The sequence below is a fragment of the Pantherophis guttatus genome, chromosome 4 (assembly GCF_059756535.1).
Source record: "Pantherophis guttatus breed Tessera chromosome 4, ASM5975653v1, whole genome shotgun sequence".
In the NCBI taxonomy this organism is placed as follows: domain Eukaryota; kingdom Metazoa; phylum Chordata; class Lepidosauria; order Squamata; family Colubridae; genus Pantherophis; species Pantherophis guttatus.
The window spans coordinates 37,643,308-37,715,396 of NC_142066.1; the positions used below are offsets into that span (position 1 = coordinate 37,643,308).

The window sequence follows — 72,089 nt, forward strand, 5'->3', positions numbered from 1 at the left end:
ATGACTGTTATAATCATCACCATCAATATCATAATTAACATATTATTTATAATATCATACAACCAGAAAGTTGACAGTCCTTCCTGTACAAAACAGCCATTTGAGATCCATCAAGAGAAGACACTTGGACAATAGTTCTAAAAATATCTGACTTCAACAGATTATCTGAATGACAATTGATTATAGAAAACAGCCTACTAAACTATGTCTATACAAAGGAAATTTACTTATTTTATTCTTCCACATCTATATGAAACAAATTGAGGAATAACTTTCTAAAACATTATGTTCATTTTTCAGTTCAACATCTGCATATTAATCAGGTTGCTTTATATCAAGCCACTTTATACAGTATGAGAAATCAAGGGTTTGTAGCCCATTAGCTTTTTGATGGCTTCCTTCACTTCCCTGTTTTTTAAGCTGTAGATAAGGGGGTTCAGCATGGGTGTAGAAATGCTATATTGTATACTGATGAGTTCATCCACAATAATTGAGGAGGCTGAGCTGGGTCTCATATACCTAAAACATCCAGTGCTATAATACAAAACCATAACAATAAGGTGAGCAGTACAGGTAGAGAAAGTTTTCCTTTTTGCTTCTGCAGAGTTCAACTTCAATATAGTGGAGATGATATGAACGTAAGAAAATAAAATGAAACTGAATGAACATATGACAATGACACTACCAGTTATGAAGAAGAGTATCCAATTGGAAAGTGTGTCTGTGCAAGATAACGCAAATAGAGATGGCAATTCACAACTGAAATGCTTGATAAAATTTGCTCTGCAGAAACTGAGCTTCAAAGCAAAAAATGTGTTTATAAAAGCATATGAAAAACATATTGTCCAGGCACCACCCACCAGCCATCTACAGCATGCTTTCTTCATAATTTGTACATAATGAAGGGGTTTGCAAATGGCAGCAAATCGGTCAAAAGCCATTACTGCAAGAATGCAAACTTCATTGCTTCCTGTTAGAAGAATAAAGAACATTTGGCCCAAACACGCAGAATATGAAATTGTCTGCCTTTTGGTCAAAATTTCTAAGAGCTTGGGCACAGTGACAGAAGACAAACAGATATCAAGAAAAGCCAGATGAGCCAAGAAAAAGTACATGGGGCTTGAGAGATGACTTGTAACAACCATAATCACTATATTTCCCAGTAAAGTTAGGACATAAATAAATAGAAATACAAAGAAGAGGAAGAGATTCACTGGCAAATTATGTGAAAATCCCCAAAGGACAAAGGAAGTGATTGTGGTACTTTGATTTTCTGTTTCCATTTTCAGATGATGTGAAAACTTCAAAGAAAGGAGAGACAATAAACTGTTAATTGCATCAATACAAAGTACATCTAGGGATCGAACAGAAAAAAAATGGAACGGCAACAAATGTCTACACTTTCAAATCAAAAAAACTGAGAAGTAAATTTTATCTTTGAAAATATTGTTTTTCTGGTTTTGGCATTGTTTTCAAACCATGTAGGAATTCAGATTTGAACTCAGCATTGATGGAGAGATGGATGGATTATATGCCATCAAGTCATATTGACTCTTAGTGAATCTTAGTTCGATCTCTCTTCATGTGGACTTTAGCTGTAAGCATTCAATACAAATAAATAAAATTAGTAAATAATTAAGTTCCCCAGGAAACATGTAAATGTTTAAAAGACTACTATGCACGACTATCTGATTATGTTGTGTTTTAGCACATTTTTGTTTTAGAAAATGAAGTTCTTATCTAACTCCCTAGTAAACTCTGCAGAATGTTTCATATATCAGTGAAATACTTTAGATAAAGAAAAATAAACTTTTGTTTCTAATGAATTGTAAAAAATGTTCCCTGACATTACACAGCTTCTAATGCAAACTGCACATACACAGAATTCTCTTCAAAGGCTTTAACTCAGCTATTTCAACATTCACACTTTGACATTCACATTTTCTTAACCATACTTAGCCTAAAGTTTTGTTTATAAATCAAATTAAAATTAGTTATTCTCATCACCTGAAATGGTTTTATACAACCTTAGTAAGTGAGAAGATATAAATTGCTGGCAAAATGACTTTTACTACAATAAATAAAATTACAATGAAAGAAAATAAATCACCATCTCAAGTTACAGTATAAATCAACACTTATTTTCATTCTTTTCAGTGACAGAACATGCATTCTATGACATATCTATTTTTGCTAGCCAACCACCCCAAGGAATGTTCATCACATAATAATATAACTGGAAAAGTAAGATGGAAGATAAAGATAAAATTCACTTCTCAAAATGAAGTTTCTCCGTTTTGCAAGAGCATGAATAAGTTTCTTTTGACAGTAATATATATGTGAAGCTGGTCAGAGGAAACATAATTTTCATTTTCCTATTATAATAAGTGAGGAAAAAAGAAACAAACAAACCTGTAGTAATTCAGCTATATACTTTTGAGAGAGGCAGACAGGAGGATTTGAAATCACATAGGGATTCCTGATGACTTGTCTTCAGATCCATGAAACTTAATATGTCTGTAGCTCAAACATTAGTTTCTACCTGAGATTTAGAAGGTATATTACAACATGAAGCATGAAATCCTAATAACTTATTTGCTGCATTCTAAGTGCCATTCTTTCTTTTATATGTCACAATAAACCTATTTGTTTTGCTACAATCTGAAGTGGTGGAGTACAATGAATATTAGGAAAAATGCAATTAGTAATGAAAAAACAAAACAAAGCAGTAAAACTATAATATTTGTCTGTAAAAAATAATATAAAATCTGCGTAGAACATTAATGCTTATTCTGCCAAATAAACAAGGGAACAACAACATATTGGGGAAACATAATAGGAAGATTTACATAGGCTACTGACTTGATTTTTCCATTGTCCTCCATTAAACCGACAACTACAAAACAATACTGATTATTTTTTAGAAAAAGAAACAAATTTATAAATCAAAGTGTTTTTATGCATACAATGTGTTTGTGTGTGTAATATTATAAATTGATGTCTCTCTCTCTCTCCCTCCCCCCCCCCTCTCTCTCTGAATGTGTGTGTGTGTTAAACACAATGGTAGAATTCTATCACTGAACAGGCTTGGATAAAAATCAGTATTGTATTCTGAAGACTTTCTGGCAGATAAATGTCATCCAGAACCAAACTCTACCAATAAATTAGTCTGAGATGAAAATCCGACATTATAGATTTATCCAAACATTATCAATTGAAGAATTAATAACAAATAAATGTTATCCATGTTTGTATTTTCCTGAGACAGGGTAGGGAAGTTTTCAATGTGTAATAGACAAAAGTTCATTAAAATTCTAAAGAATAGTACTTTAAAAATTGGAAGATATCCAGTGATAAATCAGAATACTGCTATATCAAGCTTCCTATTTCCTATATTATTTTCATCAACCAATGTCCTCAAAGTATATTTCTTACCATTTTCAGCTAACATATTGTCTGCTAACATTTCAAATAATATGAAACTTTCTACTGTGTATTATAAGAACTGTAGAAAAAAATATAACATTTGCCTAATGTTATACTATTTATATTTCAGGAGAGTTATATTAAATGCATTTAATTTAAATACATACATTTTTAGTACGTATTTAGTAATATAGTTATTACTTTATTTAATTTAAAACATGTTACTACTGAAGCATTTATAATTAGTCCATAGTCTTTTACTAGGAATAATATTGAAGAATTGGGAGATGGTTTAAAAAAATAATAAAAACTTTGCTTCTTTTCTTAAGTGACTTACCAATTTATTTCTTGCTTCTAGAAAATTAAGAAAACAGCAGTTAGAATGAAGTTTACCAGATTCTTTGTTGATTTCTTCAGCTTGAAAAAATGCTGCATCTCTTATGTTGCTAAAAACTTATAAATGTTCCTTTCATACATTCACATGAGTTTCCTTAGTAAATCTTTTCCCTTGAGGAAAGCAGACCTTCATAATAATTAAAGCTGCAGGAATCACCTTAGTGTTTTACTTATTTTCTGCATTATGCTTCCAAATACAGATGTTGTGAAGTTTTCATTCTCCCAAATATCGTAATAACTTTGCTGAATGTCTGGAGTTCCCCATAACAAGAAAGCATCTTTACATGGAAGTAAAGATGCCATTACTGGTCAAGGCTCCATTATGAAGATGAGCTTTGTAATCTACTCTTGTTTATTGTAGTTGATACTTGATTTTTCTTTGGAGAAACAAGATAGAATACACAATGAAGCAGCTTTAAAATTTGAGTATTCAAATTTCAAAGATTGATTTTTTTTTCTTGCCTAATCTGTGAAATTTCCTCTGAAGCTAGAAGGTCTGAACCCACTAGCTCCATGGTTACAGTATTGAAAGTTGTTTCTTTTTATTTTGGCTTCTTTTTTTTTTTCCCTCAGGATACTAGCTGAGGTGAAAATAGATTTTAATAGCACTAATGACCATTAGTGCTATTTGTATTGCAAATGATAGGAACGTCATACGGGAACCCAGAATTTGTTGGGAGAAATTTGAGTTCTCTAAGTATTGATCTTAGTATTGGTCTGAGTCAGTTTTGCTATATGCTGCTATGTAGTGTAAACAGTGGGATAAGGTCAGTGGTGGGATTCAGCTGGTTCGCACTGGTTCAGCCAAACTGGTAGCTAACTTTTTGTGCAATTCGGCGAACCACTGAAAATAAAGTGCAAGAGAGGTTTTGTTTTCTTCTCTCTCCCTTCAGTTAATAACTCCAGGCAGACAGCCAAAAACCATTTAACAGGTGAATACTTAGATGTGATAACAAAACAGCAGGAATGCAACCAGCACACACCTTGAATAAACAATAGAAACTGACAGGATTAGGGCAGGAAACCCACAGGAAACCCATCAATGACCCATCTAGGGATGGGATTAACCTCTTCCCTTCAGGAAGAAGAAAGGAATGATTACAAACATTTTCATTATAAAGAGTATTAAGTAACACTTCTGTGATCAGATGATACTCCCTGGAGTTCTCCAAGACCATTTTATAGCTGCTGCAGTGTTGGCTACTTCTTCTTTCTTCCTGGGGGAAAAAGATATAGGGCAATGATGCAGCTTGATCATACATGCCCTAAATTTAATGCATGTGTGGTCCAGCCAGCTGTATTGCTTCTGTTGTGAAGCATCCATTTTAGAACCTAGAGAACATAGAATAATAGAGTTGGAAGGGACCTCAGAGGTTTTCTAGTCCAACTCCTTTTTGAACAGGAGACCCTATACCATTTCAGAAAATAGGTGTCCCATCTCTTTTTGAAGATTTGTTCATTAGTGATTTTTGTTCCAATGATGGAGCACGCACAACTTCTGAAAGAAAGCTATTTCATTGGTTGATTGGTCTCACCCTTAAGAATTTCTCCTTAGTCCTAGGTTGCTTATCTCTTTGGTTAGTTTCCATCTATTGTTTCTTGTTATGCCCTTTGGTGCTTTGGAAAATAGATTGACCCCCTCATTTTTGTAGGAGCCCCTTAAATATTGGAACAGTGCTATTTTATTGTGCTATTTTATTGTGAATTGTGAGCACTATTTTATTGTGAGTTGGGGAGATGTTTGGTAAAATTGATTAAATGGAAAAAAGGCCATGGTTGAATTTGCTTTTTAAATCCTGTCAGCATTTATCTAGATAAAAAGTGAAAGATAATTAAAAAGATCACCAATATTGTAGAGCCGGGGCAATTTTTGCAATGTCAGTTTGAAACAATCTCAAAATTTCTAATGGAAAGAGCACATAAAAGAGGCATGGATGGCTTTCCTACCTAAAATATGTAAATTATTTTGCAAATGCCAATTAAAAGATTTTTATTTGACATTGAAAAGATCCCAATGTAGGTACTAAAGAAGTTTCTCTGAGAAAATATCATAGAGATATAGCATCACTACTAAAAAATCTGTCTACATTTTTCATGAAACTCAGAATTAATGAAGACATGAGATGATAGATAAATGTAAATGCATTCTTTATTACAAGAACAACTTTAAAAGAAAGTATATTTAATATATTAATATTTAATATTAATTTAATTTGTATACCGCCCTTCTCCCAGAGGGGACTCAGGGTGGTGAACAGCCAAAATTAAAAAACATACAAATACAAAAGTTAAGATAATTAAAAAAGAATTAAATCATTAGCTCCCCAATTTAAAACCCCCAAATCCATAAAATTTAAAATCCAAATTTAGTCTCCTTGCATAATTTTGCATATTTCTTTTCTCTCAGGAGTTCTCACAGTGTGCATTTCTTTGAGGCTAGATATGTTGAAAGTTTGGAAAACTCATAAGTTGTAGAGATCTCTCTCATGGGAAAGGCACAGAAGATCATAAACATCTGAATGGAGATGAAAAGGATGCCCTGACTCAACTCATACTCTACATTAGACAGCTGCTGATAAAAACATTGGACTCATTCAATGGTTCTCCAAACCAGTGCTGATGTACTATCAATTATGTCATGCATAATAATTCCCAGACATAGACCAGAAGATATAAAGTGTTTATACATTCCTATTTCTTGGAGGCACTTGAACTCAGAAGAATGTGATAAATTAATCAATCAACTTCTTCAAGGCAACCTTGCAAATATTGTGCTACTAAATGCAACACAGATGAACCTTCCTGCAGCAGTAATACAGCTAAATGCTTACTTTCATATGTAAAGTTAATCAGAAATGGGGTTGATGTCTTGACCTTCTAGAATACTGTAATAAATGTCAGCACTGTAATAAATGTCAGCAAGCACTCTAAAACAAGCCCCATTGTTTCAGACTCAGATTTATGAAATAAGAGATAAGGAAAAAGTGAGTTTAGTTAAATATTTGAACACTCCATGTAAACCATTTTCCTATGAAGATTCTCAATTATCCAGCTTATGTTGTCCCAAATAATTTTTTTTTCCAAAAGGCAATCGGACTTTCTTGATTTTTTTTCTTTGAAAAAATTTCATTTCTTATCTAAGAAACATTTTTAGTTCCAACATTCTTCAATGCAAAAAAGTCCAAGGGGTGAGGGAGGCTTAATTTAATTCTACTAGCTGTTATTATTTTGAACAGTATCAAGACCACAACCACCATCAATGCTATGATTCATATGGGAAGAGGTACACAAGTTTACACTGCATTCAAATATCTTTCCAAAACAATACATTAAAAATTGATTATACAGATAGACAAACCCAGAGAGATAGAAAGAGAAAGCAAGGTATATTATTTGGGTGTGTGTTTGTATACATAGAGACAGATGGAGATAAACATATGCATGTACACACACTTATATACATGTGCATGTGTGTAGATTACAAGGGTTTGTAGCCCATTAATTTTTTGATGGCTTCTTTCACTTCCCTGTTTTTCAGGCTGTAGATAAGAGGGTTTAGCATGGGTGTTGAAATTTTATATTGAATAGAGAAGAGTTCATCGACAATAATTGAGGAAGCTGAGCTGGGCCTCATATTTCTGAAGCAGGCAGTGCCATAATACAAAACCACAACAATAATGTGAGAACTACAGGTAGAAAACGTTTTCCTTTTTGCTTCTGCTGAGTTCAACTTCAGGATAGTTGAAATGATATGGATGTAGGAGACAAGAATGATGATCAATGAACAACCAGAAACAGCACCACCAGATATCAGAAATGCCATCCAATTGGAGGATGTTTCTGTGCAGGACAATGCAAGCACAGATGGAAATTCACAACTGAAATCCTTAATAAAATTTGATCCACAGAAATCTAGTTTCAAAGCAGGTAATATATTTATCATGGCACATAAGAAACCAATTGCCCATGCTCCACCTACCAGCCACCTACAACGTGCTTTGTTCACAATTTGAACATAATGGAGTGGCCTGCAAATGGCAGCATATCGGTCATAGGCCATTGCAGCAAGGACATAATCTTCAGTGCTTCCTGTGACAAAGACAAAAAACATCTGAATAAAACATCCAGAGTAAGAGATAGTCTGTCTTGCCCAGAAAATTGCCAGCAGCTTTGGCACAGTGATAGAAGAAAAACAGATATCAATGAAAGCTAGATGCATTATAAAAAAGTACATGGGGCTTGGGAGATGACTGGTGACTACAAATATTATGATATTTCCCAGTAAGGTTAGGGTATACATAAGCAAAAATACCAAGAAGAGAAAAGCATTGATTGTAATGCTGTAAGAAAATCCCAGAAGGGCAAAAGATGTCACGGTGGCATTCTGATTTTCCATTTTTATTTTCAGATGATGTAAAAACCTCAAGTAAAGAAGAGAACATGAACATTCACTGACACAATTTAGGACAGAATACCTTATATAGCTAGATATATGAATGAAATGACAAAAAAAATGGACCATACATTGGGAAAAAAATATTATACTGTATGATTTAGCTGTATATTAAAACAAATATATTCATTTTCCAACATGCAACCCAACACATAAACTATTTATAATCTCTTGAAATATGCAATTTTGTTGAATTTATAAAACCTTTAAAATATGCATATAAATCTCTCCAGGACTTCAGAGTTGATATAAAAATATATTTTGAATCATTGTGTAGTAGCACTGTGCACTTTAAGTCCTTAATGCAGTTAGACAAATTTTCTTTTCATTCTCTATTGCAAATCAATGAAAATTCCATTGTAGAATTCATTAAGTAGGCCAAATTTCTTTTATAAATTTATGGGAAGACTCTGAGGATTGCAAACCACGTGATTTGGAGGTCACACATGGTCAGAGGACCTTGATGACCTACCTTTTGTTCATGAATTATAAGAAACAGAGCAATTCAAACCTACCTCCCTTTCTTTCTTCCTTCTCCAGATAAAACCTAGGATTTCCTATAGGGAAAATATAAATCTGGGTGGTGGAAAAAATGGTAGATTTAACAAGAAGATACAGGTTGAGTAAGAAAATTAGTATGTCTGTTTCTGCATTTCCTGTAACATTTCCCACATCAGTATTCTCCAGACACAACTCCCATCAATTCCAACTAGTATGCTGCCTGAGAAGTTACAATGCAACATATCTAGTGAACATTAAATTGAGGAAAGTAGGACTAAATTATTGGTAACATCTGTGTAGAATTCCCATCCTGATATCTAATGCTCTAATATTTGAAAGTGTAATTAAAAATAGAAGAGATTGAACAGAAAGGTTTGATATCCATATATATAAATAAGCTTTTCCCCCCCCTCAGTGATGCAGAACATTTAACTTTCAAGGAAGTTGCATAGAACCTTCAAACACAATGTTCAATCAGTTGAAGATGCAGTTACCTGAGTGAAAGATTTTCTGGGAGTTTTCTTTTCCTCTTGCTTTCAATTATTTTATACACTGGTTCACTGTATGTTTGGTATCTGTGATATCTAATTACTTCCTTTGGGGCAAATGATGTCAAACTCAATCATGCAAATCTATTGAGGAGATACAAAGTGCATTTTAAGAATCATTTTTGAATTTATTTCCTTTTAATTCTCATGCTTCCAAATATGTAGAATGGGGAGGATAAAAGTTAAGAATTTTCTAATAGTTCTGAGATTTTTGACTTCCCAACAGAAGTCAAAATACTGTATTTATACTGCTGTGGGGATGATCTGGTCAAGCACACCAGCGATAGGCCTTGCCTTGCTAATTTCTTTTTTATTATTTATTTATAATGTTTTGTAGGTTGCTTTCCTTGGAAGTTCAAGTCAAAGTATTGGTGGGAATGTCCCCTCATTTTTATCACGAACAGTAGGAATAGATAAAGATGAAATCAGTTTGCTCCCTTAAGTGTAGATTGATTGATTGATTGTAATTATTTGAAATAAGAATTCAACATTTTATTGATTACAGATAGATAAGATTTGAATGGCATCTATTGACTACTGCAATGCCCTCTACATGGGGTTGCCCTTGAAGACCACTTGGAGGTTTCAGCTGGTGCAGAATGAGGCTGCACGGGTTGTGATGGGAGTATCTCGACACTCCCATGTTACACCTCTCCTACGCAACTTGCATTGGTTGCCGGTTGACCTCTGGATGAGATTCAAGGTGCTGGTGATTACCTAGAAGGCCCTATATGGCTTAGGCCCGGGATATTTGGGGGACCATCTGCAGCCAGCAACAACTGTCCATCACCCAGTGCGTTCCCAAAGAGAGGGTCTCCTCAGGGTGCCATCGGCCAGACAGTGTCAGCTGGCGACCCCCAAAGGGAAAGCTTTCTCTGTGGGTGCACCTACCCTTTGGAATCAACTGCCCCTGGAGCTCCGGGTGGCCCCCGACCTCTGCTCTTTCCATCACGACCTGAAAATGTGGCTGTTTCGTTTGGCTGGCCTGGACTGATGGGGTTTTAATTTTTAATTTGTTAGTCTTAATTGCACTTTTAACTGTTAAATTATGAGATTTGGATTTAATTTTTTAAAAACTTTTTCATTAGATGTTTTTTACTGCTGTGAGCCGCCCTGAGTCCAGCTGGAGATAGGGCGGCATGTAAATCCCATTAAATCAATCAATCAATCAATCAATCAATCTCTTTTTATATTCTTGTTACAGAGTACTTTCTTTACATATTTAAGACTAAGCATAATTTTTCTGGAAATCCTAAAATAAAATTCTACAAGATTCTTTAAATAGAATAGAATAGAATAGAATAGAATAGAATAGAATAGAATAGAATAGAATAGAATAGAATAGCTATTCTATTCTATTCTAACTAACTATAGAATAGAATAGAATTAGCTGATTCATTTGTTAATGAATTTAATATTTTATCATTAAGTCAATAATCAATCTTTTGCAGGGATCAAATGGTTTTGATGTTGTGCTGTATCCTGACCTTCACCTTCACAAAGATAAAAATTATTGACTTAGAAATCAGTCTTTATTCCACCAAAATCTATTTATTCCACACTATGGAACTTCAAAAGTGGTAGTTATATCTGGACCAAATAGGCCAAATAGTAAATGATTGAGTTGACTGAAATTCCAAGATACAATCAAAAGTAAATCAAAACATTTAAATTCTGCAAAATGTTTTTTAAGACAGACTTTAGAGCTAAGCAATTTAAAGAGGTCCACTTTATCCAAAGGATAATTTGTCACCTCTTTTAAATTGGAAATAACTCATCTCATAATATAAGCTTTTCATAAGCCAATTGTTTACACTAAAAGTTGATCATTAGTAGAAATGACCTATCATATGTAGTTCACCCAGTTCAGAATGCTTGGTGTTCCACACAGATAAAATATTAAACCTTTGGAAGGATACAATAATATTTTTCTCCCTATGGTTACCCCCAATTTATGAAAGAACCTCATCCTTTATATCTACTTGAAATTTACGCCATTAAGGCTACTAACATAATTTTTTTTCCTTTGGGCCTTCCAAAGTTTGAATTGAACATTCAATTCAATTCACACTCCTACACATATGTGTAACATTTATTATTATTTACATTGCAAAGCAGATTTCATGTTATTTGTTTGTTTGTTTGTTTGTTTGTTTGTTTGTTTTTACCCCATCTTTATTATTTTTATGAATAACTTAAGATGGCAAACATACAGAATACTTCTTTTTCTTCCTAGTTAGTCTATACTAATAAAAATATAAACTACATAATATATAATACTTCCTTTTACAACTTTCAGCATTAAATACAAGTTTTCTTTTCAGATTCAGAATGACAAATAGATCGTGAAGGGAAATCACAAATAGGAAGCTTGTACTTAATGTAGAATTTTTAGCACTGAATATTCTATCTCAGGATATGCAGGCAATCTATAAGTATGTTAAATTTATTTGTAATGAAACACTTTTCCTCATCTAAATATTGTACACATTCAGTGGTGGATTTCAGATTTTTTTACTACCAGTTCTGTGGGTATGGCTTGGTGGGCATGGCATGGCTTGATGGGTATGGCAGAGGAAGGATATTGTAAAATCTCCAGTCTCACTCTAGGGGAAGGATACTGTAAAATCTCCATTCCCACCCCAATCCAGGGGAAGATTACTGCAAAATCCCCATTTCCTCCTGATCAGCTGGGCTTGGGAGGCAGAGAATAGATGGGGGCAGGGTTCTCTGAACTACTGCTACCAGGTCTCCAGAACTGGTCAGAAGCTGCTGAAACCCACCTCTATGCACATCTGTATATTATACGTTTTACCATTCAATGTATTGATAATTTTAAGGCAGTTATCTGTGCAAAAGATTTGGAGGGATGTCTGCCAGTGCTGTTCTCTCATTAAACTGTGTAACTTCAGATTACTGGAGGGCATTCTGAAATACTGCTTTCCCAAGATTTGTTGAAGTGAATATTTAATCCACAAAAGGTATATTACATATGGGTAATGTGTTTGTCTTAATATAGAGCCTATGTATTCCAGCTGCCAGTCATTTGTAAGAAAACTTTCAGTGTCTGTGGAAGAAAAGGGAGTATTTCAAATAAAAAAATTTACAAGCAAGTCAAAGAAACTGCCTGCTTACAAAGGTCTTTAATTCTCTGTTTAATTTTGTCCTGAGTTCCATCCTGGCCCAGTATACTTAGAACTTGGTGATTTAGTGCTCATTAAGCCTGGTCAGGTGAAATTTATTCCTTCCATGGAGAAGTGTAACAATCTAGGAGAAAAACTTAGCCAGAGTTACCTTTCCAAAGACATGCTTAAATCATCACAAAATCAGCAGACTCTGACCAGAGGCACAGACACACCACTGAGAAATTTTCAACAATAAAATTATCTATCTATCTATCTATCTATCTATCTATCTATCTATCTATCTATCTATCTATCAAATTTAGAAACCACCCAACTGCCTCACAGAGCGAGATAGACAGCTTCTGGCAATAAACCAGACATCGTGGTAGTAGACAAAGATCAAAAGAAACCAAGATTCAATTGTATCTATTCACCTGCACCAAACAACAAGATTTGGGTAAAAATTCCAATGTGTTTCATTTATTTTTCTGCTCAATAACAACAGATTGATTAACATGTTTAACAACAAAATGGCTTAGATTTTATATAATCAGGTTTTGTAGCCCATTAGCTTTTTGACAGCTACCTTCACTTCCCTGTTTTTCAAGCTGTAGATAAGGGGGTTTATCATGGGTGTTGAAATGCCGTATTGAATGGAGAAGAGTTCATCCACAATAATTGAAGAGGCTGAACTAGGCCTCATATACCTAAAACATCCAGTGCTATAATATAAAGCCACAACAATAAGGTGAGCACTACAGGTAGAGAAAGTTTTTCTTTTTGCTTCTGCGGAGTTCAGCTTCAGGATAGTTGAGATGATATAGATGTATGAAAGTACAATAATTATTAATGAACTACCTGCAAAGGCACTTCCTGTTATGAAGAATGCCAGTTTATTTAGAAAAGTTTCTGAGCAGGAAAGTGCAAGAAGATTTGGAAACTCGCAACTGAAATGTCTGATAATATTTGGTCCACAGAAACTTAACCTCAAAATAGGTAAAACATTTATTGTGGAACATAAGAAACTAACTGCCCATGCACCACCCACCAGCAATCTACAAAATGCTTTGTTCATAATTTGCACATAATGGAGGGGTTTGCAAATGGCAGCATATCGGTCATAAGCCATGGCTGCAAGAATGTAATGTTCAGTGGTCCCCGTTAGAAAGACAAAGAACATTTGACTAAAGCAAGCTGAATATGAAATGGTTTGGCCTGCATAGAACATGACTAGCAACTTTGGAACAGTAACAGAAGAAAAACAAATATCAAGGAAAGCCAGGTGTGCTAGAAAAAAATACATGGGGCTTTGAAGATGAGTTGTAACCACCACAATCATCATATTTCCCATCAAAGTTATGACATATATAAGGAAAAATACTAGGAAGAGGAAAATATTTTCATACAGGTTGAATGAAAATCCCAAAAGAATAAAGGAAGTCACTGTGGTACTCTGATTTTCCATTTCCAGGCTGTGTAGGAACTTCAAAAGAGAGAAAAAGAAAGATCAAATAAACAAAATTATATTTATAAGGATATCAAATTTGGCTGATGGTCTTTTTTAAGAAAAAGAAATTAATGCAAAAAAACCCAAAAATGAAACTATGTTTCAGTTAAAGACAATGCTAACAAATTTGAAATTTGAAATGTCATCAGAATTTAGGCATCTTTTTCTTAAATCAATAAAGCCAATATGGTTTATTGATTAAGCCACCAGTGTAGAAAACAGGAAACTGTGAGTTCCAGTCCTACCTTAGGCATGAAATATGGCTGGATTATTTTAAGCCAGTCTCTCTCAGCCCACAAAATTAGTCCTGAGTGACAATTCTGAGCTGTTTGGTCAATTCTTGTCACAACAAATGGATCATCTGTAGGTTGATCTGAACTTGCAGAAAACACTAAGAAAGAAAACAAAATAAAAATAATTTAAGGACAAATATACATACATAAAGATGAGAATTAAATCTACCATTATTCCAATTTTTCAATTTTAGATCTATTAGAAGATAATCATTTAACAAAATTAAGCCTTACTATAAAGTAATAAAAAAGAATATAGAGAAAATAAGGGGGAGGGAGGTCTTGAATGTTTGAAAATCAATTTGAAGACTAGATTTCATTAGCTAGTCAATACTATGACAGAGATTTGGCATACCTATCAAAATATACATGTCTTAATTTCCTCAACCAGTTTCCCAATCTTCTAGAAAGAGTTCCCACCTTTTCAAGTAGCACATTGAATAAAATTAAGAAAAGTTTCACATTAAACAGATAATGCAATTTAATTTTAATACATTTCAAAGACTCAATTTTCCCAACACAATTTTACATATTTTGTTTGGAATACCTCACTCTAGGATCAAAATTGAAAAGATTTTTTTCAGAGGAGAGGAGAGAAGAAAAACCTTTTTTGTTTTCTTATGAAATTTACTCCTTACTCCCTTGTTTTTCATTTTATAGAAAGCAGCGTAGAATAAATTCTAACTGATGCTTTCTACAGATTTGTAGTTTTGAATTGGTGTACATGTTTTTAGTTGTGAAAAACCTATAGATGAACAATTTATATATTGATATGTATTTAGTATCTATGTTATTTTTATTACTTCCTTTGGGATATGATGTTAAATCCAATCATACATATCTTTTCAGGAGACAGACACCATCCATGTGCAGGAGTTACATTTGAAATTTATCTTCTCCCCTTTTCTGTTTCTTGTCATCCAAGGTGTAGAGTTTTAAAGTTGAAAATTTCCTAATTAGTCTCTTGAGTTTATTAATTACTACATGAGAAATAAGAACATTTACATTGTTGAAATAATGATGGTTTGTTTGTTTAGACTCCATAAAGTCTGGCCTTAATTTCTTCTTTATTTATTGTTTTTCACTGAGAATTTGAAGGCTATCTTTCTTTTCAATAGCTTCATGAATAGATTGAAGGAAAATTATTCCCATTATTTGTGCTGCACATATCTGTACCATGACTCAGGCTCTATCAAAGCAAACCATCCACTTTTATGATGTTTTATTTTATATATTTGGTTATGCATCTAATTCCACATTAAGATATGAATGCAGACAAATTTCTTTGGAATTCCCTCTGTTACTATCTCAGTTAAAACACTGCATCAATTTTCTTTCTTTGGTAGTATTCTTGTCTCCCAACAGTGTTATGTTAATGGGGAAGACATGTACTACACTAGATTCAGATTATTATTTTCTCACAATTTCATCTCTTTCAGCTTAGAGAAAGGTAGGAAGAAACTAAACAATGGGTTTTTTAATAGTGATTTAAGCAGGATTTAATCAAAACTTTAATCAAAACTTTTTGGGTATGCAATGCATCTGAAAAGAAGACCATTCTCTAATGATAATATTTTAGAAAAGATCTTTTACCCAATACAGAGAAGATTTATCTTCAACCTTCAACAAAGATATGGTCTTGCAATCTTCCATTTTAGAGAGAAAAGTTCATGTTTTAACCATAAACATACTAAAATCACCATCATAATTATCATTATAGTCACAATTATCACTATCACCACTACAGTCTGCATCATCACCACACAAGGAACAACATAATGAATAACCATTTTATTCTGAAAATATTTTCTTTTTATTTGGTTTAACATGGAAAATCAACATTTTGTACCCTATTATTTTTTTGACAGTTACATTCATCCCCCTGCTACTTCAATTTTCAAAACAATGGATTTAGCATAGAAGTTCAGATACTATATTGCATAGATAATATTCATCCACAGTGATTAAAGAAGCTGAGGTGTACCTAGACATGTAAAGTAGGCAGTATTGCATAACAAAAACACAATAAATGATGAAAAATAAGAGAAGTTTCCTTGTTTTCCTTTGAGGTTATTTTGAGATACTATACATTATAAGGCTTTGTACAAAGAGTTAACAAATAATGTAAAAAAAGACCATAGGACTGTTTAAGTATTAATGGAAATTGGCAATCTGTTCAGGATAACTTTTATGCAAGATAAGGCAAGAATAAATGAAAATTTAGAAATATTTTATATTTAATCCACAGAAAATTAGATTTATAATGGGTAATACACTGACCAAGCTAATGCAAAATTAATAAGATATAGGGAACCATATACAGGTGAAACTCAAAAAATTAGAATATCGTGCAAAAGTTCATTTATTTCAGTAATGCAACTTAAAAGGTGAAACTAATATATAAGATAGTCTCATTATCTTATATATTATAAAGCTCATCTGCGGAAGGAAGCATGAAGTGTTCAAAAATCTCCTGGTAGACATCTGCATTGACCCTGGACTTAATGAAGCACAGTGGACCAACACCAGCAGATGACATGGCTCTCCAAATCAACACAGACTGTGGAAACTTCACACTGGACTTCAAGCATCTTGCATGCGTGCCTCTCCATTCTTCCTCCAGACTCTGGGTCCTTGATTTCCAAATGAGATGCACAAATTGCTCTCATCAGAAAAGAGGACTTTGGACCATTGAGCAACAGACCAGTTCTTTTTTTCTTTAGCCCAGGTAAGATGCTTCTGATATTGTTTGTTGTTCAGGAGCGGCTTGACAAGAGGAATATGACATTTGAAGCCCATGTCCAGGATCCATCTGTGTGTGGTGGCTCTTGATGCACTGACTCCAGCCTCCTTGTGACAGTTCCCAACATTTTTGAATGGCCTTTTCCTGACAATCCTCTCCAGGCTGCAGTCATCCCTGCTGCTTGTGCATCTTTTTCTTCCACACTTTTCCCTTCCATTCATATATTTTCCTCTTCAATTTTGTATCTCTCCCTACTTCCTACCAATGGTGGAAAATCTTATTTCACATTTCTATCTAACTCCTTCAACTGCAAGGGAAGATTGATATCTCTAAGGTGAGTAGTTATAAAATAAATAATTGGATTTAAACAATTAAACAGGGTGCGTAGTACAGTGGTCTACGCACCCTGTTATTAACACAGCTGCCTGCAATTTACTGCTGGTTCGAATCTCTCCAAGGCTCAAGGTTGACTCAGCCTTCCATCCTTTCTAAGGTAGGTGAAATGAGGACCCAGTTTGTGGGGGCAATAAGCTGACTTTGTATGAATATACAAAAGTATGAAGGCTATTGCTTAACGCATTGTAAGCCGCCCTGAGTCTCCGGAGAAGGGCGGCATATAAATCAAATAAAAAAAAAATGAGGATATTATATTTTTTTGGAGAGGATCTGAATCAAAATTCTTATTCTTGTTTAAATGTAACATTCTCTCTCCCATTATTATACTATTAGGTTTATAAAATCAAATACTATTACACACACATGCACACAAACACAAGCACCAATACACACATGCACAGACACACAAGTTTTAAGCAGTAAGTATTTATCTACAAGTATTTCATAAATCCTTCCTAACATAAACAAATTTTATGTTAGGAATTTATGTACATAAAATCTAAATTTTATGTTTAATTTAGATTTTAGATTTTCTGGTTTAAAAAATGATTATAAGCTTCAATTAAGCATGTTACACTGAATCTTCTTTTTGAGATACAAATGAGAAAATATAATTTATTAATGTAAATATATTAATGAACACACACATACAAATAGAAATATTTGTATGCTTCCTTTTACAACAACAATGAAACTGATGAAACCTGTGAAGGATCTTAATTCTAGTAAATTCCCCAAAAATCATCTAGATTTTTATCTCTTAGTTTCAATCATTATAGTTTTTTCCAAGCTGGAAAATCTCCTTCAAGTATAGCATTTGCTTTCATTAGAATATTCTGTTGCAGTCAGCAAATGACATCTCATTCTTGTCACTATTACATTACATGCCTGATTAAACTGGGTTATTATAGGATAGCAAAGCTTCTGATTATGTAATATTTAAATTGATAAATAATTTTACAGACAAATGGGATAAGGGCTGCTGATGAGAAAGAAATGTCTGCTATGTGGCAAATTGCATTTTATACATATATAAAGTATATAATGCATAAAAATGTAATTTTTTATTTTATTCTACAAATTATTGTAGACATTAAACCAGGGATCCAGGCACGACAAAACAATAGCACATAGGTAAAGGAAGAATCACAATTCTTCATTTTTAAGAGATGCTTGAAAAAAGAGAGATTCTTTAGAATTTATGACTCAGAAGATAATTTAATCTAGCTCCATAGTCACATCTGAATTTTAGAGTTGAATTATATAGATTGTAGAACTGCATAATTGATCATTTGTAAAATGACAAAAGAATAGATGACAGAATTCAATGCTCAAATTTTAGCTATAATTCCATTTATAGAAATGAGAAAATAATTTTGTCCTCATCTTGAAACACCTTAAAATCTTTAAAAAATGTTCTTCAAGATTAGAAGACTCATGAATTCTGTTAGGTAGTCCATAGGAAAAAAAGTAATTCAAAGTTCTACTATGTAAGCGGGCATCTGATCACCAGTAACAATAACAATGATTATAACGATAATAAATGTATTTTATCTCTCTTAAAAAAAGTGGTTTTATACTTTATTCCTCATTTCGGCTGTTCACTTGTTTTTCCTCTCCTCTATAAGATTTCAGCAATCTTTTGAAAGTAAATGATTGTGTTTAAAGTATAAGCATTCACAAAGTGACCAAAATTTAATAACAGAGATATTGACATAGTTGCATTTTAATTGGTTGTTGTTATATTGTCTTATCTTGCTTTGATAGTTTTCTTTTTCTTCTGCCTTTTCTTCTATAGGTCAAAAATATGATCATTAACAATAAAACCATAGTAACTCATTTCAACATTTTGGGCTTTCCTAGTCTGAAGAACCTTCAGTGTCTCCTCTTCTTCATTGGCTTGCTCATTTATGTCTTGACTTTGAGTGGACACCTCATCATTATCAGCATAGTATACATTGACCGACATCTCCATACCCCCATGTATTTTTTCCTCAGCAGCTTCTCCTTCTTAGAAATATGGTACACATCCAATATTATCCCCCAAATGCTAGAAGTATTCCTAATAGAAAACAAATACATCACATATGCTAGCTGTATTGCCCAACTCTACTTTTTCATTTCATTTGGCACAGCTGAATGTTTTATTTTGGCAATCATGGCATTTGATCGCTATTTAGCCATATGTAATCCTCTACGGTATCAAAATCTCATGAATAACAAACTTTGTCATCAATTGGCTGTGTGTTCTTGGATCGGTGCCTTCTTAATTAATATTCCTCCATTGGTGGCTCTCTGTAGGCTGTCATTTTGTGGACCAAATGAGATCAACCATTTCTTCTGTGATGCTTCACCTTTACTGAAACTATCTTGTGTAAATCCAGATGAAGCTGAATTGTGCAACTTCATTGTGGCTACTAGTGTCATTGTTAGTTCATTTTCCCTAATTTTGGTCTCTTACATCCTCATAATTGTCAGTGTGCTGAAAATCCCCTCCACTACAGGCCGGCAAAAGGCTTTTTCTACTTGTGGCTCTCATCTGGCTGTTGTTACTATTTTTTATGGCACACTGATGTTCATGTATGTCCGTCCAACCTCAAAAACATCCAACAGTTCAGTGATCTTTAACAAGATAGTATCTGTGTTTTACACAGTGGTCACTCCCATGCTAAATCCTATTATTTACTGCCTGAGAAACAAAGAAGTCAAAGATGCCTTAAAGAGAGCTATTAATAGGAAACATGGACTTACAATGAAACCAAGCTGTATTAGAAAAGGATTAATTAATTAATTGCCCTAGTTACCTCCCGTATGGACTACTGTAATGCTCTCTACATGGGGCTCCCCTTGAAAAGCACCCAGAGGCTCCAACTGGTCCAGAATGTAGCCGTGCGGGTGATTATGGGCGCAGCTCGTTACGACCATGTAACACCTCTCCTATGCGAGCTGCACTAGCTCCTGTGGTCTTCCGGGTGCGATTCAAGGTGTTAGTTATCACCTTTAAAGTGCTCCATGGCTTAGGACCTGGGTACCTACGAGACCGTCTTTTGCCACCAATAGCCTCCCACCGACCAGTTCGTTCTCACAGGGAGGGACTACTCAGAGTACTGTCAGTCAAATTATGCCGACTGGCGACTCCCAGGGGGAAGGCCTTCTCTGTGAGGGCTCCAACCCTTTGGAATGAACTGCCCCCGGAGATAAGGAATATCCCTGATCTCCGTGCTTTCCGTCGTGCCCTCAAGACCCTGATGTTTCAACAGGCGGGGCTAAACATATGAACATGTGAATGATTTTTTTTTTTAATTTTATCTAATTCTGGGTTTTATTTAATTGACCAAACTAAGTAATAATTTTAATTAGCAATTTTATGATGTTTGTGTGTCTATATTTTTCTTGACTGTACACCGCCTTGAGTCCTATGGGAGAAAGGCAGTATAGAAATATAATAAATAAATAAATAAATAAATAAATAAATAAATAAATAAATAAATAAATAAATAAGTACCGTCTCCTCAAACAATCTATTTTCTACTTGTATTGGATTATAAAACTGCAAATTCCAAGCTACATTGGATCCAAATAATTGGTTGGAATTACTATATAATCAATTTTTTTTAGTTCATGTAAAATTCTTATTCTTATTAAATAATAGCATTGTGCAAAGATCACTTAATTCAGTAAGTTGAATGATTCTCCTATCCAATATTATCTGACACTAGGGAAAAGGGTTCATCTCCATTTCTTAGCCAAGGGAGACATCATTGTCTGAAGACATTTCTGCAATCATGTGACCAGCAATACATCACACTGCCATGCAGAGCATGTGGAAAAATACAGAACACTGTTACCTTTTCACTGAAGTGGAACTTATTTATCTACTCACATTTTACCTTCTTTCAAACTGCTAGGTGTCTTCCACTGGTTTCAGGTGATATGGCACAACTTTGAATAGCAAGGTTTGAGATGTGCTATAAAAACAGCAAAGCAAATACAGAATTTTTTTCAAGGTCCTATAGATCCAAGACATAAGTGACAAGGTATCTGGGTTATTATTGATATAAGGCAGCTTCCCTGACATGTAAGGGTGACACAGATTTTCTAAACAAACGAAATATGTTTTTTGGATGGTTTGAGGCCACAAACAACATTCCAGCAAGGAAGGCTGTTCCCCTTCCTGATGAGCAGGTGCTCAGATTTGATACAACTGCTGTTTGGAAGGTCATGTAGAAAGTCAATACTCAAAAAGCTGCAGGTCCTGATAATATCCTTGGGTGAGTAATTAAGTAGTGTCCTGAACAGCTGGCCACTGTTCTCACAGACATTTTCACTCTCTCTTTGCATCAGTCCATGGTTCCATCACATTTTAAGATTGCAATCATTGTAACAGTGCCCCCAAAAACTGTAATCACATGCCTTAATGATTACCATCCAGTTGCACTCACTTCCATTAGGATGAAGTGTTTTGAAAGGATTATATAGTTTTATGCCTTCCCCCTACATTTGACTCATTACAGTTTGCCTATCAGAAGAACCATTCTACAGATGATGCACTTTCCTGTGTGCTTCATCTTAGCTTGGTGCACCTGCAGGAAAAGAATACTCATGTGTGAATGCTGTTTGTTGATTTTAGTTTGGTGTTCACCACAATCATTCGTCACCATTTGGTGAACAAACTGAGCCTATTAGGTTTTAATACTCCTTTTTGTAGGGATAGGGGACGCAGTGGCTCAGTGGCTAAGATGCTGAGCTTGTCAATCACAAGGTCAGCAGTTCATAATCATAATCATAAGTTTATTTGTCAAGCATGTTGCTAGTCTGATTATTCTGGTTAGGCCCAATATAAGAGACTGTAGACTTTCTTGTGTCAATAATATTTATTTCTCATCTTCCTCAGGAACACTTTTGGACTGCAGGAAGTCTGACAGGAGTAAAGGCTTATATACAGAGGAGGCGGAGCAAATGGTAAGTAGTAACCAATGGCAAGGGACACAATGACATCACATAATGACATATATACAAGTACACATATTTACAGAGAGCAAGTTAGGTATTTTCAATTGTAACAAATCCCCCTCTAAACTACCTAACCAATGGTGGGTTATTAACATTATATATGTACATTAAGTTTAGAGGTCAAATATACATGTTGTTTGGTTGCTAATGGCTTAGTGAGGATGTCAGTGATTTGTTCATTAGTATCGCAATGAACAGCCTTAATGAACCCTATACTTGACAATTGCCTTACATGTTTATATTTGATATCGATATGTCGAGATCGTTGGCCTATTGCTTCGGAAGCTGATATATCTATTGCTGCTTTATTATCTTCATTGATAATAATTGGATAAATAGGTTCATCCCATACATTAGATAACAAATCATCGAACCAGGTTAAATTATTGACCGCTTTGGATAGACAAACGTACTCGGCTTCTGCTGTAGAAGTGGCAATTAAGTTTTGTTTGCCAGTGTACCAGGGCACCGTACAACCATTTATAAGAAAAACATATCCAGAGGTGCTTTTTCTGCTTTTTGAATCAGCAGCCCAGTCTGCATCGGCGTAGCAGGTCAACGTTGGTTTTTCAGAAATGAATGGTTCTAAGTATAGACATACATTAATGCTAGATTTCAGATATCTAAAAATTCTCTTAATTCCTTCCCAATGGTATAAGTTAGGATTGGTTACATGTCTTGACAACAAATTAACGGCAAGGGTGATATCAGGCCTAGTCCAATTAGATATGTATAATAAGGACCCAATAATTGATCGATATAAAGTGTTATCTTTGAATGGCTCGTGTTCATTGTGCACATTTCTATAAAAATCAGTTGACATGGGAGTTTCACAAATTTTTGAGTTAACCATATTGCACTTTTGTATGAGTTCTATAATTTTATCTTTCTGAGACAATTTGAAGCCCTTATCCATTTTATCAATTTGGACTCCTAAATATTTGTTTACCTTTCCTAATATTTTTAAATTGAAATGTTTGCCCAATTGTTTAGCAAAATCATCACATTTAATCTTATCTCATCCAAAATATAATATGTCATCAACATAAATCAAAACATATTCAATAGAATCATTATTTCTTTTTGTAAAAAAACAAAAATCAGATGAAGTAGCTATAAAACCCATATCATTCAGTATCTTTGATAAACATTCATACCACCGCTTGCCAGACTGTTTTAGTCCATAAAGACTCTTATTCAATAGCCAAATTTCTCCCTTTTTTGTATCCTTTCCTGGGGGGGCTTTTACATAAATTTCTTTATCAAGATCAGCGTGTAGATAAGCTGTCTGTACATCAAATTGATATACTTCTAGATTTAAGATGGAAGCTAATACCAATGCTGTTTTCACACTTTCTGATCTAACGGTTGGAGAGTATGTGTCCTCATAGTCATCTGGAAATCTTTGGGCAAAGCCTTGAGCCACTAACCTGGCTTTATATAGGAATTTACCATCCTCTAGCTCCTTGATTTTATAGATCCATTTAGTGCCAATGGGGGACTTCTCTGTGGGTAGATCTGTTAGTGAGTATACATTTAGTTCTTTCAAACTGTCCATCTCTTTTTTCATTGCTTCCTCCCACTTACTTTTTTCTTCTAGAGGTAACTTTAGTATGTCATCATATGTATTGGGAGTCAGGTGTTTAGCTTGGATAGACAGTACATAATCATCTAATCTTTTAGGGATTGTGCCTCTATTGGATCTAATGGGCCTATTCTGGGGATGTTCATCGCTATGCATATATTTAGTTTCTTTTTCTGTTAATTGGTCTACCTTCAGAGTGGGATGTCCTTTCTTCCATTCATCATTAATTACTTTTGGGTATTTGATTTTGCTCGTTGTTATACTTTTGGGGTTGGTATCTGATGTATAATGTTCTGTGTGTGTGTGTGTAGTGTTTTTTGATTCTGGATATATTTCGTTGAGATGTATTTTTGACCAGTTCATGTGTTCATGAAACACGGCAGATCTGGATACAATGAAATGGTTATTTTTATCAATGAAGCGATATCCCTTGATTCCTGATTTGTACCCCATAAATATTAGTCTTTTGGATACTTTCTCTCCTTTGCGCCTTAATTGTGTGGGGACATATACATCAGCAGTTACACCAAATACGTGTAAATGTCCAATTTTTGGTTTACTTCCATACATGAGTTCGTATGGAGTTTTGTTGATTGTACTTGACCATAAGCGGTTTATAGTGTAATTGGAATAAGTAAGGGCGTCAGCCCAGAATGATTGGCTCAAGCCAGCATCGTCTAATACACATTTAACCATGGTTTGTAGCAAACCATTTTTCCTTTCAGATACTCCATTTTGAAAAGGGGAGAAGGGACAAGATTTAAAGTGCAATATTCCTTGTGATTTTAGCCAATTTGAAAATTCGTTGGATAAGAATTCCGACCCCCTGTCGGTCATTATTTGTTTAATTTTAATATTGAGTTGTGTTTCTACCATTTTAAAGAACTCCTTGAATTTTTTGAAAACTTCACTTTTGTGGTTAAGGGTGTATACAAAACCGAATCTACTGTAGTCATTGACTATGGTTAGAAAGTATCTTTTTCTATATTTAATTGAAGGTTTCATTGGGCCTACTACATCCATATGGATTAATTGAAAAATTGATTGTGTGGTGCGAGTGGTTTTTTTGGGTCTAGGTTTATTTTTAAGTTTGGATGAATTGCACACTGAGCATTCCAAATAATTTTTACAGTTCTTTATTTTTAAATCTTCGGAACATTCTAACATCTTTCTTATGACAGGAAAACTTGCATGTCCTAGTTTTCTGTGGAGTAAGTGGCTACAATTATCATGTACAGGTTTTCCATTGTGTAAATTTTCAGACATATTAGTATCAGTAGTTGATGCATCATTATCATTACCCTCATTATCATTACCCCCTCTATTTTTCCTATACCCTTTATATGTGTGTCTCCCATTCCTCTTACTAGGACTTCATTTTGGTTTGCTACTTTAATGTAATATTTCTTTTCAGTGAAGTTGCTTAATATTTTTCTATTGTGAGTTGTATGACATGTGGCCCCAGAATCGATGAGCCAAGTGTTGAGTGAATCAGATGTTAAAGTGTCACTATTTCTTATTCCATATAGTGATCCTTTCTTATTTTCCCTAGGGTTATTTCTGTACATCTGTCTTTCTCTAGAATGTGGTGATTCCCTGCGTTTATATCTGTAGTCAGGGGAAGTTCTGTCTAAGAAATGTATTCTCCTATCTTTGTGTTGATATGTGTCACTGTATCCTGTGTTTTTGGGGCAGTCTCTTTTTTGATGTCTTTCAGATCCACATATTGAACATTCATGTGGGTATCTGTCTCTAACTCTAAAATCTGTCCTTTTTTGATTTCTACCTTCCCTTTGTTGTGCATATCGCTCCTTTCTAAGTCTATCTTCAGTAATAAGTTTATTGGTAAGGTTTTCTAAGGTAATTTGTTCTATACTTAAGTTATCGATTAAGGTAATATAGTTATCCCAGCTGTGGTCTAATGAATTGATTATAATGCTTTTCATAGTGTTGTCAGAAATAGTTTCCCCCCTTTGGATAAGATCTGCCCTGATTGCGTTCAGATTCAAGATATGTTCACTCATAGAGGTATCATGTTTTAGTTTGGCAGAATAGAATTCTCTAGAAATTTTTGTGGTGGTGGCTACACTTTTGCTATAGAACAAATTGAATAATTTTTGGTATGTTTCAAATACGGTTAGATTATGTTCAATACTGGGAAGTATACTTGGGGAAACAGAGGCAATTAATATATAATATGCTTTGTGATGGAGGCAGTCTATTTCATAAGTCCAAGGTTTGGCTGGTGGATTATCAATAAAAAATAAAACATTCTCTTTCAAATATGTAATCTGTAAACACTGGTTCCATTCCATTAAGTTGCTCCCATCTAATCTTAATTTTATAAAGTCTGAAGATAGTGTCCCTGAGTGTTGTGAAGTGTTATTTATGTTTAGGAGCTGTCCATGGTTTAAGACCTTAGCATACTCGCAATAAGGCCTGGGTATGGTAGATGCATGTCTGTATTTACTTATCTCTATGTTCTGGCTGGATCTGCGCTGACTTGTATCTATGTCTTCTTCTTTTTTCTTTGCAGGTTCGTTCTGCGCATGCTCAGTCCTCATTCTTCTCCAGCAGTCGACGAGGGAGGATCCTGTGTTTGCAGCTCCCGGGGTGAAGTCCCAGTCGGCCTTCTGTTCTTCGGCTTTGTTTCCGGAGGGCCTCTGGTGACTGAAGGATGCCTGGGATGCTGCCCTGCTCGTCGGGGAGTCTCCGAAGTCGTGACGATCGAGGAAGAAGCCACCGGAGGCTTGTCGGCCATTTTCTTCGAAGCAGTCAGGAAGTGGAGTTCAAGGCGCGCCGCCATTGTTGATGAAGCCGGGTTGCTCAGCGAGTCATTCTTCAGTAGGTAAGTATAATTGCCAGTGCATCTTTTTTCGGGTGGCTAGGTCTTTCTTTAGACAGTTTATTTCTTTTTGACTTTTGGTAGGTGATAGTTTAGAATTTTCTTTTTCATTTTCTGGTTGTTCGTTTGGTATTTTTAGTTTAGTCCCGAGTGCTGCAGTCAGCACCTGTATAGCATTATCTATTTCTAGTTCAGTAGGTTGGGTTTTGTTTTGTTTAAATAGTTGTTTTTTATTTGTTTCTGAACTTGGGTAGTCATCTTCTTGGTAGGTTTTGTTGCCTACTTTGTAGTTTGAGGTTTGGGGTTCTTTTAGTAATTGGTCGGCCATTTTGGGAGTATTAGGTGGGTAAGATGGCTGCCATGAAAAAGGCGGGAAGCTGTCGCTATCTTCGGTGTCGTTTTTAAAGTCAGGGGTTGAGTTTCTTACCTTGTATTTTTCTTGTTTGTTATTTTCGTTATCTGCAGCTGTTCCGTGGTCGTTTATCATGCTGCGGATTTTCACAAGCAGATTTGATTCAACTGTAGTTGTTTCTATTAATTCTAGTATGTTTCTTTTTACTTCATCTTCTTTGTTTGGGGTTGAGAAAATTTCTTCTGCTCCAACTAGTGGTTGTTTGTTTTGTGTTAGCAGTTCATTTTCTTGTAATTGCATTTGTTTCTTCATGTTTTCAATTGGTGTATATTTATCAGGAGTCAGCTGAGCTGCCATTCTTTTTGTTATGTATCTGGTGGCAGGTCTTCTTTTGTCTTTTTGTGAGTCTTGCATCTTTATGTTTGGTTGGGCCTACCAAACCATCCTCTTGCTACCAATATGTTGCTAGTTTGATTATTCTGGTTAGGCCCAATATAAGAGACTGTAGACTTTCTTGTGTCAATAATATTTATTTCTCATCTTCCTCAGGAACACTTTTGGACTGGAGGAAGTCTGACAGGAGTAAAGGCTTATATACAGAGGAGTCGGAGCAAATGGTAAGTAGTAACCAATGGCAAGGGACACAATGACATCACATAATGACATATATACAAGTACACATATTTACAGAGAGCAAGTTAGGTATTTTCAATTGTAACAAAGCATATATAAGATAACAGGTAATAGTATAAACATAATTTGAATACATGAAAAGAGTAAATAAAAAGGAACATTAGGACAGAGGTGGTAGGCCTGCTGGTGCTCTTATGCATGCCCTTACAGACCTCTTAGGAATGGGGTGAGGTCAACAGTAGACAGTTTAAGGTTAAAGTTTTGGGGTTTGGGGAAGAAACTACAGAGTCAGGTAGTGCATTCCAGAAATTGACCATTCTGTTGCTGAAGTCATATTTTCTGCAATTGAGTTTGGAGCGGTTTCCCTTGAGTTTTTATCTATTATTTGCTCGTGTATTGTTGTGGTTGAAGCTGAAGTAGTCATTGACAGGAAGGACATTGTGGCAGATAATTTTATGTACTCTGCTTAGGTCAGACTGAAGTCAGTGTAGTTCTATGTTGTCTAAGCCCAAAATTTGGAGTCTGGTGGCATAAGGTATTTTCTTGCAGTTAGAGAAATGGAGCACTCTTCTTGTAAAATATCTCTGGATTCTCTCAATTGTATTTATGTACGATATGTAGTGCGAGTTCCAGACAGATGAGTTGTATTCAAGCTGTATTTGGTCTAGCAAATGTTTTGTATGCTTTAGTTAGTAATACAACATTACCAGAGAAGAAGCTACACAAGATTAGATTAACAACTAGTAAAAGCTTCTCACTGACACTTTTAACTGCTTGATCCATTAGGGCAAATCCTTTCTCAGTTTCTTTCTCTGACTAAGTCAGGTCCTTCTTCTTTTTTCTGATTATGTCCTAGACAGCATTTCTTCCCCTTCTTTTCTGAGCTCATCCAAAAATTCTATTATATCACCCTCTTCTTCAGAATATTCCTCTTCTCACAAGTTCCCAAAGGAAATAGATTGTTGGTTATGAGAATGAAATGTAATGATATTGTTCCCCTCTTCTCTTGACAACTCCCTATGAGCTGACAAGAAATCTCTTAACCATTTGCTCTTTTGGGAATTTATTGATCTTTTACATCTTGAATGCCTGATGTGAAAGGAGCTGATTCATTTCCCCCAACTCAGTGTCTTGGTATACTCAAAGCTCCATTTATCCCAGAGAAGTGCTTCTCCTGCTTGTGTTAGTCACATTTTATTCCTGCAACACAGATAGCTTTCCTTCCTATCAAACACAGGGTTTATTGGGGTATTACTAGAGAAGTAGGTATACTACTAACTTGTGATTATTATTATTGGCAAGAAGTTTCAAGTGAGAGTATTTTCTCTTCTGGAATAATTTTTTTCTACATAGTAGAATATCGCCTTTATAGAAAACAGGTAATATTATGTTAAGAATACTTTCTGTCTGGGTATTTTTACAAAAAGAACTAAGGGTTGTTTTGATTAACTAAAAACTCATCTAAATAAGTGAGCTTTAATTTTCTGGTATTTGCTCTCTTCATATTTAATTGTTCACTTTAAAAGTTAAGTGGATTTTTATGCCTCCTTTCCTGCAACCTCCCTCTATGTTTAAGAATCTTCATAATGACAAGTGGGTTTCTGAAACAGTAACTTAAACCACCTGAAAGTTCCTCAAGTAGACTGTTTAATTGGGAAATACCTATTTCTCAAATACTAATACGGCACCAGTGTATGGCAACTTTCATGCATTCTAGTTTTAAACCATCCCTTTTCCATATTAACTCATTGGATCATTCTGATATAAACTGTTAAATTCTAGGCTCTATGTTCTAATTCAGCACATTCACTACAGTTTGAACATTTTGGAAATAATACTAAGCAGTGACAGCTAAAATAATGCATGGTTATTTTGATTTTAGGAACTCTAGTGAGATTTCAGGGAAAAAAATCCCAGGTTTCCCACCAGCATGGCTCAGTACAGTAATTGTCCCAATAATAGAATATACCAGGAGAATCCTCATTTTCTTGCTTGAGTTAAAGCTTAACATTAATTTCTGTCCATGAGACAAAATTATCTGTGATTTGATTTTTTTTTCTTTCTAAAAAGAGCAAAACTGTTCATCCATAAATGTAAGTAAATGTAATTGTGAAGTGCAAGTGATTTGTCATTACTTGCTTCCTAGGTCTGAAAGACAGTGACTGGCCCAATGTCACCCAACTGTCTTTGTGCAAAAAGACAAGACTAGAATTCCTGGCCTGCCAATTTCTAGCCTGGTGCCTTTAACCAGTTTACCACACTGGTTAGATACCTTTACTTGTATTCTTGTTTTACAGATGAATAAGCAGAAATGGAGAACCAAACTGACTTTATTTTGCTTGGATTTTCTGGCGATCCTCAACTACAGAACTGGCTCTTCTTGACATTTTCAATCATTTTTCTCATCACAGTGTCAGGAAACATCATAATCATTTTGATAATCAGAGTAGACCCTTCTCTCTCTGTACCCATGTACTATTTTTTATCTCATTTGTCCTTTGTTGATATGTGTTACTCAACTAATATTGTTCCTAAAATGTTAATGAATTTTCTTACAAAGCAACAGACTATTTCCTTCACTTTCTGTATCTTACAAATGTTTTGTACCCTTCTACTAGGTGTTACAGAGATTTTCCTATTGTCAGCAATGGCATATGATAGATACGCTGCAGTGTGTCACCCACTTCATTACATAATGATCATGAATAAAGCAATATGCACTTACTTAGTTTTAGGAGCATGGCTAATAGGCTTGCTATCTGCAACAATAAACACAGTGCCCATTTTTAAGTTACACTTTTGTGGCCTCCGTGAAATTAATCACTTCAGCTGTGAGCTTCCTCCATTATTGAAAGCATCCTGTTCTGACACTTTACTAAGTAATGTAATCCTTTTGTCTTTTGCTGTTATGTGTGGACTTGGTTCCTTCTCACCAACATTGGTCTCTTATATTCATATCATCTCCACTATCATGAAGATCCATTCTGCAGAAGGTAGAAGTAAAGCTTTCTCTACATGCAGTTCACATCTCATTGTAGTAGGCTTACAATATATGACAGGAATGTCCCAGTACATGAAACCCAGCAATGTTTCTTCTATTATAATGGACGAGATTATCTCTGTTCAATATAACATTTTGACCCCAATGCTGAATCCAATTATCTATAGTCTGAAAAATAAAGAAGTGAAGAGAGCACTTAAAGGAATGTTTAAGCAAAAAATGAATACTTGATCTAACTTATACTCATTAGTTACATATGGATACTTTAAAGATGAGTCTCTATATACCTGTGTGTTATTTTTGTGTTTGTATATGTAAAGAGATGGAAAGAGGGTAAGAAAAGAGAATACGGTTTTACCACTTATAAACTTAATTAAGATTTGGAAAGCTTCAATTTATATCCAGGAGATATAAGTGTACAATGCAGATGACTATAATCTGATAATTTACAATTCTTTTAGGACTTCTTATGTCCATTTTATTTAGCCTACCTGATTCTTTTGCAGACTTCTTCTACAAACTGAACTTAAACTGGTAATGTCTAGGGGACTCATTCACCATAAGCCATGGTTTAATGCTATTGAAGGCAAATATACATGTTCCAGTATAATGTTGCAGAATTGGTCAGATTTTGACTTGTGATTTACTGTTGCTTCACAGTTAGAATTGTGCTTTTTTGTAAAAATTTCACCTGTTTGCTATTTCACTTTTAAGTATATTTTGCCAATATTTCTTTTTTACAAGATTTTTTTTTTTTTTTTTTGGTGACAGCATTAATACATTCATCAAAATGGATTTATATATTTTCTTCCTTTTGAAAATCTCCTTTTCTGAACATCAGCATCATTTATTAGCTGGTACTTGAATAGGAGACCATGGCTGGATTCTGAAATCCAGCAAAATATTGGTGTGTTATTGCTAAATGTATTTATCTGTCTAGTTACTAGAAAACTAGAATAACACAATGATGTCTTTGTCAGTAAAATTAGGAAAGAGTGCCTATTGATTAAATTAGTAGCAAATATAGAAATATTTAGAAGGAAGGAAGTGCTTTCACACTTAAAATAATAGATAGCCCAACAGTTGATAAATTCAGGTTTCATCTTCTAAGCATTTACATCATGGCTATTGTTAAAAATGGGAATATGGGAAGTTTATTTCAAGTATGCCATGACTTTTCTTTGTGTGCAGTATACTACAGACATGCAATAAACTCCTCCTCCTCCTCCTCCTCCTCCTCCTCCTCCTCCTCCTCCTCCTTCTCCATAGTGTCCACCACTGGAGGTTTTTAAAAAGATATTAGACAATCATTTGTCTGAAATGGTACAGGGTCTCCTGCTTGAGCAGGTGGTTGGACTAGAAGGCCTCCAAGGACTTTTCCAATTCTGTTGTTCTGTTATTTTTTTTTCCTTTCTCACCCTTCATTTTCTTTTTGTTTGTGTTTGCACTGTCTTTTTTTCAAGTTCTTTAATAGGTGGTGCTAATTTCTTTTCCTAGTTATGGCCTTAGTTTAAAAGATACAGTAGGAAATGTTTATTTTGAGATCTCAATGTTTAGAACTTAATGTGAAATGGAATGCCAGATTTTATTTCAAATTGGTTATCAAATTTCAGGAAAATAAAATATTTTATACCATGTCATTTATGGTTACTGTTTGACACCTGCAAGACTTTAAATGGCTCACAGCATTTACAGTGTAAAATTCTAGATTTTAGAAAATGAAATAAAATGCAAAAATTCCACACTCATATTCACAATTTAAGTATTCAAAATCATTATTAAAATTTAACATTTACTATGACATTAAGGTTCTTAATGTTTTCACCTGATTCCAAAAAGTCATGAGTGGGGGCCATCTTTACTTTGTGGGTTAACTATTTCCAATAGGGGAGATGCTACATGGAACACCCACTTTCGGGGACCCTTCCTCTATGTACTCCGTAATTGTTCAAGTAGGTTGTACTTGAACAATTGGCAAAAAGTGGTTTTTAAGATAGTTAGGATCTGGGATATAAAGGGCTTTATGAGTATGTCTATGGAGATACTCAATCATCCAGGTCATAGTTGTCTCAAAGGTGCTTTTTTTTTTCTCCAAGGGGCAACTGGACTTTCTGGTTTTTCTTTGAAGATGTTTTGCTTCTCATCCAAGAAGCTTCTTCAGTTCAGAAACATCTTCTAAGAAAAACCAGAAAGTTCAGTTGCCGCTTGGGGAAAAAAAAAAAAAAGCACCTTTGTGCTTTATAAGTACAAACCAGTACATTACTGGCAGCTTCTTTAGCAGATAAAACAGTATCACATGAGCATGTATATGTGTGCTGCTAGGTCTCATGGCAACAGACTACATTTCAAATACATTGTGGGCTTGAAATATGTTTCTGAAAATGTTGGAATGCACACACTTTCAAAACTAGGAAATGGTTTGCATGGCTTCAATTGGTTTCTTGACAAAAGCTGTGTCTGCACTCTAGTTAATACGAATGAAAGAACTATAGTTTATATATATATATGTATGTATGTATGTATGTATGTATGTATGTATGTATGTATGCTGTATAATTTGAGGTAGAAGTTGATATACCATATAAAGGGGTAGAAAGATAGAGATGATAGAAGAAAACGAACATCTGAAAGTGTTTTTAGTTGTGTTGAATATAATAAATTCTGGTGTAAATCTTTCAGGAAATCTGTAGCCATTCTTTGAGGGATGATGAACATGCCTTTTTTATCATCAGGTAACTATTACTACATCATCAGCATCAACATCACTATCATGTGGTGAAAAGGAATCATGTGGGGAAAATGCTATCAAAACATTTAAAAGTGAAAAGAGAAACTTCACTATGAAAACATCATCAAACTTTGGAACACCTAGTCTTTACCATATTAAAGAGATGTTGAAGAGAAAACATTATCAAAAGTCTTCAGCATGGTCATAAAATGGGGATAGGATGTTCTTTAAGAATCAGGTCTCAAATTATCAATATAGACTTAGTGAAGGACATGCATATAGCAGTAGGAAGAGATCTTATCTTCTACACACATATAAACACATATGGGAGAGAGAGAGAATGAGAAAGAAACACACTCATTTTAAACCTCCTCTCATAAAGAATGAGTTTAATGAATTAGATCCAAACACACCATAGATAGAATTAGAGTTTGTAGTCCATTTTTTTAAAAAGAATGTGCTACTCTAAACATGAATTGGATTTAGATCCAATTCAAAATATTGGGATAATGATAAGCAAAAATAAATTCAATCATTTAATTTTTCTTACATATTCTTCCAAGTGCCCTCTTCACTTCTTTATTTTTCAAACTATAAATAATTGGGTTCAGCATTGGGGTCAAAATATTATACTGAATAGAGAAAATCTCATCCAATGTAATGGAAGATACACTGCTGTTTTTCATGTACTGGAACAATCCTGTCATATATAACAAACCCACAACAATGAGGTGGGAGCTGCAGGTAGAGAAAGCTTTGCTCCTGCCTTCTTTGGAATGGATCTTCATGATAGTGGAGATGATACAAATGTAGGATATTGAAGTTGTTATGAAGGAACCAAGTCCACAAATCAATACAGAAGTCAAGAGAATGGTATTATTTAGGAAAGTTTCAGAACAGGATGCTTTCAGTATGGCAGGAAGTTCACAGCTGAAGTGATTAATCCTATGAAGACCACAAAAGTGTAAATTCAATGTGGGCACTGTGTTTATTAATGCAGTTAACAAACCCATTAACCATACTCCCCAAACCAAGTAACTACATATTGCTTTATTCATGATCATTATGTAATGAAGTGGGTCACACACAGCAGTGTATCTATCATAAGCCATTGCTGAAAGTAGGAAAATCTCTGTAGCACCTAGTAGAAGAGTACAAAACATTTGAATCATGCAGTGAGTGAATGAAATTGTCTTTTCCTTCATTAGAAAACTAATTAACATCTTAGGAACAGTATTACTGGAGTAACAAATGTCTACAAAGGACAAATGAGACAGAAAATAATACATGGGTGTAGAGAGAGAAGTATCTATCCTGATTATCAGAATGATTGTGATATTTCCTGACAATGTGACAAGAAAAATGATTGAGAAGATCAGAAAGTAAAAGATCTGTAGTTGAGGATCATTAGAAAGTCCAAGGAAAATAAAGTCTGGTGAATCAGTTTGGTTCTCCATTCCTCTTTATCCTCTTTATCATCTATAAAACAACAATAAATAAACAAAAATATAGGACAATGCACAGCCAGGTTTAAAGGGTGTCAATCCCCCTTGATAAATCATCCAATTTAGACATTGTATAATCACATTGGGTTCCTTCTACAGCAGAAAAAAACTTCATAAAATCACAAAATGTTGACTCATTGGCCGAAGGTTTAAGATGATGATGATTAATGCTCATAGAGTAAACATTAAACTTTATTAAAAATTAAATTAAAAAAAAAATAAAAGCCTATAGGTGTATTACATTGCTGTAACAACTATCAAATTGTATTCTTGGAAAACTTTTTCTTTAAGGTTTAAGGTTTTTCTTAAACTTTTGGGAGTTTTTAACATTAAAAGGTTAGTGAAGTATAAAAATATCAGTGATTATTCTTTTAGTCATCACTACTGACAATTTTCTTCAAAGTATGGTGAATGAGCGGATTTAGAAATGTCTATTAAGTTTTAGGTGTCTATATTAGATTCATCCAATGAGTCAACAGAATAAAAATAGGAAGTTTGAAATGTGGCATACATTGCCAATATTAATGGTTGAGAGGCAGAAATTTTCTAGGCTATTAGTATTTTTCTATTACTCAAGGTTCCCCTTAAATAAAAATAAAAATACATAAAGTTTAAGAACTGGTCACCCAAACATTATGAAGATTTTGAAGACATATAAAATTGCTTCATGTAGTTACAAGAAATGAAAATGAAGAATTATACTCACCTTTTAGAAGGAATGTTTCAGCACAGAGCAAGCAGAAATCTGAGAATCCAAGCTCATGTACTTACATGTCTTTTTAGTTAACTAAAACGCCTTATATTGTTTCATAAAAGAATATATAATTTCACAATTTACAAAAAAGCTATTCGAGAAGAAGAAATGCTCCCACTTGAAAAGTCCTCATCAATAATTTTATCACAGTTTGAAGATGGATGTATTTCCCTAACATATGGGAAGCAAATTATGATGCATGTAACAAACACAGAGAGACACACACACACATCATATATTTACAATTTGGAGAGAGAGAGGAAAAGACTTTAAGAAAGGAAGAGAAAGGGAGTTCATGGAGGCAGGACATCATCCCTTTAACACTTATCTCCTTTTAACACTTTTCCTTTATATATATATAAAAATCATAGTCATGACATAGATCAGCAATTTTTGGAGAATTTCCTGGGCAGTCTCTCTTCTTTGCTTTTTCACAAGTAACCCAAACCACAAGATAAATGAGTTTTAAGTTTCCTTAGAGAAAAATCTATCAAGTAATCTTTGCCTTGCATCCTATTTATTTTAATGTTTATCATTTCCAAAAGTTGTGGGTGCTCCAACATTGAAGGTTTTAAGAAGAGATGGGCCAACCACTTGTCTGAAATGTTGTTTGAGCAGGGGGTTGAACTAGGAGAACTCAAAGGTGTTTCCCAATTCTGTTATTCTGTAAATTTACTGTAAAATCAGAGACAGAATCTTTTCTCTGTCTGTAATCAAATGAACAAAATTTTAGGATACTCTTTACTGAGGAGCATTTTATTAAAAAAGCAGGAAAAAAATCTATCAAAGGAATCAACAATATTTTACATTTAGTGTTTAGTATACCACAAATTAAAAATAATAAAATACAGCACATTAAATTATTTCAGCAATGTAAGAATTTAAATCTTAAAACTAAAAGCTCCACAATTTGTTATTTCAAAATACAAAGAAAAAAAAAGAAAAAAAGTGCTAAAGCATTATAGATAAGCATTTGTTACTAACTTTCCTTTTTCATATTCCAATTAATTTACAATATTGATAGATATTTACTTTTTTATGTGCTTTGGAATTCAAATCTTTAGTCAGCTGTTTTTCTCCTTAAAAGCAGGTACTTTTATTGTCCTTGCATTGCTTTTGCACAATGTATATAGTATGTGGTGTTAAAATTCCTTGATGGTGCTATATGGAGTGCCAAATATTGTCTAAATGTTTCTCTAAGTCTCAAGTTTCTTTTAACCCTGTGGGAAATTCATTACAATCTATTTCAAACCAAATCTGATTGATTTTTAAAATTAGACCTTACATTCTGTCAAAAAAGATTAACATTGGTTATTCAAAATATCAAATACATATCTAATTGTAATTTTTATCACTTTTTATTTTGTATTAGTGAATTCTTTGATACCAAAAATGCTTTGCTCAATTGTTTATAAATTATAAAGTTTGAAAGTTTATAGAAATCTTGTAGAACTTTTTTTTTTCATGAATTTATTTGAATGGCTCCATTATAATTTAAATCCATCACCATTTGTTGATTGACTTTGTTCCTCCCTCCCTCTCTCCTCCTCACCCCCTTCCCTCCCATCTCCCTCTTTCTCCACCCATTGCCCTTTACAAAGTGAGTTTGGGCAAATTATATCTTCCAAATTCTCTAAGCCACTTACTTCCACTCCAGGAGGTTTTGGATGGCAGATAAATTGCATTTTAATGTAGTAAATGACATGGAAGCTTAAACAAAGTTTTTTTATTTCTTGAATTTTCTCCTCAGGTTGCAACCAAATGTGACATTTTATATCATATTCTAAAGGCACGCTCTTCTTCTACATTTTTCATCCTATAACCAAGGACTCGGGAAATGGGTGACCATGCTGAAATTGTGTGCTATGTAAATTTGAAAACTGAGGATAATTTATATTCAAATAATATTTCCAAACAAAGAGGGAGCACAGTCTTTGGGAAATTTTAGAACACCATCCAATCTGTTTTGTGGAGTTCAAGATAAAAAATAAAATAAATTAACATATTCTGTTTTGAATTCTCAGTGTTTTATACAATAAATCATCTTAAAAACTGGGGAGGCGGATTCCATATTTTATCCTGAATTCAGGAAAAAAATGTTATATTACTAGATGTTTTATTTTCAGTTTGAACATTTGAAAGTCTATATCACAAAATATCATTGATATTAATAAATGTCTGTGTCACTAAATGTCACTAAATATATGCTAATGAATCAAAACCAATGACATACCTTTGGATCAAAATAAGCAATTAATGAAGAAATTGGGGAAGGTGGCAAGGAAGTAGCAATATATAGTGGAGTAGGTGAAATAAAATGATCAGGGCAAAAGGATATAATAGTTCTTTTGAAAGTATTAATATACCTGCATGGAAATATTCTTATTCTATAATTTCTTCAATCTAGTGAATTCTTATAGAAGTATTTCAGCATGTATATAGCCATTTTTTTAGGGATAATTAATATTTATTTATTTAATATTAATATCTTTCAGAATATATCTAAATGGGAAAAGACAAAATGGCTGGAATTGTCCCCAAAAGACAGAATTATCACTGTGGAAACATCATCACACTCAAATGCAATTCACTAATCTTTACCAGCTTAAATACATATTGGGGGGAGGAGTTAAAATACTCCCAATACCCAGACAAGTTCATAATATATATATAGGAATTTGCTAAAGAATTGGTCATAAATTATAAGTTGATAGGCTTCCCCATTTTTCACTTTATATATTTGTTGTATAAATTGAGCCTTTTCAAATTTTAATCAAGAGATAAAAGCATGCGTTGAGCGGTAGCACAATATCCTTCAAAATGTAGGTGGCCATTAAAACACAGAGACCCAACAGAAACTTAAATCTATACACACACATAGAGTGGACAGTCATCATGAAAGTTTTCAAATGAAACAATAATAACTTGTTTAATAACTTAATAATAATAACTAATATGTAATCCCCAAATTCACTAAAGTAGAATAACAATGCTTAGGTTTCTCATGAGTAACCCTTTTTGAAACAATGACCATATTCAATATTATTTACAACAATTCTAACATGAACTCAATAAAACTTTCTACAAAATAAAGCAACATTGACATAAAAACAATTCTAGCATTTTACTTTTTTGTAAATATTCTTCTAAGTGCCCTCTTTACTTCTTCATTTTTCAGACTATAGATAATTGGGTTCAGCATGGGGGTCAAAATGCTGTACTGAATAGAGAAAAGTTCATCTAGAGTAATTGAAGAAACACTGCTAGGTTTCATGTACTGGGACATTCCTGTCATGTATAGCAAGCCCACCACAATGAGATGAGAGCTGCAGGTAGAGAAAGTTTTTCTTCTGCCCTCTTCAGAATGTATCTTCATGATGCTGCTGATGATGTGAATATAGGAAACCAAAGTTGGTAAGAAGGAACCAAGCCCAAAAATCAATACAGAAAACAAAAGAATACAATTATTAAGAAAAGTGTCAGAACAAGATGCTTTCAAAAATGGTGGAAGTTCACAGCTGAAGTGCTTAATTTCAGGAAGGCCACAAAACTGTAAGCCAAATATAGGAACTGTGTTTATGGTTGCAAACAACAAGCCCATTAGCCATGCTCCTATAACCATATACATGCATAATGCTTTATTCATAATCATTATGTAATGAAGCGGGTGACAAACAGCACTGTATCTATCATATGCCATTGCTGAAAGTATAAAAACTTCTGTAACACTTAATAGAAGACTGAAAAACATTTGCGTAACACAGCTGATAAAGCAAATTTTCTTATGTTTCATAAGAAAGTTCATTAACATCTTAGGGACAATATCTGCAGAGTAACAGATATCAACAAAAGACAAATGAGACAGGAAATAATACATGGGTGCAGAGAGGGAAGGATCCATTCTTATGATCAAAATTATTGTGATGTTTCCTGACACTGTAAGTAGGAAAATGATTGAAAAGATCAAGAAAAGGAAAATCTGTAGTTGGGGATCATTGGAAAGTCCAAGAAAAAGGAAGACCAATGAATCAGTTTGGTTCTCCATTTTTGTTTACTCATCTGTAAAATAAAAATAAACACGTAAGTAGAATATAGGACAAAACACAATCAGTTTATATAATATTAAATTGTTTTGCTTTCAACTCTCTCTCACATTCACTCAGGTTCATAGTTAGTGATACTATGATACTTATATCTTAGAAATTCCTGCATATTTTGAAAAAAAATAAATCTACAGAAAAGTAAATCTAATGAATCAATATGAAAAGTTATGTGAAAATAGAACATTTAAAAAATTGCACACATTGAATCCATTAAAAAGGCAGAGATTTTCTGAAGTTTTCCTGTTAGTTGGTTATATACCAAAAACAAAGTGAAAATGTAGTTAGATTTAGAAGTCTGACTATTCAAGTAATATACACATTAGCATGAAGATTTTTCAAGGTAAATAATTTACTTGAATATATTTGCAAGAAATGAACAGAAGGCTTATACTTACTTTATTTTACCTTTCAAAATAAACATGAAAGTATGGACTAAACAATGACCCCCCACTCCAAGTCCATTTATCCACACCCATCAGTTGTTGTTGTGGTTTTTCCCAAAAAACATGTTGGCAGAATTTACTCTTGAGGTATTATTATACATGCAGTATAAATTCTGTAATTTAAAAATAGTATCCCATAAGGAAAAATATCCCCACATGAAAACTCCTTTCTAATGATTATCAGTGGCTTATAGTTATTTCTCAAACAGTTGTTTGTATGAGGAGGAGTTCATTAATTCTTCCTATTTAAAAGAAGAGATGAAAAAGAAAGAAAAAAACTGATAAAACATGTTTTATTTTTCATTAAAGAGAAAAGAATCCAAAAGCAAAGAAGTCCCCCCAACCCCTGCCCCCTAGGACAGATGATATAGCAGTGAAAGTGCACCTCACCATATACATATCCCACAACATTATCTGGAACTGATTTCAGAGGAAGGAGGAAATTGATGAAGAACCATTACCCCATACTGGGTTGTTCAGAAATACACCATGATGAATGATATTGAAACTCACTGAGATGTCAAGGGAGACTAGGATGGATATACTATTCCAATCAAAGTCATCCATATGTCTCAGTGCTATATCCTGGCTGAAAACTGACTGCAGTTGGTATTAATCATCTGCTTCCTCTAGAGACCTTGAAAGCTACAGACCTAATGATCTCTGTACAAGACAACAATAGGAAAATATTGGTAAACGTGCATATAAACAATAGGGCACTCTTATTGAAAATATATATTTGAAATAAGAAATGTAACCTCTGAAAAGATACTAATATTTTTAAAACTTAGTACATGTGAATTCTTCCAAATGATAAGAAATATCACTAGAATTTGGTTGCTTTATTCAATATCAAAGAAATCTGGGTTTTGTATCTGTTGCAAGTTGTTTCAGAATAAAATGGACAACAAATCAACTCAAGAATGCAAAAGCAAACAAAAATTGGTAGCCTTTACCATATATTTTTGGAAAATCTAAAGAAAGTAAAATGTACTTCAACACAAATCTTAACCATCCAAAATTAAAAACTTATGTTAAAAAAAAATGCTCTAGGACCATGATGGCGAACCTATGGCACGTGTGCCACAGGTGGCACGCGGAGCCATATCTGTGGCTCTAGCTCGGGTCCAGCGCGCATGCATGCATTGGCCAGCTGATTTTCAGGCCTTCTGGGCCCATCAGAAGTCAGGAAACAGGCTGTTTCTGGCCTCCAGAGGGCCTCCAGGGGGGTGGGGAAGGCCATTTTTGCCCTCCCCAGGCTCCCAGAAAGGCTCTAGAGCCTGGGGAGGGCGAAAAACAGGCCCACTGGGCCATCACGTGCCAAAAGTGGGGGGAGTTTGGGGGGTGGGGCGCATTGAATTATGGGTGCGGGCATGTGCACGCATGGCCCCCTGCACTCCCCCGTCTTTCAGCACGTGATAGCAAAAAGGTTAGCCATTGCTCTAGGACAAACAATATATGAAGACAGGGAAACTATAGGCATGAGTACTTGAATATGTAGTATATACTGTACATGGTTTTGGTGATGCAATAGTCAAAGGAAATAATTCAGATGATTATTCAAGAAATGTTGTAAACATGATAATGAAAATTTCCTTCTTTTGGCAGAAACATAACATCTGATCACAGGGCAGAAACTATTGCAAATTGTTAGAAATAAAATCAATAATGTAAGCCAGGTAGAAAAAATACATGAATATATTTCTATATGTGAACATTTTATGGGACATTGTCCAGTAGATAACACGACTGGAGTAAAATTATACATTTTAAGTTGATTGTTTACAAAAATTGAATGTATACAAAATAATTTGAGAGGCTAGGGATATGATAATGCTATTGAGATAATTTGGTGTAGTGGTTAAGTTATCAGGTTAGAAATTGGGAGACTGTGAATTATAGTTTTCCTTAGGCATGAAGCCATCTATGTGACTTTGGGCAAGTTACTCTTTTTTTCTCTCAGCTTCACCTACTTAGTTTTTGTTATTGAAGGCAAAATAGGAGGCAAAGACATTAGCCATGTTTAATCTCTTGAATTGGTCAAAATTAAAGATCTGATTTTAAAAAATAAATAAATAAATAAATATATAAATATATATATATATATATATATATATACATATACATATATATATATATATATATGTATATATATGTATATATATATATATATATATATATGTATATATATATATATGTATATATATATCTATATATTTTTATATATATAAGGGCCCAAGAACTTGTGAATGAGATTTCACAGAACCTAGGGCTGAAGAACAACTAAGTTTACATAGGTAAAACCTGGCTAGAAAGAATATGCAGATAAAAGCCAATGAAAAAAAGAAAAAAGATACATTATGCCTTTACAGGGAGGATAATTGGGAAGTGGGTGTGGCCCACTGAGGACGCCTTAAGAGGTAGAAATAGCTATCTGGGTCTCCCAGGAAGCAACACAGAGTTGCAGTTTGTCAGCAGAAAAAGGGCCCAAGAACTTGTGAATGAGATTTCACAGAACCTAGGGCTGAAGAACAACTAAGTTTACATAGGTAAAAACCACAAAATTCTTTTATGTTATACAAAAATCATAAAACTAATTTTTAGGCTCAAAAAACATTACAGAGCATTGAAACACATTCATCAAAAATACATTTCAAGCTATGAAATATACTTTTGAAGAAAAATAAAATAAGTTTAAAAACGGTCTTATTACCAAAGAAATTGCAGAATCTTTTCTCATTAACGCCAAACCCTTGCAATAGAAAGCAGCAGAATAAGCAGGAAGAAAATTTATTTTGACTACAAATCTCATCTATGATCTAAAAGTAAATTTAAAACTAACTTTGTTTATATTAGATACAACAGCCCTATCCTTAATATAAAGGTTTAGTATAGCCTTTTCAGTATCCTAGATCACATGGAACATGTAGAATTAAAACGAATATGAATTACTGCAGCTTTGTAAACATTTACAATTGAAATTGACAGGAACTTCACAAGCAATGTGATGTTGATGTTACACTAATACATGAGAAACTCTAAGCATGCTTTATGTTCAGGCAGTACAATATTTTCACAGCAATAAATATGCCAGATACATTTCTGAATACTTCTACAGCTCTCATACTATATTGAATTTTGTCAATTCTCAGTCACCTATGGGAACATAACTTCTCAATATCAAAGTTTAATTTAAAGTCATTCAAGGTCTATATTCTCAAAAGACAGATTGTCTAGTCACCCTTTCTATGTAAATATGTAAGTAAGCTTTGAAATTGTCATAATGAAATTTGTTTCTATAAGAGCAGCACGAGTATCTGTTCCAATCCAAGTTATTATATCCTAGTGATTTTGAATTATGAATATTGTGATTAAAAATTCAAATTTGCTATTATTTTAATAATTTGTATTGTATAATATATACACATTACAATATGCTAACAAGCAGAATTGAGGAAAGGACATTTTTCAATATGATAGAGTCCCCATGAAAGAGAAGAAACTTCAGATCACAGAGTTGTTTGTTCAGGAGAAGGTCTTGAAAGACCTAGATAGATAGAAAGAGCTAGATAGTGTCTGAACAAAGAGAAATTCATTTTTGTAGCTCTGCAATCATCTAGTATTTACTTTTTTTGTAATTATTCTTCTAAGTGCCTTCTTCACTTCCTCATTTTTCAGACTATAAATAATTGGGTTCAGCATGGGGGTCAAAATGCTGTACTGAATAGAGAAAAGCTCTTCTAGTGTAATTGAAGAAACACTGCTAGGTTTCATGTACTGAGACATTCCTGTCATGTATAGCAAACCCAACACAGTTAGATGAGAGCTGCAGGTAGAGAAAGTTTTTCTTCTACCCTCTGCAGAATGTATCTTCATGATGCTGCTGATGATGTGGATATAGGAGACCAAAGTTGGTAAGAAGGAACCAAGTCCAAAAATCAACACAGAAAATAAAAGAATCCAATCATTAAGAAAAGTATTAGAACAAGATGCTTTCAATAGTGATGGAAGTTCACATCTGAAGTTATTAATTTCTCGAAGTCCACAAAACTGTAAGCCAAATATGGGAACTGTGTTTATGATTGCAGACAATAAACCCATTAGCCATGCTCCTATAACCAGGTAAGTACATAGTGCTTTATTCATGATCATTATGTAATGAAGTGGGTGACAAACAGCACTGTATCTGTCGTATGCCATTGCTGAAAGTAGAAAAACTTCTGTAACACTTAGTAGAAAACTGAAAAACATTTGCATAATGCAACCAGTAAAGGAAATTGTCTTTTGTTTCATAAGAAAATTTATTAACATCTTAGGGACAATATCTGCAGAGTAACAGATATCAACAAAGGACAAATGAGAGAGGAAATAATACATGGGTGCAGAGAGAGAAGGATCCAGTCTTATGATAAAAAATATTGTGATATTTCCTGACAGTGTTATTAGAAAAATGATTAAAAAGATCAAGAAAAAGAAAATCTGTAGTTGAGGATCACTGGAAAGTCCAAGAAAAAGGAAGACTAATGAATCAGTTTGATTCTCCATTTTTGTTTAGTCATCTATAATAATAATAAAAAAAATGTAAATATCAGGCGAAATACAACTCAGTTTAGATAATATTAAACTTTCCTACTTTCAACTCTTCATTACATTTGATTAAGGTTTTGCATGGAAAGTTTGGCTCACTTTTACATGTCTACATGCACACACACACACACACACACACACACACACAAATCATGAATAATTTTGATTTGTAGGCAGAAGTCTTAATATGCAAAGTTAAAACTATTAAAATTGGAGAACATATTAATATTAAGCTCTAAGTCAAACAGGAAAATAAAGAGTCCACCCAGTGTAGTTTATTCCTGAGGCACTTATCAGCCTGTATTCTTGGAAAACCTGGAATTTTCTTAAACTTATTGTGGTTGCTAAAATTAAAAAAGGAATGAATACCCTGAGTGTCATTTTAGCTATCATTGCTTACAGTTATTTCCAAAGTGTCCAAAGTGCAGTTGGTCAGCTGAATTGGAACATGTCCTAGACAGTTGTGTAAAGTTTTGGGAGTCTGTACCAGATTCATCCAACGAGTCAATATAAAAGTTGGTATATGAATATAGAGCATTTTTTTAAAAAAGCGATATATCTTGGCATTCCATTAATATTTGGGAGGTACAGATTTTCTGAATCATCAGCATTTTCTTACTAGTCAATTGTAACTATCAATAAGGTGGAAATGTATTTAGGTTTAGAATTGCTCACTGTTCAAGCAATATACATATAATTGTGAATATTTTTAAAGGTAGAAGAATTTACTTGAATGTTCTTGCAGGAAATGACCAAAAGGATTGCACTTACCTTTCTTTCAAAATAAACATGAAGGTAGGGACTGAGCAATACTCCCAACTCCAAATCCATTTATTTGTATTTCTGTTAAGTGAACAAAATCAAATCCAAAGTTCTTTTCCAAAACATGTTGGCTGCATTTATCCTTGATGTATTATTATCCATTCTATACAAAGGCATCATAAATTCCACAATCTAAAAAGATGGTATCTCAGAAGGGACAATATTCCCACATGAAAACTCCTCACCAATATTCCCACATGAAAACTCTTTGGTTTATAGTTATACTCATTTCTCCTATGAACTTCTCCTTAAGAGCTGTGGTGGTGCAGTGGTTAGAATGCAGTATTGTAGGTTAGTTCTGCTGACTGAGGGCTGCCTGCAATTTGGCAGTCTGAATCTCACCAGGCTCAAGGTTGACTCAGCCTTCCATCCTTCTGAGGTTGGTAAAATGAGGAGCCAGAATATTGGGAGCAATAGGCTGATTCTAAACTGCTTAGAGAGTGTTGTAAAGCACTGTGAAGTGCTGTTGCTATTGCTATGACTGAACAATGAAAAGTGCATGGATTCTCCATATTTTAAAGAAGGGATGAAAAAGAAAGGAAAACTTGATGAAAAACTATTTTTTTTAAAAAAAATGGGAAAATAAAACAAAGCAAAAATAAAGAAACACATATATTTTAAAAAAAAATCTATTTAATTCCTATTCTAACAGCTATCTATTTAACACCCATTCTTTACCATAGATCATGTTAATTATGTTGATTGGCAAGTTGAGAAAACATCTCAGGAAGGATCTAATCTATCAATAACTATCAATAAGGTGGAAATGTATTTAGGTTTAGAATTGGTCACTGTTCAAGCAATATCCCCAACTCCAAATACATTTATTTATATTTCTGTTAAGTGTTTTTGCACAATGAACCCAAAGTTCAAGGTTCCTGATTTTTCATTCAAATGAAGTAATCTTACTATTTACTTTGTCATAGTATACAAATATAGTATACACTATATTTCAGTAATTATATCTTTACTTTGAAATCACATTCATGATGTTACCTAAGATTATATGCCTTATTGAAATGGATGAGCCACTGTGTTTTACAACTGGGATCAGTCATTTATTTTATTGATGAGTACTAAATGGAGATATTTTCCATTTTTGTCAGTAAGATAACAGCAGTATTGTGGTGTTGCTCTGATACATGTGCTTCTTGTGGACATTTAAATAACATCAATGCATGCATTAAGATTATGCCAATCATATTGCATGTTTTATTTAGTAACTTTAATTATTTAACACTTGCACGATATGTTTGCCAAAGGAACTCTGGGTGGGAATAGAAATAAAGCATAACTAAATTTCATAAATCCAATTCAAAAGAAACTGGATTGAGGATCCTATATTATCAACATATAAATCTAAACTGTCACTGCATTATTTTATTTACCAGCTGAGCTCATTATTTCTGGACTGTCAGACTCTCCGTACCTTGCCAAGAATTGTTATCAGAAGCTACTACGCATGTCCATCCACCCACATTCCTTCACTTGCTACACACTCTTTCCTTTGTTCTCTTGCCACGGGTGCCGGTTGCTGAAAGGCAGCTGGCCCAAATTACTTCCAAAATGTAGCAATTAACTTTTCTTAGTTAGTGAGGTGTTTTATTTTCTTTATAACAAATAAATGAGTTTTATTAGAAACCTTTTCCTCGCGTTTCTTTTCGGAATATTGCAAACAAGGATAAGCCTCGATTCATCTCCTCTAAACCAGGGTAATTAGTCCCAGAGCCAAACATGGGATTAATAAATGCCCTGACACCTGGTAGCTCTCGGACGGTTTGATGGCTTTTTTTCCTTGTTTTGTTACTTCTGATAAGAGTGCATAGGCAATTAGTTTTTAGCTACTGAGGTACGCTAATTATATTGCTGAGATGCTGAAACAGAAGTAAAACAAATACAAAATGTATTTTGCTGAGAAGGTGGCAGAAAGGAGGTTTCCAGATTTCCAGCCCCTTACTACAGCCACACGCCTGGAACAAGAAAAAGCCGTGGGAACAGAAATGGAGACAGATAAGACAGAAGCTGTTTTTGAAGATGATGATTTACGACTGAGGTCAGTAACATTTTCTTCTGATCTTCCAAGCTCTGAAAAAGTCTTCCCAGAACCTTCTGAATTTGTAATGCTCGATGCAAGGCTAAAGCACACTGCGGAACAAAATTCTTCCCACCCAGAGAGAGAAACAATTCATTATTCTCCTCGAAGCTCTAAGCTCACCCTGGATGAGCTGGCTATGAAAGCCTTTCGTGACCGTATAAAACTCTATGAACAGCAGCTATCCCAGGCAAAAATGGCTATATCTATGCTTGAGCAAGATAAGGGAGATAACTTAAATTTTTCAAAAAGCGCCATATTGTCTTCTTGCTCAGAGCCAAAGACACTCCCCCTGGTGGATTCTGTGTCAGGCCAATTAAGACAGAGGGCACTGCATACGTCACATGAAAGTCTCCCTGATCAAGTTACACATGTCTTACATAACCACTCCTACTCAAAAGCATACAATGCCCCGTATGCAAAGCTGCCCGAAGCCAAAGGTGCAGCACCATCTGCTGGCAAAAGTAATTTACTACAGGAAGCTGAAAGAGAAAGGAGCTTAGATGAACATTTTAAATTACTACAGCAGACCCTGGCAAACCTGTCTCTAACTCACTCAGAGATTCAAGCTGAAACGCCACAAGTGTCTCCACGGGCTCAAACTCAAACACCCCCTGGTGGTGTTGGTGTCCTTTTAGATGGAACACAATTAAACTTTATGCAGCAAAGGCAAATGACTGCATCTCCAGCAGGTCATGCCAATATTGCAGCTCAAGCACAAATGGCAACTGGATTACAGCAGATTCCAGTGCATCAGCCACAGCAGCTACAAATGCCTGCATATGTGCCCCAGCCACAAGTGCAAATAGGGCCACCTCCTGGCCCACCTCCAATGGCACAACCAAGACCATTTTTAGGTCCACAACAGGCACAGCAAATACCACAGGCATTTCTGCCAGCACAGCCAGCATACCAAGTGCAGGCTCCTTACCAGGCATTTTCTGTCTCTCCACTAACTGGTGAGTCAAAACTAAAAATGTCAGGACACAGTTACAAAGCCTGGGTCAGTGAGATTACACTATTGTTTCTTAGAGAAGGCACGCACTGTATGGTATTTAACCCACCTGCTCCACCTTGGACTTATGCAATAAGAGATTTAGAGATAAGAGCTCGTACAACATTATTGATGTCCATGGATACTGAACTGCAGGTCACTTTTCCACCAAACACAACAGCCCGACAAATTTGGGCTGAATTGGAAAATTGCTACAGGCCTATCTCAATTGAATCTTCATGTCTACTCATGTCTGAACTCCACGGTTCGAGATTGAAACCCGGTGAACAAATTGGAGGACATTTGACCAAACTGAAAGGTCTGAGAACAGAATTGAGAGAAAGAGGCCATAACATTGAAGATATTCAAATGATCAGCATCATTATTAACTCTTTGAATTATGAATGGAAAGATGCTGTTACAAAAATTAACCAAGTCCCAATTGCTCAACGCACAGTGGACAATGTTTGTAGACTTTTGATTGAAGAAGAGGCATTCATGCTAGCTACTCCACACTTGAGAGGACCACCCGCATCAAGAGCTCCAGCTAGGCGCCCCTTCCGAGGAAGGACCTATGCTCCAAGGATGCCAAGATGCTACACCTGCAATCGTGTGGGACATGCCACCCGGGATTGTCCCCAACGAGTTCCAGCTCCTGTCACGTACCAGCCCAGAGGAACAGATTCCAGAGGCAGAGGCAGAGGCGGTAGACAAGGTCGTCGTGGTCCCCGGCGTGATCCACAAACCCCACTCGCCACGTTGGCTTTAACCAATGATCCACAACCTCAACCAGAGTATGACAGACGACTCCTGTGGACTTTGGACAGTGGTGCAGCATTGCATGTTATCTACAGAAAGGAACTTTTCACAGAGATGCACGAGCCTGAACCAGAACTACGTGAACTTTATTCATTTTCAAATCATCCTTGTCAGGTCAAAGGAAAAGGAACTGTTTATGTGGAAGAGCTCGATGCAGTCATTCCTGATGTTTATTACATACCAACAGCAACCTATAATTTGCTTAGTCAGTGTCACTTGTCTAGAATGTTAAAATTCCAAGTTCACCACCTTGAAAAAGCAAGTTACATAGTTAAAGATGGCGATATTGTTGCTGAAACCATATTAATTGGTGGTGTTTATTACTTAAAGCCAAAGCCTAAAACACAAACACAGGCACGTATGCAAACTCCAAAAAGGGAACGTACAGGCCCAGATAGAGATGCTCCAGAGAGAGATCCTGTTGCTATTCCAAAGGCTCCTAAAGCCAACAAAAATAGAATTGGTAAACAGGTTGCTCAGAGCAAGCCTGAGGTTCCGCATAAAAATGTTAATGTTGAGAATTCACTAACAGGTAAACCTTTGCATTCCAGGTGTATCCACAAATGGCATAGAAGATTGGGGCATGCCAGTTTCCGTGTTCTTAGGAAGATGCCGGCGTTCACAAAAGGTTTGGATCTAAAGGGGTGTAAGGTGTTTTTGGATTGTGCTGTATGCAAGAAGGCCAAATCCAAACAGCAGCCATTCCCAAATGCGCTACACGCCTGTCAACACGCATTTTTGATTTGGTTCACATTGACATAGTTGGTCCATTCCCGCCATCATTTGGTGGTAGAAAATATTTTCTAACAATTGTTGATAATTACTCTAGATATGGATATGTATATCCTATGAAAGAAAAATCAGAGACTTTTCAGATCTTTAAAGACTTTGCAACCCTTGTTTCTACCCAACACCAAGTTCGCATCGCCAGAATCCAAAGTGATCGTGGTGCCGAATTCATGTCTCAGCGTTTCCAGGACTGGATGCGTAAGAATAGAATTATTCATCAGACTTTGGCCCCTGACACATTGGCTCACAATGGAGAGGTACTGCAAACCATGATGCCTAGAAGACGCCAATCTTGATACGATATACTGGGGTGAAGCTATCAAGTATGCAAATTACATTGTCAACCGTACTTGGAGCAGTGTAATAAATCAGACTCCTTTCTTCATGTTGTATGGCTACAAGCCCGATCTTAAAAACATCCATATTTTTGGTTCATATGCTATGGTGAACATTCCCTTAGCTCAAAGAAGAAAAGGAAGTCCAGCAGCAAAGAGACTGAGATTTATGGGTATTGATGATAACTCAAAATGGAGCAGATTTATTGACTCTAAACATGTAATTGTGATTTCCCAATCTGCTAATTTTGAAGAAGATATTGACTGGTCCAGGATTCATTCCAATGATCCTGGAGTTTATTTTCCCAGAGATGATACTGCTGATGCTACGCAGATTGATGATCAAGATTCCACTGATTCTTCTCAACCCGAGGTTCCGTCTTCGCAAGCCGCGGATGCTGATGCTAGCGACGAAAGTGAGGACGAGGACGAAGCAGAAGAAGACTGGACAGTTGTTCCGAAACGTTCCAAGAGGGTCACAAAAGGAATCCCTCCACAACAATATTCTTGGCAACTGACAAAAGCACCCTTGCCTTTGATTTGCAATGTCACACTTCCACCTGATAATTTCACACAAATCAAGCAGCTCCCTGATTCAGAGCAAGACAAATGGTATGAAGCAATGCAGGTTGAAATGGACAGTTTAAAGAAACTCAAAGTATTTACACCTGCAAAACCTCCAGCAAACAAAAAGATCATTGGCACACGATGGGTCTACAGAATCAAAAGGAAACCAAATGGTGAGTCATTGTACAAGGCCAGACTTGTAGCTCAGGGTTTCGCTCAACGTTATCCTGAGGACTACACAAATACTTACTCACCGACAGTCAGAACTGAGAGTGTAAAAATTGCTTTAGCAACTGCAACTATCCTTGGTTTAGAAGTTTTCCAGTTTGATGTTGACACGGCTTATCTACATACAGACCTAGACGAAGAGATCTACGTGAGAAGTCCTCCAGGATTCCGACAGCAAGAAGGGGATACCTGGTTCCTAAACAAAAGTCTCTATGGTCTGAAACAATCTAGTTTAATGTGGTACTTATGTCTTACTGACAAACTAAATTCAATGAGCTTTATTAAGTCCGAAACTGATGAATGCGTGTTCACAAAAAGATCTAACAATGCATATGAGATAGTTCTTGTTTATGTTGATGATATTGTTTATATTGGTCCAAATAAGCAAATGAGTGAAATTTTTGCCAAAGCTTTGCAGAGATACCTCACATTGAAATCACTAGGTCACATTAGCACTTATTTAGGTGTTCAGATTGAAAAGACACAGAAGGGGTTTAATCTTTCACAAGAAGATAAAATTGAACAAGTTTTGCATCATTGCAACATGAAAGATGCTAACACAACAAAGACACCCATGCAAACAGATTTTCATAACTTGACACAAGAAGAAAGTCCTGAGTTTGAGGATCAAACACTTTATCGTTCAGTCATTGGGTCACTGTTATACATTAGTAGTTGGACCAGACCCGACATTGCACTTAGTGTTAATCTCTTATCTCGACACGTAGGTAAGGCAAAACAGTTTCACTGGACATGTATTAAGAAATTATTGAGATACCTAAAATACACTAAACACATGAAGTTATTGTTAGAACCAACACATACTGATTATGCAGAATTATGTTGTTATGCAGATTCTGATTGGGCAAGTGATAAGAAATCACGTAAAAGTACTTCAGGTTATATGATGTTCTTAAATGGATGTCCTGTTTATTGGCAAGTACGTAAACAGAATTTTGTTTCTTGTTCATCTACTGAAGCTGAATATGCTTGTGTTTCAGATGCATGTAATTCCCTAACCTGGTTTGATGCTTTAGTCACAGATATCTGGACACACCCGATCTGACCGATCACCGTGATGGAAGACAATGAATCGGTGGTTTATATTTCTGAATCTCATTTTACAGGTTCTAGGTCCAGACACATTGACATCCATTATCAAAACATAAAACATTTAGTGAAAAAAGGTTTTGTCAAAATGCAATATGTATCTACACATGATCAAATTGCTGATATGCTCAACAAACCACTTCCAGCAGTTCAACATGAGTATCTGCGCTAGAAGATGTGCCTTATTTGATGATGTACTGATATTCGCTCAACTGGCAAAAGAAGGGGAATGTCACTGCGTTATTTTATTTCCCAGCTGAGCTCATTATTTCTGGACTGTCAGACTCTCCGTACCTTGCCAAGAATTGTTATCAGAAGCTACTACGTATGTCCATCCACCCACATTCCTTCACTTGCTACACACTCTTTCCTTTGTTCTCTTGCCACGGGTGCCGGTTGCTGAAAGGCAGCTGGCCCAAATTACTTCCAAAATGTAGCAATTAACTTTTCTTAGTTAGTGCGGTGTTTTATTTTCTTTATAACAAATAAATGAGTTTTATTAGAAACCTTTTCCTCACGTTTCTTTTCAGAATATTGCAAACAAGGATAAGCCTCGATTCATCTCCTCTAAACCAGGGTAATTAGTCCCAGAGCCAAACATGGGATTAATAAATGCCCTGACATAAACTACAGACACATCATAGCTCTATCAACATCCTGAACCGAATGCTTTGATGCTGTTCCACAGGATACATGTTATAACAGCAGAAGCATCTTGCCTCCATAGAAAAACTGATAGCCCACAATTCTGTGTTGCACTGATCTCAGAGGAAGGAGTAAACCACTGAAGAAACATATCATGATATCAGAAAGCAGATAACATGATTAATTACATTGAAACTCTCTGAGAGATCAAGGAGACTCAAAATGAATACACTACAACCACCCAAAATCAACCCAAGGTTATCCACTAGTGCAATCAATGCTGTCTCAGTACTACATCCTGGCAATGGGTGTAAATAATCCACTTCTTCCAGAACTTTTCAGAGCTGCAGATCGACTGTGTCTCAACACCTTCTCCAGTGCTGCAATATAACTATTGTCAGATTTAAATCTCTTGCACCATTGTTATTGAAAAACAATTGATATTTATTTTTCCTACATGCATGACCAAATTTTCTACAAAATTGTTTCAGTAAGAAGGACTTTCTAGTAAAGAGCCCTGGTGGCACAGCAGACTAAAGCACTGTTATTAACATCAGCTGCCTGCAATTACTGCAAATTCAAATTTTACCAGGCTCAAGGTTGACTCAGGCTTCCATCCTTTCTAAGGTAGGTAAAATGAGGACCTGGATTGTGGAGGCAATAAGCTGACTTTGTATAAATATACAAAAGTATGAAGGCTATTGCTTAACGCATTGTAAGCCACCCTGAGTCTCTGGAGAAGGGCGGCATATAAATCAAATTAAAAAAGAAGTGATGAAACCCATTGAAATATATCATCTGAATCCATAAATCTGCAGCTAAGATTTAGAAGATGGCATGCACAGATGCCAATTGCCTTCTTGTATTTAGTATGCTGTGTAAGTCAAAGTAAAGCACTAATCCAACGTAACTATTTGACATAGAATTTCTTTTAGGAAAATTATAGGGCATTCTATATTTCTTGTTCTGTTCATTTTTTAAATTAAATAATAAATGTAACAAAAATCACTTTTGGCATCACAAAATTATTGTATTTTACTGTATACAAGAATCATTAAACTAATTTTCAGCTTCAATGAAACATTGGACTATATTGAAACACATTTATCAAAAATATATTTGAAACCATCTTTGAGACAATACAAAGCAATGACACTTATGAAAAATACTTTATTGCCAAAGAAATTTAACATTAACACCATTTTTTTCAATATAGAAAATAGCAGAAAAATATTTAGTTCAACCAGAAATCCCACGATCAGCCCATCTACAATCCAAAACTAAATTTCAAAATTATTTTTCTTTTTTATACTAATATATTACTTCAACCTTTAAAATAAATGTTTATAATATTACATATATATCATAATCTTTTAGTGTCCTAGTACCATGAACATGAAGAATCATAATAAACATAAATAACAGCGGAATTGAAATTGAGTAGTATTTTGCAAGTAATATGATGTTTATGATACACTGATGTATAAAGAACTCAAATCCTAAAGTTGTTTTCTAAAACAGCATGATTCCTGTTGAAGCACTGGAATATTGTTGTGACAGTAATACACTAGACACACTTCTGAATACTTCTGTAGCTCTCAGGATATAACTAACTTTTTTGATTATCAGCCACCAGTGAAGAACATAACTTCTCAATATCAAAATTTAATTTAAAACCTTTTAAGGTCTAAATTGTTATAAGGCATACTGTAAAGTCAATTCACCCTTTGTATAGTGAATGAATAAGTATGCATTGACACTATCATAATGATAGTTTCCATCAGAGCAAGATATTTTAATCCAAGTTATTACATTCTCCTGACTTTGAGTTTCTGATAATAAAAATTCAAATGTTCTATTTTTTAGCTTCCATAATTTGATTTGTACAAAATATAGAAATAAAATAAAATACTAATATATTTTAAAAATACTGTAGGAAGAGACTGCATTTTCTAACATAATAAAAGTATCATATGCCTTTACCCATGAAAATAGTGGTATCTCCAGGTCAGGCAGGGAAATTATAAATATAAAGCATACAGTCTTTCATTTCCATGCAGGTTGTAATTAGAGACAATAGTTCTATGCATGCAGTGAAAACTAGATTAATGCTGATAAAGTGTTACCTTCATTATAGTAACCTTCATTACTGTTCAAGTGACAGCTATCATTTCATATCATTGCAAGAAGATATCGTGATCATATCATTTGATTCTCTTCAGTATGATTTCAGTCATCATTATGAACAAAGCAACCTTGGAATCCTTCCCGCATAGCTGAATTTTGCAAGGGGCTTTAATGGACCTTTAGAGTCTATTTCTAATGAAAGTTTTTTTAAAAGCTTCTTTGATATCCTTATTTCTAAGAGTATATATTATAGGATTCAAGAGAGGAGTTATTACTGAATAAAAAACAGCTACTACTTTGTTCGCATTCGATTGGTATTTCACTCCTGGTCGCACATACATGAAAATAAGAGTCCCAAAATGGATGGTGACAACTGACAAGTGAGAGGCACAAGTAGAGAATGTCTTCCTTCGGGCAGCTACACAAGACATTTTCAGGATTGTAATTATAATTTGCCCATAAGAAATGAGAATGAATAAAACAGCAGATGTTACAAGGACAGAACTCAAGCCATATCCCACTGTTTGGATGGCATATGTATCAGTACATGCCAGGCGAAATATCTGCCCAGCATCACAGAAGAAATGGTTAATTCTATTAGGGCTGCAAAATGATATTTGACTTAACATAATTGCAGGTAAAAAAGGACACATGAAACCCACAAACCAACACATTATGATGACATTTTTACAAGTCTTAGAGTTCATGATGGTAGAATAATGTAACGGATTGCAAATTGCAAGGTATCTGTCATATGCCATGACGGTGAGTATGCACAATTCAGTGGCACCAAAGGCAAAGAAGAAATAGTATTGGGTGATACATCCTGGAATGGAAATCACCCTCTTCTCTGACAGTAAATTTTTCAGCATCTTAGGCACTGTGGCTGTGATGTACCAGACTTCAGCTATTGACAGATTGCCAAGAAAAAAATACATGGCTGTTTGTAGACATGAATTCATTACCACCATAATAATGATCATCAGGTTTCCCACAAGAGATAGGCTATAGATCATTAGGAAAAATACAAAGAGAATTGATTCTAGGTTTGGGAGGCAAGTGAAATGACGGAAGACAAACTGTGTAACAATAGTTTGGTTTTCATTTTCTATTGCACTGTAGAGCTAAAGGAGCATAAAACATAATAAAAACAGTAATTATAATAATGAAAATATAGGGTTGTTTTAATGATTACACAGGCTATAGCAAAGTCTTTCTTCCCCTTTTCTAAGAAAAATAATTAAATTACAACTGCAATAGTACAAAGGTAGATTTCAAAACATCTTAAGAACAACACATTCTTATTGCTTTTTTCCATAATGTTGTGCTAACCAGAAAAGACTGCCGTTCTTTAACATTTATTTAAAATGCCAAGAAATTAATGAATATTATTTCTTTGTTAATGTTGGAAAGTTGATGGAATCTTGTTCCTGTGTTAGTTTTACTAATTTTTATTTGTAAAATGCCCTAGATTTGTTCTTCTAATATTAATAGTTTCTGGCAAAATATTTTTATCAGAATGTGAGTTATCCTTGACCAAACTGTGCTCTATCTTTCTCATTATTTGGCATATATATATATATATATATATATATATATATATATATATATATATATATATATATATATATATATATATATATTAGGAGAAGATCCACTGGATGGCTAGAACTAGTATGTTTTTCTCTTTTCTCACACCAGATTTTGCTTCTAATTTTTTATCTATATTAAAATCAAAACTTGGAACCTTGAAATATGTGACTGAACTTATTTTTCATTTGAAAGAAGCCAAATAGTGCATGAGTTTGTATTCTATATATTTATAAAATTCCCTAATTCTAGCACCTAGGAGTGCACATTTAAATTGATTTAGGATACAAAGAAACATAAGTTTATTGTATACTACAAACATGAGAATATGAATTCTGCTTGACAGATTATTTTTCCATGAATTGATCTCATCTTTTGAAAAAGATATCTTTTTATAAATCATCATTGCTACCACCATCACCACATATATGGATAATTATTTTTTTAAAGAGAGTGATGTTATGGACATCTACTGAGAAGTAAGCTGAGTACAACAACATGTATATTTGCCAAGCATGTATAAAAGAACAACATGAATTAAATTAAAATAACAACATGAATTAATTAAAATAAGTCAAGCTATATCTGAAGAGACAGATATAGTACTGTATTCTAGTTGTTTAAACCAGTGAGCATGATTAATTTGTTGTACAGAAAGAGAGAGATAAAGAGAGAGAGAGAGAGAGAGAGAGAGAGAGAGAGAGAGAGAGAGAGAGAGAGAGAGAGAGAAGAAAGGAAGATATATTTACCATTTAGTCCAATCTCAATAATATCCAGACCTCTGTAAGCTTATTTAAATAAATATTTGTTAAAGCTACTGAAGTTCGTCTATGATGTCTTTCAGGAGCTCTGTCCCAAATGTATTTTACTGATGCAAAGAATTATAAGAATTTAAATCCCTTAGGAATAAATACTGTAAGGTGTGTTTATATTTAAGAATACACATTTAGTGCAATCCCTTTAGTTTTAACATTTGTTTTTAGATTGTAATAAGATATCTGGATTTGGTGATAATGGTGATAACAAATTATGTAACCTAACAACAGTTTAAAGCATAATATAAATACTATGCCATTAGCAATAAAATATAAATGAAATATGTAAAATTAGAATTAAAATTAAGATAAAGAAAGTTAAAACTGTGGTGTGTCCATTATATCTCATGCTCCAAAAGTCCTCAGGAACAAAAGGTGTTTACAGATTTTAAGAAAAACAAAAGTGTAGGAACTATCTAAATTTTTAGGAATTGAATAATCACCAAGAAGACCTGGCTCTGGATTACATCAACATCAACAAAACATTCCCTTCTTCCATAATTAAACAAGATGTGGAAGAGCAATTATTCCATCAATATGAAATTAAGCTTCAATTTGTTTCATGCCAAACAGTTCTTATTACTACTGTAAACTAGATCAAGGATCCTACATTTCCTGCTTTGCCTTGGATGATACCAATAAACTAGGTATCATAAATATCTAAAAAAACTATTTTATTTATTTATTAGATGTCTTTACTGTCCATCTTGCCTACAGGTGACTCTGGGTGACTTACAAACCATTGATTGTAAATGGTTGAATTGACATTGAATGTCAATAAAACATTGAAACAATAAAACTCAATAAATCTTTTCCTTCTTTCTTTCTTTCTTTCTTTCTTTCTTTCTTTCTTTCTTTCTTTCTTTCTTTCTTTCTTTCTTTCTTTCTTTCTTTTATTAGATTTATATACCACCATACTCCCAAAGGACTCAGGGCGGTGAACAGGCACAAAATAAAACACATAGATACAAAAGTTAAAAGACATAATTAAAACCAAATTAAATAATTTAGCCCAAGACAATTAAAAAAACCCAATAATTTAAAACAGATTAAAATTGCAATTTAAAAAATTTTAAAACAGGGGAGAAAATTAGGCCAGACCAGCTTGCTGGAATAGGAGAATCTTAAGAGTACGGCGGAAAGTGCGTAGATCCGGGATCCTCTGTATCTCTGGGGGGAGCTCGTTCCAGATAGTGGGTGCCCCCACAGAGAAGGCCCTCCTCCTGGGGGCCACCAGTTTAGCTGATGGCACCTGGAGGAGCCACTCTCTATGAGAGCGTACCGGCCGGTGGGAGGCTGCTTGTGGTAGTAGGCGGTCCCGTAAATAATTAGGTCCTAAGCCATGGAGCGCTCTAAAGGTGGTAACCAAAACCTTGAAGCGCACCTGGAAGACCACTGGGAGCCAGTGCAGCTTGCGCAGGAGAGGTGTCACACGTGAGCGCCATGTTGCTCCCATAACCACCCGCGCAGCCGCACTCTGTGCCAATTGGAGCCTCCGTGTCAGGGCATTTATTAATCCCATGTTTGGCTCTGGGACTAATTACCCTAGTTTAGAGGAGATGAATCGAGGCTTATTCCTTGTTGCAATAATCCGAAAAAGAAACGCGAGAAAGGTTTCTAATAAAACTCATTTATTTGTTATAAAGAAAATAAAACACCTCACTAACTAAGAAAAGTTAATTGCTACATTTTTGAAAGTAATTCGGGCCAGTTGCCTTTCAGCAACCGGCACTCCTGGCAAGAGAACAAAGGAAAGAGTGTGTGAAGGAAGCAAGTGAAGGAATGTGTAGTAGCTTTTGATAACAATTCTTGGCAAGGTACGGAGAGTCAGATAGTCCAGAAATAATGAGCTCAGCTGGTAAATAAAATAACACAGTTACATTCCCCTTCTTTGCCAGTTGAGCGAATATCAGTACATCATCAAATAAGGCACATCTTCTTGCGCAGATACTCATGTTGAGCTGCTGGAAGTGGTTTGTTGAGCATATCAGCAATTTGATCATGTGTAGATACATATTGCATTTTGACAAAACCTTTTTTCACTAAATGTTTTATATTTTGATAACAAATGTCAATGTGTCTGGACCTAGAACCTGTGAAATGAGATTCAGAAATATAAACCACCGATTCATTGTCTTCCATCACTGTGATCGGTCGGATCGGGTGTGTCCAGATATCTGTGACTAAAGCATCAAACCAGGTTAGGGAATTACATGCATCTGAAACACAAGCATATTCAGCTTCAGTAGATGAACAAGAAACAAAATTCTGTTTACGTACTTGCCAATAAACAGGACATCCATTTAAGAACATCATATAACCTGAAGTACTTTTACGTGATTTCTTATCACTTGCCCAATCAGAATCTGCATAACAACATAATTCTGCATAATCAGTATGTGTTGGTTCTAACAATAACTTCATGTGTTTGGTGTATTTTAGGTATCTCAATAATTTCTTAATACATGTCCAATGAAACTGTTTTGCTTTCCCTACGTGTCGAGATAAGAGGTGAACACTAAGTGCAATGTCGGGTCTGGTCCAACTACTAATGTATAACAGTGACCCAATGACTGAACGATAAAGTGTTTGATCCTCGAACACAGGACTTTCTTCTTGTGTCAAGTTGTGAAAATCTGTTTGCATGGGTGTCTTTGTTGTGTTAGCATCTTTCATGTTGCAATGATGCAAAATTTGTTCAATTTTATCTTCTTGTGAAAGACTAAACCCTTTCTGTGTTTTTTCAATCTGAACACCTAAATAAGTGCTAATATGACCTAATGATTTCAATGTGAAGTATCTCTGCAAAGCTTTGGCAAAAATTTCACTCATTTGCTTATTTGGACCAATATAAACAATATCATCAACATAAACAAGAACTATCTCATATGCATTGTTAGATCTTTTTGTGAACACGCACTCATCAGTTTCGGACTTAATAAAGCCCATTGAATTTAGTTTGTCAGTAAGACATAAATACCACATTAAACCAGATTGTTTCAGACCATAAAGACTTTTGTTTAGGAACCAGGTATCCCCTTCTTGCTGTCGGAATCCTGGAGGACTTTTCATGTAGATCTCTTCATCTAGGTCTGCATGTAGATAAGCCGTGTCAACATCAAACTGGAAAACTTCTAAACCAAGGATAGTTGCAGTTGCTAAAGCAATTTTTACACTCTCAGTTCTGACTGTCGGTGAGTAAGTATTTGTGTAGTCCTCAGGATAACGTTGAGCGAAACCCTGAGCTACAAGTCTGGCCTTGTATAGTGACTCACCATTTGGTTTCTTTTTGATTCTGTAGACCCATCGAGTGCCAATGACCTTTTTGTTTGCTGGAGGTTTTGCAGGTGTAAATACCTTAAGTTTCTTTAGACTGTCCATTTCAACCTGCATTGCATCATACCATTTGTCTTGCTCTGAATCAGGGAGCTGCTTGATTTGTGTGAAATTATCAGGTGGAAGTGTAACATTGCAAATCAAAGGCAAGGGTGCTTTTGTCAGTTGCCAAGAATATTGTTGTGGAGGGATTCCTTTTGTGACCCTCTTGGAACGTCTCGGAACAACTGTCCAGTCTTCTTCTGCTTCGTCCTCATCCTCACTTTCGTCGCTAGCGTCAGCATCTGCGGCTTGCGAAGATGGAACATCGGGTTGAGAAGAATCAGTGGAATCTTGATCATCAATCTGCGTGGCATCAGCAGTATCATCTCTGGGAAAATAAACTCCAGGATCATTGGAATGAATCCTGGACCAGTCAATATCTTCTTCAAAATTAGCAGATTGGGAAATCACAATTGCATGTTTAGAGTCAATAAATCTGCTCCATTTTGAGTTATCATCAATATCCATAAATCTCAGTCTCTTTGCTGTTGGACTTCCTTTTCTTCTTTGAGCTAAGCGAATGTTCACCATAGCATATGAACCAAAAATATGGATGTTTTTTAGATCAGGCTTGTAACCATACAACATGAAGAAAGGAGTCTGATTTGTTACACTGCTCCAAGTACGATTTACAATGTAATTTGCATACTTGATAGCTTCACCCCAGTATATCTTACCAAGGTTGGCGTCTTCTAGGAGACAACGCATCATGGTTTGCAGTACCCCTTGTCTTCGTTCTGAGACTCCGTTATGAGCCAGTGTGTAAGGGGCCGAAGTCTGATGAATAATTCCATTCTTACGCATCCAGTCCTGGAAACGCTGAGACATGAATTCGGCACCACGATCACTCTGGATTCTGGCGATGCGAACTTGGTGTTGGGTAGAAACAAGGGTTGCAAAGTCTTTAAAGATCTGAAAGGTCTGTGATTTTTCTTTCATAGGATATACATATCCATATCTAGAGTAATTATCAACAATTGTTAGAAAATATTTTCTACCACCAAATGATGGCGGGAATGGACCAACTATGTCAATGTGAACCAAATCAAAAATGCGTGTTGACAGGCGTGTAGCGTGTTTGGGAATGGCTGCTGCTTTGGATTTGGCCTTCTTGCATACAGCACAATCCAAAAACACCTTACACCCCTTTAGATCCAAACCTTTTGTGAACTCCGGCATCTTCCTAAGAACACGGAAACTGGCATGCCCCAATCTTCTATGCCATTTGTGGATACACCTGGAATGCAAAGGTTTACCTGTTAGTGAATTCTCAACATTGACATTTTTATGCGGAACCTCAGGCTTGCTCTGAGCAATCTGTTTACCAATTCTATTTTTGTTGGCTTTAGGAGCCTTAGGAATAGCAACAGGATCTCTCACTGGAGCATCTCTCTCTGGGCCTGTGCTCTGCCTTTTTGGAGTTTGCATACTTGCCTGTGTTTGTGGTTTAGGCTTTGGCTTTAAGTAATAAACACCACCAATTAATATAGTTTCAGCAACAATATCTCCATCTTTAACTATGTAACTTGCTTTTTCAAGGTGGTGAACTTGGAACTTTAACATTCTAGACAAGTGACACTGACTAAGCAAATTACTGGTTGCTGTTGGTATGTAATAAACATCAGGAATGAATGCATCGAGCTCTTCAACATAAACAGTTCCTTTTCCTTTGACCTGACAAGGATGATTTGAAAAAGAATAAAGTTCACGTAGTTCTGGTTCAGGCTCGTGCATCTCTGTGAAAAGTTCCTTTCTGTAGGTAATGTGCAATGCTGCACCACTGTCCAAAGTCCACAGGAGTCATCTGTCGTACTCTGGTTGAGGTTGTGGATCATTGGTTAAAGCCAATGTGGCAAGTGGGGTTTGTGGATCATGCCGGGGACCACGACGACCTTGTCTTCCGCCTCTGCCTCTGTCTCTGGAATCTGTTCCTCTGGGCTGGTATGTGACGGGAGCTGGAACTCGTTGGGGACAATCCCGGGTGGCATGTCCCACACGATTGCAGGTGTTGCATCTTGGCATCCTTGGAGTGTAGGTCCTTCCTCGGAAGGGGCGCCTAGCTGGAGCTCTTGTTGCGGGTGGTCCTCTCAAGTGTGGCGTGGCCAACATGAATGCCTCTTCTTCAATTAAAAGTCTACAGACATTGTCCACTGTGCGTTGAGCAATTGGGACTTGGTTAATTTTTGTAACAGCATCTTTCCATTCATAGTTCAAAGAGTTAATAGTGATGCTGATCATTTGAATATCTTCAATGTTATGGCCTCTTTCTCTCTATTCTGTTCTCAGACCTTTCAGTTTGGTCAAATGTCCTCCAATTTGTTCACCGGGTTTCAATCTCGAACCGTGGAGTTCAGACATGAGTAGACATGAAGATTCAATTGAGATAGACCTGTAGCAATTTTCCAATTCAGCCCAAATTTGTCGGGCTGTTGTGTTTGGTGGAAAAGTGACCTGCAGTTCAGTATCCATGGACATCAATAATGTTGTGCGAGCCCTTATCTCTAAATCTCTTATTGCATAAGTCCAAGGTGGAGCAGGTGGGTTAAATACCATACAGTGCGTGCCTTCTCTAAGAAACAATAGTGTAATCTCACTGACCCAGGCTTTGTAATTGTGTCCTGACATTTTTAGTTTTGACTCACCAGTTAGTGGAGAGACAGAGAATGCCTGGTAAGGAGCCTGCACTTGGTATGCTGGCTGTGCTGGCAGGAATGCCTGTGGTATTTGCTGTGCCTGTTGTGGACCTAAAAATGGTCTTGGTTGTGCCATTGGAAGTGGGCCAGGAGGTGGCCCTATTTGCACTTGTGGCTGTGGCACATATGCAGGCATTTGTAGCTGCTGTGGCTGATGCACTGGAATCTGTTGTATTCCAGTTGCCATTTGTGCTTGATCTGCAATATTGGCATGACCTGCTGGAGATGCAGTCATTTGCCTTTGCTGTGTTCCATCTAAAAGGACACCAACACTGCCAGGGGTGTTTGAGTTTGGGCCTGTGGAAACACTTGTGGCATTTCAGCTTCCTGTAGTAAATTGCTTTTGCCAGCAGATGGCGCTGCACCTTTAGCTTCGGGCAGCTTTGCATACGGGGCATTGTATGCTTTAGAGTAGGAGTGGTTATGTAAGACATGTGTAACTTGATCAGGGAGACTTTCATGTGACGTATGCAGTGCTCTTTACCTTAATTGGCCTGACATGAAATCCACCAGGGGGAGTGTCTTTGGCTCTGGAGAAGAAGGCAATATGGCGCTTTTTGAAAAATTTAAGTTATCTCCCTTATCTTGCTCAAGCATAGATATAGCCATTTTTGCCTGGGATAGCTGCTGTTCATAGAGTTTTATATGGTCACGAAAGGCTTTCATAGCCAGCTCATCCAGGGTGAGCTTAGAGCTTCGAGGAGAATAATAAATTGTTTCTCTCTCTGCATGGGAGGAATTTTGCTCATCAGTTTGCTTTAGCCCTGCATCGAGCGTTACAAATTCAGAAGGTTCTGGGAAGACTTTTTCAGAGCTTGGAAGATCAGAAGAAAATGTTACTGACCTTAGTCGTAAATCATCATCTTCAAAAACAGCTTCTGTCTTATCTGTCTCCATTTCTGTTCCCACGGCTTCTTCTCGTTCCAGGCGTGTGGCTGTAGTAAGGGGCTGGAAATCTGGAAACCTCCTTTCTGCCACCTTCTCAGCAAAATACATTTTGTATTTGTTTTACTTCTGTTTCGGCATCTCAGCAATATAATTAGCGTACCTCAGTAGCTAAAAACTAATTGCCTATGCGCTCTTATCAGAAGTAACAAAAAACAAGGAAAAAGCCATAAATCAAACTGTCCTCGTGCTATCAGATGTCAGGGCATTTATTAATCCCATGTTTGGCTCTGGGACTAATTACCCTGGTTTAGAGGAGATGAATCGAGGCTTATTCCTTGTTGCAATAATCCGAAAAAGAAACGCGAGAAAGGTTTCTAATAAAACTCATTTATTTGTTATAAAGAAAATAAAACACCTCACTAACTAAGAAAAGTTAATTGCTACATTTTTGAAAGTAATTCGGGCCAGTTGCCTTTCAGCAACCGGCACTCCTGGCAAGAGAACAAAGGAAAGAGTGTGTGAAGGAAGCAAGTGAAGGAATGTGGGTGGATGGACATGCGTAGTAGCTTTTGATAACAGTTCTTGGCAAGGTACGGAGAGTCAGATAGTCCAGAAATAATGAGCTCAGCTGGTAAATAAAATAACGCAGTGACACTCCGGGTGCTCCTCAAGGGGAGCCCCATGTAGAGAGCGTTTCAGTAGTCCAGGCGGAAAGTGACAAGGGCATGAGTGACTCTGTATAGGGAGTCCCATTTTGAAAAGATGTGTTTTATGATTTTTTTTGTTTTTAAAAAATTTAAAAAAATTTTTAAAAAATCATTGGGAAAGACTCAATAAGTGGATAAAAATGCCAAATCTATTCTGATCATCTGGCTGACTGTGTGATGAACAGTAATAAAATAAATAACAAAATAACCAGCTTAACTAAATAAGAGATATGACAGCCACAAGAAAGCCATACATCCTATATCTAAGTGTTGATAGTCATTGAATAAAAATAAATAAATAAAAGTCTCTTTTCTATGAACTGATTCCATTTAAAAGGGATGGAATAATTAAGATTATTCTTAAAGTATTTTGGACATTAGTAGACTGAATGTAATACCTTTCTGTAATATATGTGTTTTCCTGAAAGCCTGAGTAACTTCAGAGCCATTTATAGATTCAGAAGGAATACAGTTAAATCTAAATTTCTTCCTTGCACGATTTAATAGCTAAAGTGCACTGTCTTTCCTTCCTCCCTCCCTCCCTCCCTCCCTTCCTTCCTTCCTTCCTTCCTTCCTTCCTTCCTTCCTTCCTTTATTTATCAAACTTGTGTGCTGTCCGTTCCACCAAAGGCAGCTGTAGGTGGCTTACAGACATTGAATAAAATACAGAATAAACCATTAAAACAATAAATAAAGTTTAAAATTCAATTAAAATAAAACTAAGCAGAATGGAGAGGGAGCAAAGTGTACGCAGGGAGGAGGTGGGGTGTTTTTACTCCATTAGCCACCTCCAATGTGTCACTTCCCCATAGGGGATTCCAGGCTAATTGGTGTAGCCACGACTCCAAGGCCTTTTGGAAGGCCAAAAGGGTGGGAATGGATCTGATCTTGATCAGATAGTGGCAAAAGGATCTTACTCAGGGGCATCATGTAGTTGGTAAAAAAGGAGTAGAGAAAATATCAAGACCTGAAGCATGCCACGAAGATGCAGTTGTGGACTGGACCTCTCACTCCCTATCAATATAAATTGGGATGACTCTGGAAAAAGGATCCAAACCAGCACAACACTTCATCATTCAGCTCTAAACTCCATAGCTGGCCTAAAAGGATATCAAGAAAAGAAAAGAAAAAGTATTCTTATAAGACTGCATAATTTCGAAGAAGCACCTGTACCTTGTACCTTTGTAACAAAGTATAACACGATTGATATACATGAGTGAGTTTCATCCCTTTATATTCTCATGTTTTAATGGATTATTTTTTTTCCTAGAAACCATTAGAAAAATTACTTTACCCTAGATTAATGTTGTACTGGAAATATTTTCCAATCAATTCTCAGTTATTTGGTTCTTTAAGTCATTTAAAGCTACTTTGTACAGTTAGTTGTTTCAGATATTATGAAATTGTTACAAATTGCACCCCTTCTTTTTTGATTGGTCTGCATTTTCCTATTTATTAATATTCAGTATATTCTGTCTTCATTTGTCTTTCATGTTCATAGAAAGAATAAATGAAAATATAGGATTTCTATCTAGGTAGATGCAAATATAGATAAAGATATAGATGTAAATATAGTTACTCTTTAAAAGGTGCTAAAATGTATTTCTGCAGTTTTCTGAAAGTTCTCTCGAGTTTTATATTGTTTTTGAACCGATTTGCTCAAATAGAAATATTTAAAAAATCACTTTTACCTAAGGCAAAATTATTCAATGACTTAAAGATGTCCAAATCTACGTTATTCTAAAGAATGCAGATTATATTAAAACCTTTTTTTTACTGTTTATCTCTAAATCATGAGGTAGTTGGTCCACATATGAATAGTTGGTCCACATAAATGGTTATTATATTTCAAAATATTTTCTACAGCTTGGACGAAAACAACAAAAACAATTACTTCCCTATGATAAAAAGACACATTTTTTTTTTAAAAAAATGGAAATTAATTATGATACCATTAACTTTGGGGATGAACTGATTTTCTTTTTATCTGTTAAATGACATAACAATGGAAGTCTGCATTACTGGAGAAACATCAAAAATCATTTTGGAAAATAATCTTCCGTAAGTGTTTTTATGGCAGCATCAACTGATCAAAGTGTATTACATTAAAAGTAAACTTATCTTGGAATTGTACAAACCCTTTAGAACTGTAATTTTTGTAGGAAAGTCAGGATTTGCACTTTTCTGATTTATTATTTTATTTATTTCTATAAATACTTTAGTACTGTAAAGCCTATATAGTACAGGTGTAAAGTGTGTCCATAGTTGGGTGTTACTGGAATCACAAATATATGCCACATTCAGGATTATTTGCAGTCTTTGAATGATTTTTAAAGTCAGATCAAGTAAAATATATTACACAAAATATTATCTGTCAATGTTTAGAATGCTTCTAAACTGTAGTTTCCCCAGAATACATGAATTCCTTAATTAATTTTGACCTTTATTTTTGTATCAATTAAACATACTAAGAGGAAAATAACAGTGAAAAACCAGTCAAATCACATATCTAAAAAGAATCCAGTAAACTATCCCTCTGTTAATGTTAAGTGGTTTCATATTTTTTTTCTTAAACAAACAAACTCATTTGTAATCTATTTTTCACAGTGCCCTAGAATATTCCTTTATATCTTAAAGAGATAGATACTTACAATTTTTGTTTATTTATTATTTATAGTGACTATATTCATCATATATTAATCTTTTCTATCTGATTTTCTTTTGGACAGATCTTATTTTTCTTGAATCATCTGACATGGAAAATCAGACTGAAATAAAAGAGTTTATACTCTTGGGACTCTCAAGAGATCCTCATCTACAAGATTTTCTTTTTGTCTTGTTTTTAATCATCTTCTTAGTGACATTATTAGGCAACATGATGATTATACTTGTGACCAGGATTGAGTTTACCCTCCAGACTCCCATGTTCTTTTTTCTCAGACATTTGGCTTTTGTCGACATCTGCTATTCATCAGTTACTGTTCCAAAATTGTTAGGAAACCTCATAACAAAGAAGAAAACAATTTCTTGGGAAGGATGCATTGCACAGAATTTCTTCCTTTTCCAAACTGTTTGTGCAGAAGTGTTCATCCTATCAGCAATGGCTTATGACCGATATGTTGCTATATGTGATCCACTACATTATACCATAAACATGACAAAAGAAACTTGCAGACTGTTAGTGGGTACGTCCTGGGGAATGGGTTTCTTGTATGGTATGGCAAATGTACTGCCTTTGTTAAATGTGCATTTTTGTAGTGACAATACCATCAGACATTATAGCTGTGAACTTCCCTCACTTTTGGCCTTGTCTTGTACGAAGAACATCATCAATTATATTGTTCTTCTTATCTCTGTCTTTATATTTGGTTTGAGTTCATTTCTTTTCACCCTGGTGTCTTACATTTACATCATTTCAACCATCCTGAAAATTAATTCAGCAGAAGGCAGGAAAAAAGCATTTTCCACTTGCAGTTCCCACCTCATTGTAGTGGGCTTATTTTACATTACAGGTTTCATCAGGTACACGAAGCCAAGTTTAGAATCACTCATGAATTTGGACAAAGTGATCTCTATTCAGTATAGCATCCTAACTCCAATGTTGAATCCCATCATATACAGTCTCAAGAACAAAGAGATCAAATCTGCTTGGGTGAAGCTGTTTGGAAAATATAACCCCATTTCTAATCCATAAATAATAATAATAATCTGTAGCACTTTACTCTGAACACCATAGCCCTTCTACTTACAGCCTAGGAGAAAAATAGCCAGATGATTTTCCTATCTCTTTAATGTCCCCACTAACAAAAGTCGGAGGATAATATGAGAATACTTCTTGTCTTCATTTGTCCTGGCTGGTATAAAGCCATAGATCTTTAACAAAATATATAAGATTGACATATTTTAATACAGACATAGCCGCACATCTATGTAACTTTGCAATTTAAATCAGTTTAATTTGTCTCTTCCTTAAATATGCATGCCATTAGCTAACAAGTCATTCTGTGTGCATTTTTTATAATACACTTTACATTGATCTGTTTTTAGGTATAAGCATTTAGTAGCAAATTTAGCAGAAATTGAAATATGTTATTATTATCTTTTGATTAAGGTTCAAGACTTGTCATTTAACATTCATGTACCTAATTCACAATTGTTGTAACTGTAACTGAAGGATAGTCTCATAGAAGTTGTACCATCATGTAGAGAAATTCATGTATTAGAGGTACAATAAAGTTATGGGCTTAATAATAAAGACTAAGATAGCATTTTATATGCTTGATAATTTAACACTTGTTTACATTGTTATACTTAAGTAATTTTAAGGGGTTAAATCAATAGCTGAAATCTTTCTTCACTGCCCTTTTATTTAAAAGTACATCATTACTTTCTTCTTTCTATAATTTATTCTGTGTAATCATGAAAACTATAAAATGTAAGTTCATGTATTTTTTGTTTTACACAAACAGTTCATAAGAGCTTTCCAGTTCAGCAATAAGTGTAGATATTGCCTTTTTTTTTCCTGATCAAAGAAATTTGGCCATCTCAGAAAATTTCATCATCTTCACAACCATTCCTTCATTGTAGGTATTGCAGAACCTTTCCATCTTTGTCCAGTTATTATATAAAAAAAATAAACTTTTACAACTTTTTACAACTTTTGTCCATCAGTCTCAAAAGAAAGATTTCTGTTATATCAGTCTTTAACATCCTCTGAATCACTGGATGCATTTGAATTGAAAATTTTCCAAGTCCATCAGGTTAACAAGTCCATCAAGCATGATTAATGTATTTTCTTGTTCACATTTGCAACATAGATTTGAAGTGCCTTTATACATTGTAGACAACTTCTATTGCTGAAAAATTGAGTTTTGTGCAGAGCTAGAGCTTGGAAATTTGCCCCATTGAACAACTGTTCTTTCCTATTATTTGGCTTGTCCCGTAATGGTTTCAAGAATCAAACTGTTTTTTCTTTCTTTACATTTCTACAATTGCTTTAGTTAATACTAAAAACTATGCCTTGCATCTACCTAAATCCTAGAATGTAAATCTAAATTAAAAAAAAAAACAAAAACTAAGTTTTGCCATGGGATTCCTGTTTCAACTTGATCATGGTTTGTAATGCCTATATAAGTTTGTTACAATAATCAATTGTTGTTTGCAAGAAAAGTCATATCTTTCAAGGAATGAAATTTTGGCATCAGTTTTAATTGTAATTAGTATTCTCAATATTCAATTTTTATTTTAATTTCTATGTTTTGTTTTCATCAATGATTGCTAGTATAACTGACTATCCTTTGCAGATTTCTAAGTACTACTACAGTCTTCACATTTCTAATCTTCTCTTTTAGTTTTTGATTTTTCCAAATTGAATAGAAAAACATAGTCCCAAAATTATATCATCATTGTCTTTGCATTTTCATACCAGGATTCAGACAAAATTTGCCTTTTCTTCATTTTTGTATTTATAGTGATTATTTGTATTTAATTACTCAGTAACATTCATAAGAAATATAGTTATGATGGTGGTTATAATAAGTAAAGCATTTTTTCCCTTTTTTTCCCTTTCTGTTCTTCCAATGTTATACATGCTTTCCTTTGGGAAGAGCAATGCACCAATATTAATCCTCAACAGAGTTTATGCTGAGTTGCAGAAATGTCCTGGGATGAATTCCATAAGGAATATTACATCATTGTCTCTCCCTCTCCACCAAAATATGTTCATATGATGCTTAGTAAAAACATTGTAGTTCTTAAAAGTACTGAGAAAATGACATTCTCAAAACCAAATTCAAGGGCTACCTATTATTCCCTTGAAACAAATAATATACTATTTAATATAGCTTTAATAAGAAAATTAAATCTCCTTTCTTTTTCACTTTAGTATGAATGATACTAAAGTGAATAGAAATAGAAAATTAGGTATTTCTCCCTTTTTTCATGGAAAGTTTCATTATTTTCCCTGAAGAATCTTGAATTGTTGCAGACATATCATCAAAATAAACTGTAGTCTCACAGTGAGTAAATCATGGAAATTCTGATTTAAGTATTTTTTTTTCTTTAGAACCTATCCTGTGTCATAATTAATATATTTTGTATAATATTTTTCCTACCATCTAATTCTTTGCATATTATCATTATGTGAGAGAACATGTAAGAAAAATATAGGTAATTGTACATCTCCACATAATCCCAAAACCATATGGAGATATTATCAAAGTATCATTCTTTTATCTTTACATGGGGGCGGGGACGACATTATTTTCCTCAAACCAACTACTTTATTACCATTTCACTTTAACTAAATATGATACATTTTTAAGCACTGTGATGGAGGGAAATTGCAAAAAACCCAATTTATCTTAGCCTAACCAGCAAAATTCTGGAGGAGTTTGATAACACTTTTTCTAATGAATACACTTTATGAAAAGATATACAGGTAGTCCCTACTGAATAATAGTAATTGAGCCTGGGAACTCCATTGCTAAATGGCATAGTAACAAAGTGTGACATCATGTGATTATGCTGACTTGTGAGAGCAATTGCAGAAATT

At 34.9% G+C, this 72,089-nt stretch overlaps 10 protein-coding genes across 10 annotated transcripts in view; 3 read left to right on the plus strand and 7 right to left on the minus strand.

Annotated features, from left to right (window-relative positions):
• Window positions 1-344: 344 nt before the first annotated feature.
• LOC117668772 (olfactory receptor 5BS1-like) lies at window positions 345-1,283 on the minus strand. The gene has a single exon (XM_034422835.2). The coding sequence runs from the start codon at window positions 1,281-1,283 to the stop codon at window positions 345-347; it is 939 nt and encodes a 312-aa protein (XP_034278726.2).
• Window positions 1,284-7,162: 5,879 nt separating this feature from the next.
• LOC117668900 (olfactory receptor 5V1-like) lies at window positions 7,163-8,218 on the minus strand. Its single transcript, XM_034422954.2, has one exon. The coding sequence runs from the start codon at window positions 8,216-8,218 to the stop codon at window positions 7,301-7,303; it is 918 nt and encodes a 305-aa protein (XP_034278845.2). The 3' UTR covers window positions 7,163-7,300.
• A 4,781-nt stretch (window positions 8,219-12,999) lies between these two features.
• Window positions 13,000-13,914, minus strand: LOC117668901 (olfactory receptor 5BS1-like). The gene has a single exon (XM_034422955.2). It carries the CDS (start codon window positions 13,912-13,914, stop codon window positions 13,000-13,002), a length of 915 nt encoding a protein of 304 aa, XP_034278846.2.
• A 5,281-nt stretch (window positions 13,915-19,195) lies between these two features.
• Window positions 19,196-20,179, plus strand: LOC117668773 (olfactory receptor 6B2-like). The gene has a single exon (XM_087893622.1). It carries the CDS (start codon window positions 19,196-19,198, stop codon window positions 20,177-20,179), a length of 984 nt encoding a protein of 327 aa, XP_087749748.1.
• Window positions 20,180-30,127: 9,948 nt separating this feature from the next.
• On the plus strand, window positions 30,128-31,048 carry LOC117668774 (olfactory receptor 5A1-like). Its single transcript, XM_034422837.2, has one exon. It carries the CDS (start codon window positions 30,128-30,130, stop codon window positions 31,046-31,048), a length of 921 nt encoding a protein of 306 aa, XP_034278728.2.
• Window positions 31,049-33,905: 2,857 nt separating this feature from the next.
• On the minus strand, window positions 33,906-35,002 carry LOC117668775 (olfactory receptor 5BS1-like). Its single transcript, XM_034422838.2, has one exon. The coding sequence runs from the start codon at window positions 35,000-35,002 to the stop codon at window positions 34,082-34,084; it is 921 nt and encodes a 306-aa protein (XP_034278729.2). The 3' UTR covers window positions 33,906-34,081.
• A 3,926-nt stretch (window positions 35,003-38,928) lies between these two features.
• LOC117668902 (olfactory receptor 5A2-like) lies at window positions 38,929-39,849 on the minus strand. The gene has a single exon (XM_034422956.2). It carries the CDS (start codon window positions 39,847-39,849, stop codon window positions 38,929-38,931), a length of 921 nt encoding a protein of 306 aa, XP_034278847.2.
• Window positions 39,850-43,962: 4,113 nt separating this feature from the next.
• On the minus strand, window positions 43,963-44,895 carry LOC117668776 (olfactory receptor 5A1-like). Its single transcript, XM_034422842.2, has one exon. The coding sequence runs from the start codon at window positions 44,893-44,895 to the stop codon at window positions 43,963-43,965; it is 933 nt and encodes a 310-aa protein (XP_034278733.2).
• Window positions 44,896-55,644: 10,749 nt separating this feature from the next.
• On the minus strand, window positions 55,645-57,473 carry LOC148114023 (olfactory receptor 6N2-like). The gene is made up of 2 exons (XM_087893623.1): window positions 57,468-57,473; window positions 55,645-56,589 (listed from the first exon to the last, which is right to left on the minus strand). The coding sequence occupies exons 1-2, from the start codon at window positions 57,471-57,473 to the stop codon at window positions 55,645-55,647; spliced, it is 951 nt and encodes a 316-aa protein (XP_087749749.1).
• Window positions 57,474-68,291: 10,818 nt separating this feature from the next.
• Window positions 68,292-72,089, plus strand: part of LOC117668777 (olfactory receptor 8S1-like) — a 5,711-nt gene continuing 1,913 nt past the window's right edge. Inside the window, exon 1 of the mRNA XM_034422843.2 lies at window positions 68,292-68,892. Within this exon, the coding sequence (XP_034278734.2) occupies window positions 68,292-68,892 (601 nt within the window). The remainder of the gene's footprint in view (window positions 68,893-72,089) is intronic.

Excerpts from the sequence above, each read along its gene's own strand:
- LOC117668772 (XM_034422835.2), bottom strand. The coding sequence starts at position 1,283 with ATGGAAACAGAAAATCAAAGTACCACAATCACTTCCTTTGTCCTTTGG.
- LOC117668900 (XM_034422954.2), bottom strand. The coding sequence starts at position 8,218 with ATGGAAAATCAGAATGCCACCGTGACATCTTTTGCCCTTCTGGGATTT.
- LOC117668901 (XM_034422955.2), bottom strand. The coding sequence starts at position 13,914 with ATGGAAAATCAGAGTACCACAGTGACTTCCTTTATTCTTTTGGGATTT.
- LOC117668773 (XM_087893622.1), top strand. The coding sequence starts at position 19,196 with ATGATCATTAACAATAAAACCATAGTAACTCATTTCAACATTTTGGGC.
- LOC117668774 (XM_034422837.2), top strand. The coding sequence starts at position 30,128 with ATGGAGAACCAAACTGACTTTATTTTGCTTGGATTTTCTGGCGATCCT.
- LOC117668775 (XM_034422838.2), bottom strand. The coding sequence starts at position 35,002 with ATGGAGAACCAAACTGATTCACCAGACTTTATTTTCCTTGGACTTTCT.
- LOC117668902 (XM_034422956.2), bottom strand. The coding sequence starts at position 39,849 with ATGGAGAACCAAACTGATTCATTGGTCTTCCTTTTTCTTGGACTTTCC.
- LOC117668776 (XM_034422842.2), bottom strand. The coding sequence starts at position 44,895 with ATGGAGAATCAAACTGATTCATTAGTCTTCCTTTTTCTTGGACTTTCC.